The sequence below is a fragment of the Medicago truncatula genome, chromosome 8, assembly GCF_003473485.1.
Source record: "Medicago truncatula cultivar Jemalong A17 chromosome 8, MtrunA17r5.0-ANR, whole genome shotgun sequence".
In the NCBI taxonomy this organism is placed as follows: domain Eukaryota; kingdom Viridiplantae; phylum Streptophyta; class Magnoliopsida; order Fabales; family Fabaceae; genus Medicago; species Medicago truncatula.
Window position 1 is genome coordinate 27,034,856 of NC_053049.1, and position 66,915 is coordinate 27,101,770.

Here is a 66,915-nt window from a genome sequence, read left to right on the forward strand (position 1 = left end):
GACCATGATCCTCTCTGTGCTGATCAGAATGTCATGTAACGGAACCACTCCACACGTACCTATAATCACTAAATATAAAACGAACATATAAAGTTTCATAGTTCGGATATTAAAACTTTTCATTAATATTAAAATAGAATAGGGTAAATTTCTTGATGATATACCTCTTTATAAAAATAAAATCATGTTATATCTTTTTAGATCTTCCTCATATTTCTTTCTTAGATTGACAAATAAAATATTGATTTTTTTAAATCCAAATAAACATCATTAAAATGAACAAAAATATGTACCATAATAAAAATATTTCTATTCGGTTTTTATGGTTGTTTAATATTTTAAATGTGTTAGTTGAGTTTTTCGACTCGGTAACCCATATGAAGCTAGGATTGTGGTTAAAGACTCTAACTAGATTCTATTTGTTCTTTGCTTGCTCATGTTGTGTCTACGTTAAGTCGCTAATCCTAATTTATTTATTTCTTCTTTATAGAATTAAATTATGGGTTTATTTATTACGTATTAAAATAAAATTGATTTTGTCATAAAATAATATAGAGATTATATTTTAGAGATTTTATGAAAAATCGAAATCTATTTTATGTTTTTTTACCGTAATAAAAATCATTTTTTTTTATATAAATAATTTAGTTTGTTTGAATACGACTATGTAAAAGGGATTTTTTGTTACAAAATTAATTCAATCTTTAAACCAATTTTTTGTTATATATTTGATACTACAATCTCACTTGTCAATTTATACACCCTTTGGATCTCCTATTATCATTTCATAGAAAATATTATATACTCACTCCATCCCAAATTCTAACACTCTCTTTTAAATATTTGTAGTCTCTTTTTATAAAGACTCTAATTGAACTTCCACATGTCGTTTGACTTCCTTACAAAAATCACAGTATACATACAGTTATAATTAAGAACATAATTTCTCTCTCTATATATATACACATATATAAAAGCTTATTCCTTTTACAAATTTATTGTTATCACTATTCTTAATGATAAAATGTTCAATGGTCTTAAAGTTGACCTTTACCATATTTTGTAAAAACGAGATAAAATAACACAAATACAAGAAAAGATTTTTGAGAGGTAGAGAGAAGGTAAACCTTATCTCTCTAGAAAAATTAGGGTCATAATGCAAGGTATGCTATCATTATTAAAGAAATACAACCCGTTGAATTTATTTTCCAATGGACATTGAAATGTTTCTTTGTTTCATCAATAAAGGGGCACCAAATAGAAAGATAAATTTTAACGAAGTTAATTTGGTTATGGAAATTTCCCTACCATCACCAACTAGAACCTGAAACAACTCACTAGAAAGTTATGGAGCTATGATCAATCCATGTTACATGCAACTAGAATTTTATTCCGACCCTCATATTATCTAGTATTGTTATACATTTGAGACATACTAAGCAGATGAGACCAATATTTACAAGGTCTCACAAACTTACTTCTACATAGAGATTTTGTAGTGTTATTTTGAATTGTAAAAAAAAAAAAATATATTGTATCTAAATTTATCCGTTTTGAAACCAAATCTACCATGATATATACTTTTTATATAAAAAAAAAAACTTACCATAATATATAGAATCTAAATTTCAATCTTAAATGTTAAATATATTTTCTTGGTCAAGTTAAATTTTAAACATGCATTCACACAAAAAACAAAAATTAAACTTCTGCAAATAGAATTGTTTATATTTTAATTATATCAATAGTATATATATAAAGTAAGATTTTTTATGTCACGTGTCACTTCCACGTATATTCGCAATATTTTTATTATTTTTCTATTTTTTAAAACTAATATTTGATTTGGCATAAATATCTCAACAAACTTTTGATCTTATCTATTAAATATTTTACTTAACTTTTTCATTGAATTCCTAATCAATAGTATATATATATAAAGTAAGATTTTTTATGTCACGTGTCACTTCCACGTTTATTCACAATATTTTTATTATTTTCTATTTTTTAAAACCAATATTTGATTTGACATAAATATCTCAACAAATTTTGATCTTATCTATTAAATATTTTACTTAACTTTTTTATTGAATTCCTAATATTTTATGTAACAGAAATATCTCAACAAATTACATACAATACCTTTCAACTATAAATCATCAATCAATCAATCAATAGTATATATATAAAGTAAGGTTTTTTATGTCACGTGTCACTTCCACGTATATTCGCAATATTTTTATTATTTTTCTATTTTTTAAAACCAACATTTGATTTGGCATAAATATCTCAACAAACTTTTGATTTTATCTATTAAATATTTTAACTTTTTCATTGAATTCCTGATATTTTATGTAACAGAAATATCTCAACAGAAAGAACACAAATTCTTTAAAGTTAATTTTATTATATATGTGTTAATATTTTTACTAAATTCAATTAATTTTATCTGTATTTGCATCTATAAATTTACGAGTATTTATAATATGATGTATTTTATTATATTTGTGTGTATTTATTAAGATATTCATCCTATTCCAATCCATTATAAATTTTATTTATGGATATCATACATATAATTTTTTTTTATCTTCTTAAATATGTCTAACCCGGACAACGCCGGATAAATACACTAGTTTTTATATATTATCTGCTTAATTATAAGTCTAGACTTTAACATTAAACTCCTTCATTCTAAGCATGTGGGAAGGCCTTTTAACATAAGCCAAAAGCTTGTACGAAAAGCTTCAAACATAAGCCAAAATTAGGTCATTGGCCATTAAAGGTTTGACATTGCTACTATTTAAGGGATGTTTAGATCAATGAAAGTAGTGGCCATTAAAGGTTTGGCATTGCTACTATTTGATAACATGCAAATAATTTGAAAATATTTACAATTATTTTATTTTGTCGTATCTGAAATTTGAATTATGCTATTGAAATTAGGGATTTAAATGGGTATTCATGGGTACGGGTAGTATGATATCCGTCCCCATCCTAAATTGGACAAATATGGTACTCGTGCCATCCCCGTATCCACTCGGGTATCTCTATACGGTTAATCCATGGATATTTGCGGGTACCCATGAATTTTTGAATTAATTAGAAATTCCTAAAATCTAAAATCATAAACAAGTAATCATGCTGAGGAGGAGGAGGGGGAGGAGGAGGAGAAAACCTGGCTGCACAAGAAGAGGAGAGGAAGAGAAAATTTTGAAAGAATCTTTGAGACAAAGAACATAGAAGAGCACAAGAAGTAGAAGCAGGAGAAGGAGAAGGAGGAGGAGGAGAAAACCTGGCTACATAAAAAGAGGAGAGGAAGAGAAAATTTTGAGAGAAAGAACAGAGAAGAGCACGGTACACATGAGTAAACTAAGGTTTTTTTGAGACACCATATATATATATATGTGTGTGTGGATAATTTAGTCATTTTTTTAATTTATTAACGGGTATGGATACCCACGGGCACAAGTATCATCAAATTCATGTCCGGATCCATAAAATAACGGGTAGTTAAATACCCGCTTATTATACTTGTGGGTACCCATTTAGCTACCCGCCCCGTGCCTATGACGGATTATATCCACGGACATGGATTTTTTTGCCACCCCTAGTTGAGATATTGATACGATTTTGTTGATGTTATTTATTCCGTTGCGTAACTTTGATGAAATATTTTTGATGAAATATTTTATATGCATGTTTTGGAGTTTAATGACTAACACAGAAGACTTAGCTGGCTTCTCTAACCTTAAACAACCAAAAAAGGTTTACCTCTAAAAAATCATGAGTCGGCTTGTTAGGGATATTGCGCAGTATATGTAGGTGCTGGAGTTCAAATCTTAGACACCAAATTTCTCGACATTTTAAACGTGTGAGCTGTAGGTGGCAGACTACTTTACAAACAAAAAAATAAAAAAGCAAATACAACCTCCTTAAAAAAAATAGAAACATACAACCTAAAACGTCACCTAAAAATAAAAACCTAAACGTCAATTCCTCCCATACAAGCCAAAAGCAATCGTATTTCGTTTTCCAGAAAGCATAAACCTAAACGTCAAATACATACGAGATATAGTCATCCATTTTGGTGCTGTTTCTCCTTTTCTCGGCTGAAATTTGTCATCAGGCATGTCTATTTTCCTGAGATTTATTTCTTTTGTTTTTAATATAAGTTTTTTTATTTGGTGGCTAATTGTTGCTTCATTTCGTAAAATTTGTTATCTTTTTTGATGTTGTTACATCTTGATTCATTTGCTATGATTGTATTTAGGTTTAGCAGTAACAACATTTTATTAGATAGACAAGTAGCTAATTTTTCAAGCCATAGCCCACTTTGCATATGTAGGATCTCCCGATCAGGTCTACCAAGATAAAAATAAAATAATGGTTAATACCTCGAATCGTCTCTGGAATTTTGTCAATGTTTGAAGATAGGATGGGTTAGGAAATATCTTATATCTTTATTATTCATTGCATGCTTGATATGTTTTGTTGTTTAATTACGAGAACAATGCAGAATGTATAGTTTCTGTTGTACATGTGGTTTTGGATGATAGATGGGTTGGATAAACCATATCTGCAAAACTTGCGGTTGGCGCCCCTGTGTGCTCCCATGAGTGCTGTATTTGTCATTAAAGTGTTTGGGTTTAGTAAGCACTGATTTTAAGAAGTATTTGTGTAACATTGTTAGGTCAGTCAAGTTCAACTGAAGATAAAGAAAACAAAGGTGTATCGAAGATGGAGAGACAAAAGAAAAGTGAAATGCATATAAACGACGATGACACAAATGACACAAACAAACTCAGTGACCTGCCTGACCATCTGCTTTTGCATATAATTGAATTTATGAACACTAAACAATCTGTTCAGACATGCGTCTTGTCTAAACGATGGAAGGACCTTTGGAAAAATCGCACTAATCTCAAGTTTCTTCACTCCTACCCAGACAAAAGTCCTACCTTCTGCAAATTTGTGTCCCAGATTCTGTCTTGTCGTGACACCTCTATTCCACTTCATAGCGTACATTTTGAGCATGTAGGTCACGTTAATCCCCCTAAAACTACTCTCCTGGAGGTCATGAAATATGCGGTGTCTCATAATGTGCAGCAACTCACGGTCAATGCTGAAGTAAAGTACCTAAGGGATCTTGAGTTATCCCCCTACATTTTTTCTTGTCAATCTTTGACATTTCTTAAGCTCGGCTTTTGGCAACGATATGACTCTAATGGAACAATGTTTCCAAAATCTTTGAATTTGCCGTCATTGAAAATCTTGCATCTTCTGGATTTCACTTTCACTACGAGTGACAATGGCTGTGCTGAGCCCTTTTCAAAATGTAAAATGTTGAATACTTTGGTCATTATAAGTTGTCATTTACAAGATGATGCACAAGCCCTCTGCATATCCAATTCTGAAGTTTCTAGTTTGACTATTGGTAGTAACAACCTGTATGTTAAAGAAGACCGCAATTACAAAGTTGTGTTTTCTACTCCAAAACTTACTTCTCTCACTATCAATGGTCCTCCTAGTTTCGAAGCACCCTCTGCAAGCAATCTACCTTTTCTAGAAGAAGTATATATTGATTACATCACTTATTATTATAAACCGTATGAAGGCCGTGTCATGATTAGTTGGTTACAATTGCTTGCTAATGTTAAGATAATGAAACTCTCTTCCGATGCCCTTGATCTGATACTATTGGTAAGTTATTTTTCATGTTGCTTATGAGAAGAATCCATCCTTATGCCAAAACTTTCCCAGTAAACAATCTTTGGTTTCAGAATATTCATTAGAATGTATCCTATTCACTCTGTTCACTCTTATTATGCAGGCTCTCAAAATGACTGGTTCAGTTGCAATTCAACCTCCAAGCTTTGTTAAATTGAAGTCATTGAAAGTGCAATTCAGTTCAGGTACAATGGTATGCTATGAGAGAGTAACAAGAATGGTAAAGTTCCTGCTTCAAAATTCTCCACGTGCCAGAGTTGATATCATTAAGCGGACGACAAAACTCTTTAGTTACAGAGTTTCAACTTAAATGATGATCTCTTCCAAGTACACTGAAATGTTTAATGGAGCCTGAAGGATTGTCATGAAGTTATTTGTCAATATCTATTTTCTTTATTGTTGTTAGTGAAATTGAAAATTTAGCATGATAGTTAATTGCTTGTTTACCATTTTACCTGAGTTGATATCATAAAATGTCAAAAGTTATACGCAGATTTTATATGAATGATTCAGTTTTTTGCTTCATTTTATGTTTCATCTATTCTTGTCCCTCTTTTTTTTTCTTTTAGAATCAGCAAAAATTATTCTCGTCGAGTATATGCAAGGTGCACAAAAACTCGCGGTTGCAACTGAAAATAAATACAAAAGGCACCGGTAAACCGTAAACCTGAAATCCCAACACACACCCAGAGCCTCTCGGCCAACCCAAGAACAGTCACCACAACAAAAACAAAACAACCCTGTGACTTAAAACAAATAATGAAGCTACTATATACTAGGCTGCCAAACTCTCACTGTCATAACTACCAGCCGAACCGCATTAACAGCATAACCCAGCCTCACCATCCGCGCCACAAAAAACAGAACTTTTACGGCAAAAGGACATCAAGAACAAAGAAAACAACAGATAATTATTCTTTCTTCCAATGAAATTCAAAGGACTTTCCAACGGAATTATCCATATCAGGCAAAGGGCCAACGTTCTTGACCAAAGCTTCTCAACGACTCTATTAGCGTTGACACTCTTCTCCAACGTCTTTCAAATCACTGCCTATAAAAGGGGCTGAAGACCTGAAGAAGAAGCAACAAGACTCTGCTATTTTACCGTGTCATTACTCTGTCAAATCTAATAGCGCAAAACACTTGGCGGTTCAAGAGGAAAGCAAACTCTAGGAGTATCAAAGGAGGATTTTGTCCTCAACATTTGTTGTTAGAGTATGTTTCATTTATTTTTTTAATTTGGTTTTAGTTAGCATGAGTAACTAAACCCTAATCGGTCAGAGTTCTAAGATGAACCTCTATTTGTTTATTGGATCAAATAAATTCAAGTTTTTATTTAATTATGTTTTGAGATCTATTTAATTTTTATATGCAAAGGCCTTAATGTTTTTACGAATTCTAGTGAATGTAACATATGTAGAGTCTCTGACTAATTATAGAAATAGGCAACTGCAGCAGATATTTTTGGTCGACTTTTCCAAACGTGGTATATAAATTTGATTCTTTCCCCATAGTAAGATAGGGTTAAGCCTATCCATTTAATCTACTAAGGACAAGTAAGTACAAGTAAGGGTAGGTGGTGAACATAAGTTTCATAGGCTTAGGTGACTCTTTTATATGACAATTTAGGAATACTATCTGTGTTACTAACAGGGAAATAGAGGGGATTTGAAAGTATTAGAAACTACAATATCATACCAAACAAGGTGGATTTCACTTCCAATGATTATTTATCACGTTTCCACTTACTTAGAATCATTGAAATTCTAACTGGTTACATGAATAATAATTTGCTATAATCTTTCCCCATGGAACTATTAATTCAGAGTTTATTTTATTTTATCTTTTTTATGACACAAGATTTTACCATTTTCTAATACCAATATTAGATATAGTTAACAAAAGAGTACGCACCACTAGGTTCTAGGTTTGAATCCAGCCTTGGGCATGCAGCAGTGCTAAAACTCTTGGGGAGGGGATAGCTTGCCGCTCATTTGAGTCCCACAATACTCGAGGGATTAGTCTCCGCAATTGCGCATTGAGGATACCCAGTTTAAATAAAAAAAATTACGCACTACTATGTTGTACATGCAGTAATATTAAAGACTATATACAGAAAATTTGCATACGTGGAATTTTTTTTCTTATTTATGAGCAGAGAAGGTCACAGTGCAAGGAAGGATGCACATCACACTTATTTGAATGTAGCGATTTTCTATCAAAGTTCTCAACTATGTTTTTCAACAGAAAAAAAAAGGTAACAAAAGTAATCAGTTAGAAATGTTGGAAGGGCCATTCCATAGGGATTGCATAGTTCCATGATACATAGGCAACGGCCTCTCTTCCGATGATACCAAGTTAGGTAATCTGCTTATATTAGAAGAGCACAAGTAAGTGTTACTGTTGTTGTCAATGTCAAAAACCCCTGCAATCCCTTCTTGAGGGTATTTCAATTCAATTTCTTCGTCTTCATTAGATGAATTTAGATTTCTCTGCATTAGTTCTCTAAACATCGAGGATTTTAGTAGAAGTCCTAATGCTGTTGGTGAATCTGGTTTGCTGCAAGGACTTAAAGGGGTCATCAAAGAGTTGAAAGACTCTTTCTGCTTTGTATTTTCAACTTGCAAGAGCTTTTTTGGATTGATTGTGGAGTTTGATGCATCCATGTTTCCTCTTGTTTGAATAAAATTAGTGGCGGCGAAGGGTTGAGGTTCGGTGTTTGATTTTTGTTCTTGAGAAGTTGTAGGATTAGGTCCTGGCCTTAACCATCTTATGTAGGTGCTCAAGTCAAAGTTTGTAACTGCGTTTATGCCTCGGTATTCAATTGCTGCGATATCGTATGCACGAGCCGCCTCTTCTTGTGTACCTTTATAGATATAGTCATTGATCACATCAGTTATCTGAGAACCTTAATTTACTGCAGTGAAAAAAATAAATCACATTTCAAGTGTTGGATTAAGATCAAACAACTCATTTTCCGATTTTACCAAATGTGGTTTAAAATACAAACTTAGAATAGAAATTATCTGATCTTCATCAACGGTCGATATATGTTGACTATAGTGACTTCATGGTGTTTTGAGCGCATCAAATCAAAATCCTATGTCTAGATATACTTCAAAAGAGACCATGAGATTAAGTTAACGGCGCGGAAAACTCACCATAAGTCCCGAGGTAGAGGTACTTGTTGCCGAACACTCTTCCAATCCTTGCTTCCCATCTTCCATTGTGATGGTGCCTGCAGTAAGTTATCATATTTACAATCTTAGCATCGTACAATTTTTTTTGTTAGGACAACAGGCAGAGTTCGATTGCATGAGATAGAAAATATTTTACCTTGCTACTCCTCTATATTTTGATACACCTCTAGAAAATCCACTACTCCTCCTATAATAAAAAAAGGAAAAGAATATATAACCTGAAAAATATTAAAAAATTTATTGACTTTTTTCTTGAAGAAAATTGATTTACCTTCTCAATGAAGCAAGATACTCTTCTTTAGTCATATTTATCATAATCTCAATTTCTTTCTCGTAGTCAGGTACCTGCAAAAACATGACAGTTTGAGGTATGGACAACAATTTCAAAATAAAAACACCAGTGAAAGAAAATACTAACAAAACAACTAATATATTAACATACAGGGAAATTTGTAAACGTCGATGTTCCCCAGTATTTGAGTGCAGCCAAATCATAAGCTCTAGCGGCAGCTTCTTCATCGTTATAAGCACCTGATAAAAACCAATAGTGAAACAAAAGGTCAATTTCTTCTGCTCAGTTAAATTAAGAGAAACTATTGTTGGAATCAAATAGTCGAAGTACTTACCCAAATATACTGCTCCATATCAGCAAAGCAGCAAATCCACATTCATAAACAGAACCGCAATGGAATGAACAAGGTATTAGAAAATAAATACAACTCAAAATAAATGGAAAATATTAATAAACTAGTAGAAAAGATCACATGCAAGAGCATTAAATGACAGGAAATGTTAAGAGTCTCACGTTCGATGACAATTTTACGATAATTAAAATCTTTTTAAAAATCATTTCTAGCCGATGAACGTGAAGTAAACAATGCATTAAAAATCTACCTTGCTTTCCCTTTTTCTTTTGAGTAGGATTCCATGTCCCTTTATCCCATAAATGAGCTTCATACCTTCCAGTCCACCTATGCCTGCATCACATGAATATCCATAATAACCTTCAAATCAGAAAACAATCACTAACAACTTATGAAGCACAAACACAGACACAGACACTACCGGATATGGCATTGATACTAACATTGGTATGTCGGCATTGATAATGATTTGAAAAATATAATTAATTGTAATCATAATAAGTGTCGGTGTCAGACAACGAACAACAAACCTTCTATCACAAGTGTCGGTGTTACAGAGCTAACAATAAAAGAAAAGAAAAAAAACAAAACAAAATGTTTATGAACATCATCAGTATCACATACCTGCTAACACCCCTAAACCTTGAACTTCTCTTCACAGTGGTTGCAGTGGATTGACCACTCACTGGCTGCTGTATTTCTGATACATCGCCTTGTTGTTCATTGCCACCTAATACCGATGATTCTCTTCGCCGCCTTTTAACAGATTTAGTAGTTACAACAGAATCAGTATCCAGCATGAGCAATCTATGACTTCTTGGACTTAGTTCAGATTTCACATTGGAAACCTCCTCCATTGATCAATACTCTTCACTTTCTTCGCAGTCAAGTTAATAGACAAATACTTCAACTTACTGAAAACAATATATGTAAATGGTTCAAGCTGTGACTTCACTTTTATAAGCTACAAGAAGTTTGTTACATGCTTATGTTGTCTTTTTGCTGTTTTAACTTGTTTTGGGAAAAAAGACAGAATTGTCGATAATAACTATACCTTAAAACAAATGTAATTTTGCCAACATCACAAAAACCCAAGAATCTGCAGCAAAGAGCTTATTATTATTTGAGCTATAAAACATAATTAACTTATCCATTTTAATGTAAGACAATGTTTGCTTCAGAACTATCCAGAACTTTGCTTTGGTATAATCAAAGTCTACAAAAGTTTACTGAATTTGGTCACTTCCATATGCGTTATATAGAATTATTAAAGTTAAGGAAATGTTAATTTGTGCCTTTATGGCACATATTAAAAGATTCTACTAATAGAAATTATGTCTCGGAAACTGCGTTAATTTATTGTTCAAAAAATTTAATATTAATTTTTTTCAATTAATACTTACTATTAATGGCAAGAATTTAATGTTTAACATGTGCCCTAAGGGCATAATTTAACACTACCCTTGAAGTTAAACCATGACTATGAGTATTTTGCCATGTAACCCCTAAATGGTTAAAAAAAAAAAAAAAAATTTTAAGAAACCCCTAAATGGTTAATGAGAAATATTCGGCATAAAAAATTAAATACTATTAATTCTCTTTACCAATTTTAGCTTAATGACGGAAACATGACGGACACTTACATGTTTCTCTATCAATGCTAAAGTGGAAATATAAACTATTTCTTCATCTTTTTTTTGACTCAACTATTTCTTCATCTTAAAATGTAAACTTGTGAAATAATATCAATTATTAATAAATTTAAAATGGAAATATTCTTTTGAGAAATTTCAACATACATCGGACACATATAAACATATGGGTCGGGCACTTTTCGTGAATTTAACTTAGTTGAGAGAGACAATATACAGTATATACAGGGGTTGAGGTTCGAACTCAGACACTTCACTTATTCAACTTAAGATGAATTTCTAGCCACTAGATTATTTGATAAAAAAAAAAAAACATATAGGTCGGGTTTTCTTAGCATTATTTTTTCATATCTTGGATGAAAAACATACTTGGTCAATGCATTTTATACAGTGTGTCAAAATAACACCTCTCATTTATTACTACCTCGTCCCAATTATAAGACCCTTTTGAGAATTTTTTTTGTCCGTTTTTATAAGACCCCTTTTCTATTTCCAACTACATTAATTATTTTTTTACATTCATGCTCCTATTTATTATACATTTTTTTCTTCAATCAGCAATAAATAGAATATTGAAAACATAAGCCAACCCTCTTTCTTAAAGGATAAAATTGTAAAAACAATAGTAATTACAAACATATTTAATACAAATATCCACTATCTTAATTCCCGTTATTTTTTCAAAATAACCTTATAATTAGGGACGGAGGTAATATCAATTTTCTTAATTATGATTTAAGTAAATAGACGATTTATAATTTGTTTACCATTTGCCCTTAATAAGGAATCAACAAAATGGGAAGTGATTCGGCTTCTCTATCAATGAAGTTGGCAATATTGAAAACTCATTTGGAAGTAATAGAAGGATGGATTTAACATTAAGAAAATGAGACAAAAGAGGTTGTCAAGTTATGAAGAATGAATCCAAAATAATCATTTATAATTCTTTGTCTTTGAGGATACCACATACAAGCTATTCTGGCGTCTGCGATATAAGTGTAAAACATAATGTGTCAATAACGAATTTTGTTAAAGTAAATGCCTTGTATATATCGTCCATAAAGAGATGTTGCAAAATATCCAATTTGTGCCAACCAACTTGTATATGCCAGAAAACAGAGTTTAATCACTATGCTGAGCTTTATATAATTCCTATGGAATGGAATATGGAATAAAGTACATGGTCTAAAAAAGTATAATCAATAAGGTGAATTTGGGTATAGAAAATATTTACTCTCTCATATTTTAATTGAGTTTGAACATTGCACATGTTAAAACAACGAATAATAATAATTTTTTTTGAGAAACTATAATTATTTATTCAAAAAATTTATATTTAATATTCAATGTACAAATTCTAATACAAAATTTTTATTTTAAATTTCTTAACATGTGCAAATTTGCGTTTGTTCAACAAAAAAAAACATGTGTAAATTTGCACATGATAGAAAAACTCTTTCTAATTATATTGACAAGTATAAAATATTACATCTCGACATTACTAAAGTTAATGAGTCAAATGTAGAAACTTTTTATTGGAATTTGTGCATTAAATTTAATTTTTTTAACTTTTAATTAATTGAAAGCATAAATTTTAAGGAAATAATTCTATTTTTGAGTTGTTTAACATGTGCCCTTAGGTACGAGTTAGCATGATTCATATCTATATATATGAAATGAAAAAAAATAATTATATGAATTAAATCTTTACAAAAGAAAAATGTTATTTGAACAATAATATTTTTAAGGAAATAGTTCTATTTTTGAGTTGTTTAACATGTGCCCTTAGGTGCAAGTTAACATGATTCATATATATATGAAATGAAAAAAAATAATTATATGAATCAAATCTTTACAAAAGAAAAATGTTATTTGAACAATAATATTTTTGAACAAAATGTAGGACAACGAAAATATACAAAGAAATATAAGTATTGATATAAAATAGTTGTCAAGGTTCCGAATAATTTGGGCCCATGGAAAAATTGGTCCAACATTGACCAATTTTTTCCGAATTCTCCTCTTTACTCAACATAAAACACTCGCGTCCAATTGAAATGACCATTTTACTTCGACATGACTTAACTCACGCTAGTTCAATTCTTGACAGCAGCTAGCCGTGAGAGGTAAGGGTCGAAGCCAAAAAGAACAAAAAATTACCTCCAGCACCCAGCGTTGGAGATTAAAATCACCCTTTTTATTGCAATTTAACAAAGTTAATTAACTAATTGAATTAAATGAAAGGGGTGTAGAAAGAAGAGAAAAATGAAAGGGGTGAATTGAATTAAATTTTTGGAGGTTGAATTGATCGACGAAGAAATCAAGAATTGAACTAGCTGAGGAATGGTAGCTGCTGATAGCATGCATGATAGCTGCTCTCAAGAATTGAACTAGTGTGAGTTAACTCACGCAGGTTTTAAAACCAACGTGAGTTAACTCATGCAACAATTGACACTTGCGTGACTTAAGTCACGTTGCGTTAGTTAAGTAATGCAGAAATTAACACTTGCGTTACTTAACGAGGTATTTTTGATATTTCAGCTGGGCGCGAGCAACATCTGGGTAAAGAGCAGAGTTCATTTTTTCCACCCTCAAATTAGAAGATTGCACCAAATCTTATCATAGTCCATCAACACCAAATCAAACCCATTAACACTTTTTCTTATTCCTCTCGCTCACCTAGTGTGATATCTTCGGCCACCACAACTGTCTTGCTCCTCGCAATTACTACATGACTCTAAATGGTTCAAACATTTTGTTTTAGCTTGCTCACAATATTTTCTGATTTGGATCTTAATTGAACTAAAAAACGCTTGATGATATTCAATGTGAGGCATTGAGGAGTATCTCACTACCAAACAATTGGTAACATGGCAACGATTTATTTTTTCCATCTATTCTTTGAAATGTAGGTATAATTGTTTACTACGTTGCACTTTTTTTTTAATCAGCAAATATTATTGAACGCCATCCCCGTAAGACGCAAGGTATGGACGAAACAAGATACAAATGGTGCCGCTTATAGACAGTACACCATAACCACCTAAAAACACCCCTGAAGATAAACCCACCAAAACATGTCACCACCTAAAACAATCTCCAAAAAAACAAGCATTGTAAACACGGTATCCACCACCGCCCATCGTCACTACTCACGCACAAAGAACACCCTCAAAATAAAACTCCTAGACCCCCAACACCCAAGCTGAGCCATATTTCGAAGAGCACCTAACCGAAGGATCATGCAGCTATCACAAACCTCGCGACCTCTGACCCACTGAAAGAGCACAACACAAAGCCCAAAAACCAACTTGAGTCAAAGAACTGACTCCCGATCTCGAATCAAAAGTGATCGGCCCACCAGACTATAGTACCAAATTAGCAAGACACCCCTCGCCCCCAGTACACCAGAGAAAAACCAAATCAAGTCAAACAAAGATTGCAGCTAGACCCCGACTCCCGATCTCGAAGCCAAATGAACCGGCCCACCGAAAACCAGCACACAATATGTAAGACGAAAAACATAGCATACGAAGTTTAAACAACAAATAAATCAAAAGGAAAATGCTCAACACAATGTGACAACCACCGTCCAAACTCCGTAAACACCTAAACCACCCAAAAAGCACTAACAAGAGCTAGTGACGACCATGGACCCGTGTAACAGAGGTTGCTTCTAAAGAAAATCACCCCAACAAGCACCCACCTCCTCACTTAAAACACCAACCACATACCCACAAACCAGCGATAGGGACAGAAACTACACCGCCAACCCACCTCACCATGAAAACAACAACAACACAAACACAAATCCAGAGAAAGACGAAACCCAATTGAAAGTGTGTTCCGATGTTCGACATGTGTCTTGTTCAACATAGACACGACACCGATACTTGCGATTACAATGAATTATGTTATTTTCTAAACAAACAAAAAAAAATCGGTGTTGACATGTTCGTGTCAATGTCGTGTCCTGTATGCATGATTCGTAGATTGTTTGGTGATTTTAATACACTAACAATGATTAACGAGATCTATTATGATTTTGCATTTTAAGAAGAAAGGAGTTTCCAATTAGATGCATTGTGTAGAGGACACATATATTCTCAACAAAAAAGAGTGAATATTTATAATTTTCTGAAAATCAAAATTCAATTATGAATGCAGGCCACTTGTATTAATTAACGGAAAAAAAACAAGATGGAAGAGCAATTAAAAATCATGGTGTTTGTACTACTCTAGGTGTAGTTTATTTGCACTTATTGTAAGACATTTTGAGAGCATCACTCTTCTTGAGTACACAGAGACGGGAAAGAAGAATAAGAGAGAGAAAGCAAAAATTGGGCTACAAAGATGAGAAGAGGAGGAAGGGAGAAATAATTTAGTGTTAACAATCTATCTTAAGTAAGATCCAATAGAATTTTTAATCTAGCCAATGGAAATTGTGGTCCGGTCTGAACCAATACTTTTATTGGTACATGTTAAACGATATTGTTGTTTAAATATCATTTCCCTTTACAAGATATATAAAATGACGATCATTTTTTTTAATAACAACCAGTCATGATAACAGAGAAGAGAAATTTATATTTTAACATAAGAGACGATGAATGTTTATAGATATGATTTTTACATATCTATTTAATATGTAAAAATACATTATCTTTTATATTTTTATTCATCAATAAAATTATTTTATCCATGTTTCCTATCTCAGAAAGACAAATACGTGTCTTATATTTTTATGTTTATCAGTGATAAATATACGTATCCTATTTTTATGAATTTGTGAAAAATATAGTTCTTTCATTTTTTTTTATATTTATCAATGAAAAATATTTGCCTATTTTTTATGTATCAACGACAAATATGTGTCCGGTATTTTTTATATACAAGTGATAATTATGTTTTTCGTGATTTTTTTAAAATATTTTTTTTAAGAAATCAAAATGATATATTAACACGAAACAACGGGCTATCTAGACGGCACAAGATGTACCATCGAAGACAACCGAAAAGTACAACAAGTGTTTAGCTAAAAGAAAAATAACTAGCCAATACCCGCACATAAGAATGGGTTTTGGCACCAATCATGAAAACTATAATAAAAGTTTACAGATTTAGCTTTAAACCACCAGAAGGAGAGAAGTTTAACATTCTCCAGTATCTGAGTCAGAAAATTAACTTTATTATGAAAAAATGTGTCATTTCTTTCCTTCCATAACACCCACGAACAAGCAAACCAAATCAGATGCATAAGCGAACATCGAGATTTGCCATAACCAGCGGCAAATGTTTGTCTAATTTATTTGTGATATTCATTGTTTATAATTGATTATTATGGAGAGTAACATATCTTAGAGTTATTTGTTGATTTAAGGTATCCTAACTTATTTCTATTTTGATTAAGTGGTGTAAGAAATTGATATTCAACATTTTCTATAATTTACTTTTGGATGATTTTTATTATTTTTTTGTCAAGGGAAGTTGAAGTAAATGGAAATTAAAATATTGTAATTCAACATTTATTTATTTGTTAATTTGAATTTATGAAATGCAATTAATGTTATATTATTTTTTTCTTTCTCACTCAACTCTTTTTAATAACACGTGCTTTTCGTTTTTGTAAGACCATTTCATTGTTTATACTTTTTTAATGTTTTGTATGTAAGAACATTTCAAATTTAGTTTTAAATTTTCACAAAAAATATTTTTTATATGTAAGAAGCAATGTCATCAATTGAGATTATGATTATTCAATCAATGCAAAATATATCTTTATAAATAAATAGATATTATATAATTAAAAAAAAACATCTATTTTTGCATATTTACTAATTTAATATTCTAACTTTGTCTTTTGAAAATATTTTATTTTATATAATTCTTTATTTAGATTATTCTTCAAAATTTTGTTGTTAAATATAATGATAAAATTTAAAGAATTAAGATTTTATTTGATTGGGTTCGACCTAGTTCAGTAAAAAGCTCAACTCCCATTTATTTCCCCTTTAAAAAGCTCAACTCCCATTTTTATTTTATTTATTTCTTGTCCTATGATTAATTAATAAAAGATGCATGCATGCTAATTGAGCACCATTAAAGATAGCCAATTGATTTTTTCACCCTTTAATTGCATTAATAATTAAAAATTAAAAATCAAACGATGTGATTTTTACATGTATCAGTATTGAATTATTCATCATTTTCACCATATATGGTGACCCTACTCATTTCATTGTATCATCCATGGATATATCTTAATCACACACACATACTACCATATCTATTTCATTTCATAATGATAATTGCGTGCACACAATAATAAGACGTCATTATGCATAAAAAATCCCAAAATTATAAAATAAAGAACAACACTCATGTATAGATGATGAATCGATAATCACTTTGAATAATAAAAATACAAAAGAGATAAATGAATTATGATACTATAACATGTAAATCTAATTAAAACAGGTAAGTGTCTGTGTGTTCAGTAAAAACGGGTGTAACCGCGAAGAGTTTCTTCCTAGCAAGGCAGCGAGGGCGGTTAAAGGTGGGATCGAAGCAAGGTACGACATTATCCAAATTCTGTGGTGATGGAGAAAAGGAAGGAGGTGAAATTGGTGTTGTTGTTGAGAGTTCTAATAAGTTGATTTGATTTTGCAGCTTCCTGTTGGCTTTGATTTTCTTGGAGTCCCTCAATTTTTTTGCAAGGGCTCCTGGCTTTAGATAACGACGTGGGGATGGAGAGGATGATTTTGGTAATTTGGGGCTCCTTCTCATTGTCATGGCTGAAAGAGATGATGGTGGAGAGAGAGAGAGAGAGAGAGAGAGAGAGAGATGAATGAATAGGTGTGTTTGTGTGAGTATGAGTGAAGGGTTTTTAAAAGAGATAGTTTGTGTAGGATGGTCGGTAGCGGGAGACAACGGTTCGTTTTGGCGGGAGGTAGGATATAATTTTCACGTGCATGTCCCAGATTTTCCATTTTTGGCTAAATAAATCATAACAACCGTAAAAAAAAACCTAAGGAAACAAGAATACTAGGAGTAACAAGCACGGTAATAGGCATTTTAGTGTCCGAACATATGATATAACAAAACGAGTAAATATAATAGTCCTTCAATCTATTAAAATATTAACCCATTTGGGGGGTCTAGTGGTTGACTTGGGATCATGGAGTTTGCTAAGGTCTTAGGTTCGATTCCCTCTGATGCCAATTTTGATGGGCTAAGTTCATATAGAGCTTGCTCTGGCTTTAAACGGGGCCCCCGCAAGTGGGCGGTGGGATTGGTTAACTCTACATATGTGGCGCATATAAAAGTAACAACTTTTGCGGTTATGACTTTAACAAGTGTTTGACTTGTATTTTCAAGACATAATTTCTTTTTGTGGGTTCCTTTAACAATGCCCTTAGGGCACTTGTTAACAAGACCCAAAAAATATTATTGTATGTAAATTTTATTTTTTGAGCTTTTTGACATGCAAAATTGTTTAATAAACTATCAAAATTTAGACTTTTGAGATTTTTCCAAATTCACTAGTCAAACAAGACCGTGGTTAGCGAGTTGGACCAAACATAAACCTTTTTCTATAAAATGCTTGATTCTTGTATTCACTCCAATTTTCAAGAAAGATTAATGACCTGTACTGTATTATAAAGTTAACCAAAAAAAAAAACTAAAAAAATGCATAATTTAAAAGTCTAAGTGATAATAAAATTGGGTTGTCTTCTAATAAGCGTTTGTTTTACGTCATTTAGCTCGATGCCTTTTGAATTGTGCAGACATTGTGGTCCTTCAAGTTGAAACAAATCTCTAGGTTTTGATTAGATAGTGAGGGTGTTGTCGTCCACGTCCATTTTCATCCAAGCTTTGTGGATGAAGGATCTATCTAAGATAAACGGTACATTGTCACCATCCATCTTTTCCATTACAAGTAAGTAATGTTTGGACTTGAATCCACCTACAATTATGTTTCATGTTCAAGTCGTCTGCATAACTTTTGACAGGTTCCATCAGCAAATTCTAGTACCTTGTTGGTCGGATTAATTGCATCATCATTTTTTGACATGCTCCAAGGCTATGAAGTTATTACCCGATCCAAGACACCAGCTACGTCTACTGGTAAGGTTACATGTCCTGGAATTATGGTGTACAATGTTTCCATAGTTTCTTTGACATGTCCTTTGATAGCTTCCTTCGATGAGCTTGTTGTTTGTACTTCTTCTACATTTTTTGACACAGTGTTGGTTTAAGGTGGAACTTGTGGATATGGTAATACCTTATGTACCTGATATTCGACATTGTCATCTTGTGGCGGATCGTTCTCCACTACTAGAAAAAGTAAAATTAGTGAGGGAAATTAGTGACGGAAAAAATGAAATTCCTCACAAATTCCTTAGTCGCAGAATTTTGTGACGGAATTAGAGAGGGATGTTACGTTTTCCCTCACTAAATTTAGTTTTTTTAGTAGTGCTCCGACACACATGAAATTTCATTTCTTCGTTTGCGAAAGAAATATTCAACTAGCAGGTATAGGTCACTCATTTCTTCCTCAACTTCAGTATCATCATATGCTACATCTTGATCTACAACTAGTGTGTTACAATGCTCCTTAGGATTATTAGTGTTGTTCGCACTAAATGTAGTCATTTCGCTATCCGTGAGTTTGCTCTACAACTAGTGTGTTGCAATGTGTTTTGTTAGTTCTGCAATAGTGTTGATTAGAGGCTTGTTTTATGCCAGTAAAACATCATTGGTTTCGTTCTCTAGAATTCCGACCTTCTTTGTATGACCAACTCAGTTATATTCTGAATTTTGATTGTTAAAGACCATAGAATAATGATCTTGATGTCATCAGTAGAACTTTTCAACATCAGTGCTCCTCTTACTGTTGCACTGAGAAGAAGTTTATGTTGTTGCTAAATACCATTTCTAAAGATATGGATTTGCGTAATATCATAAAATTTATGGCAAGGCATTTTTGGAGATTGATTTGTCGATGATTCGCATAGTTTTTCATTGGAACCTTATGTAATGACGTGAATTGCTAGCTTAGCATCATGAATACGACTATGCGGGAATAATCTTTTGATTAATTTATATTTCAGAGTGTTCCATTTTGTCAGAGTTGTTGTTGGTTGATCTAGCTAAGTAACAATCTTTGGCTCGTCCGATGAATTTTAAGTAGAACACTCCTGAACTAACCTCTAGCTAGTTGTTGTTGTTGGGAAATAACCTCATATACATGTTTTCTTATTTATTGTCGAACACTCCTGAACTTTAAGCATTTTCATAGAATTTGATCATATGACTCATGCGATCTTTATGATCCAATCCGGTGAATGGATTCGAGTGCAGAAGTTGGATAACTCCTATCTTGATCTTCATTTGACTTTTGATTGTTTCTAGTTTAGCTGATCGAGTGAACTTCCTTGGACTATTGTTGTTTATTTATGGTGTTGGTGTTGCTTCGTTTCTGTTTGCCATTTTAGTTGTTCATTGTTGGAGAGCTTGTTTTCTCCTCTTATTTATGTTGCGTGTGATTCTTCTTACGGTCCTTTCCATCTCGAGATCAAAAATTAGATGACCTACAGGTTTTTTGCCTCTCGGTTTTGGCACGCTCTCACGTCACTCATCTCGCCTACCGAATTGGGATTGTCCCAAATGTCTTTCAGATGTTATGGCTTGGCTTCCGACACGTGTACTTGCATCACTTTGTTCTTCTTCCACATTGATGTAGTAGTATCCAAAATCTACAAAAAAAAAAAGTGTCAGATACATAACTAACAACTTCCCGGCAAAGTTGCGATCTAAACGTTATTTATATATAGTTGGGAGCTTTTATATTAGATTACTTGCAAAACAAGTTGATAAGTAATATAAAAAAATAACTGTAATTTGACACATATCACCATGACAGTTCATTATCGATCAATCATATTGATGGGGATCGATTCGTAAGAATGATATGTGCATCGATAGTGACCTATTGTACTAAGTGTTTTTTAGAATGATATACTTTATCAAAGCAAAACTCTTTCTTTTATGAGTCCAAGAAAAAGAGGAACATTCTTAACTAAACACATCAAAATCTTCCTATTCTTTACGTGGCCCCTTTGCTATGATCAAACTAGTTGCTTGCTTCTTATTGCAAATAGTGTTGGTAAAGAGCTTGGAGCATGGCGGCGAGTCTTTCATAATGGAATGTTCATGCAATGAATTCTCGTTAAAATTATTTTCAATTATTCTTATCATTAAGAAAGTGGGTTAAAATACTTCATGTCTTTGAAAATAATTTTTTTTCAAAAAGTAAATCTTTGTCATTTTGTTGAATGATGAGAACAAAGATTATTTTATGCATTTAGGCAAGAATGGTAAGTCCGTGATATGCACGTGGAATGAAAAACACAAAATGAATTAACCCTAGATTTGCTCCATACGTATCCAATAATCTGCCTCCGCCGAAACCAACCGTTGCTTCCCTCTACCGACCATCTCTTATAAATACTTTTCTACCCTTTCACTCACACTCACACACCTCTTCATACAATCTCTCTCTCTCTCTCAGCCATGACAATGAAAGGAAGCCCTAAACCTAATTCATCTTCTCCATCACCACGTCGTTATCTCAAGCCAGGAGCTCTTGCAAAACTGAGGGACTCCAAGAAAATCAAAGCCAGCAGGAAACTGCAAAATCAAATCAACTTATTAGATCTCTCTCAACTCTCACCAACTTCTTCTCCCTCTTCTCCACCACAACAGAATTTGGATAACGTTGTTCCATGCTTCAACCCAACCATTAACCGCCCTCGATGCCTCGCTAGAAAGAAACTTTTCGCTGTTACACCTGTTTTTACTGAACACACAGACACATATATGGTTTAGATCTGAGTGTTATGATATAATAATTCACTTATCTTTGATGTATTTTTGTCCTCGAACGCTATTATTATCAATTAATCATACATGAGTAGTTTTTTTATTTTTTAGTTTGAATATCTAATGCATGGCTTTTTATATTTTTATTATAAGAAATGGAATAGATCTTGTAGTGTGCGATGAAGATCCATTGATGACAGTTAATTGAATAATATCGATCCACAAATATTCACATCTTTTGATTTTAGCGATTTAATTAATTAATTCAATTAAAGGGTGAAATAAATCTTGACAAAGAAAAATGTGAAATAAATTGGCTATCTTTAATGGTTCTTAACAAGCATGCATGCATCTATTATTCCCTTTGGATGGATCTGCTTCAATTGATTGGCTATCTTTAATCCTATTATTCGTTCATATATTTAAAATTATATTTATTCATTTCGTTATTTATAGTTTTAAAGATCGAATATATAAATATCTATAACCATAACATTTCTAATTTATTTAAAATCATTTTCCTCGTCGTTTTAGTTTACGACGTTTGTACGAAAATGTTTACAATTTATTTTTGTGCTAGACATTATTTAAACATATTAAAAATATTATTTGTAAAAAAATTATAGTAGTGTTTTATAGTACTTTTTTAAAATAAAAAAATAAAAAATAAATAAATACGGGCCGGCCCGTTTAACCCGCGGACCGTGTAGGGCCGGACTCGGGTAGTATATTTCAAGCCCATTTTGTCAACCGAGCTTTTTGGCCCGGCCCGCTAAAGCCCGAAGCCCGCTAGGGCCGGCCCGTTTTGACAGCTCTAGTTCCATGCTAACATAATAAATTACGTATATAAAAATATGATATATATATATATATATATATATATATATATATATATTATGACAAGATTTATGATAGTATACTGTCAGCGATCCTAGTATTCCCCATATCGCTACGATAAGCATGTCAAAATAGTAAACCCTAGATTATGTTTATATACAAACGAATGACGATCATAGGTTTCCCTGAGATTGCCTACAGCCTAGGATAGGTGGAACTCACTGAGACATTCTGTCTCACCCCAATCCCTTTATTTTTATTTCAGATATATAGGTTGCTCGTAAGCAGGATGGTCTGCGTTGAAGGAAAGCATAAGAGGCTGACTGATTACGCGCATAGTTTTATATTAGCATATTGCTATATGTTTTGTATTATGTATTCAAATATTTTTTTATCAAATGTACTCGTTAGTAATGTATGTGTTGTTACAAACAATAATAGGTACCTTATACGAATCAGCTAATGCTTTATCGGATGTATGAAACTGTTGAGCCTATGTATTTTGTTCAAGCAAGAAATTCTATTGTAATTTTAATGTATCTAGTACTTTATGTTCATCACCCGTCTAAATGTTCTAGAAAGTTTAGTATGGGTGTTACAATTACCTTGTCAACAACTTGTTTATCATATAAATTATAACCACAAGCTTTCATCTGATTCACCACTGCAAACAACTTTGAGAGGTAATCATTGACTCTTTGATCTTCTTCTATCAACATTAGCTCAAACTTTCTTGTCAGAGATTGAAGCTTCACTTGTTTCACTTTCTCACTGCCATCATGATAATCCTCCAAGATATCACACCTTTGATCGTGTTACCTTTGAAACCATTTAAAATTGATTTGTATCCACATTATGTTGAATATAGAAGATAGCCTTGCAATCTTTCTTCTTTGCATCTTTGAACGGTACTCTTTGCACCTCTGTAGGATTTGTAGTCAAATCTTCATAGCTATTTTGGACAATCTCGATCACTTCTTGAGCTCAAACAAGGACTTCATCAATGTGCTCCGTCGTTCCCAATTACTCCCATCAAGAATCAACTGATTTGATGGAAATCATCATTTGTATTCATGATTACTTTGCAAGAAATTCTTAAATCACACACACTTTCACTCGTGTTTCTCAGAGATAGTTCCCCTCATTATTCTCGTGTTTCCTTGAATTAGAACTTAGAGCTCTTGATGTTAATTGTTAGCGCAACATGCATAACTTGCATTACAAGCAATCAAATATAATGAATAAAACTAGGGTGAAAATGGTGAAATTAAGCAATCAAATAGAATAAATAAAACTATGGTGAAAATGGTGAAATTAGTGAATGAGGATGAAAATAGAGAGTGAGAGAAGAAAGTTTGTTGTAACTGCATTTCATTAAAATCTCTTTATGCGGAAAGTATGGAAAAATTTAAACTTAAACACGCGGCTAATAGAAATACATCAAACCATGTATTATATATATCAAAATATAAAATAAAACTACAAAAGACACCATAGACCATAGCTATCCGAAACTAGGTAATGATCCTCGTCATGTGATACTAGTGTCTCCTTCGTAAGCTGCATTAAGATAGAGACTGGAAAATCAAGCTTCTTCTGCGAACCTTGATGGTGAGATTGTTGTGCAAAAAGACGAGCAAGTATACTCAGTCAATTAATCAAGCTTCATTGGAGTATTTAAATGCATGAATTGATCGGAGCAAATGACATTGTAAAATTAAAGCCCTAATTTTTCAAAACTTTGATCTATGTTTAAAATGATCTCTGGTTAAATCAAGTTAATGTGCATATCCTGACATTTTAGATACATGTTCCTGTATTTCTTGGATGCCATAGTAGCATCTAGTTCATTTCATTTGAGAACAGGATCATTATTTTTTTTGTTCATAATAATGTCTTTAAAATTACAATACTATGCTGATTTATATTGTATTTTTTTATTTCTATAATGCTATTTTTTCTTTAGATAAGCTAGGAGTTTATAAGCATCAAATTTGAATAAAAAATAAGAATCACTTGTAAATACTCCGCAATGTATTGAATAAAAAATATAAAAATAAAAATAAAAAACCATTGGGGGGACTATACCAAAACCCAATGAATGTTAAATATAAATCTCTCGAAAACTCAAACCTAATGACATGCTACACAATTAGAAAAGAAAAGGAAAGAACATTGGAGAAAAATAAGGCAATATGCCTAAAACAAATGAAAAAAATTCATGTTGAATACTCCTGTTTTTTGTACATGTATGTGGCATTGAAAACAAAGATTTCTTGAGTAAGCTCTCTACCAAAACGAAAATTGAAGTGAAATGAAATATTCTTTTAAGGAAACTATGTTAGGACACTCCATATTGCTCTTCATTCTTCTTTTTCTCTTTTACCAAGTCTTCGTTGTATAGCAATGACCAAAACTAACAAGGTTCACCAACACGGCATCGTAGGTTTCCAGAATACCGTGTAAGTCTTCCAACGAAACTTCCTGGTTTAGCTTTAATCATGTCTTTCTGTGAAAATGGTCTGTCCTTTAGCTCTGGTCCAGATTGTACGAAGAATGCTCCGTTAATATATTCGTCGTTGATTGATCTCCATTGCCAGGTTTTCCATTCGCTCTCCTCTGTGTATTCCCTCTTTGTTATTTCTTTTGAATTGATTAGGTCGTTGCCGAGCATTTTGTTATAAGGGCCAATAAATCTGTTACCCTCACTAATAATGGTAGGGTTCTGGCTACCACCAATGGCATACATTTCCCAATGAGTGTAGTCATTGTTAACACAATGAACAAAACCAAATCTTGCTCTTGGCATTCTTTGGACTAATCTCTTTCCAAAGTGGTTGAATGCCAATGTGATTTGCATGATTTTATCTTCGCTATAGTCGTTACTAGCACCAAAAAGCATCACCTGTATTGCATCACAAATACTCAAAAGTTAGGAAAATTAACCCTGCCGCAGATTTCCGTTTGATCTCAAACAAAAAATCTCCAAACTTAGATCCAACGATTAAATATTATCGACCGAGATTGAATTGGACTAAATAAAGAAACACACTAAAATTTGTGTTATTTTAATATTTTTTGAGATTTTAAATTTGTGTTAGTGAAAAAAAAAAAATGGGAACTTGAAATCTCCCTGTCCAATTTAATTTTGGCTGATAAAAACTATCACTCGGCCAAAATTGAATTGGACCGAGCTTGAAATGGCGAAAAATGAAGGAATAATGCACTCACCTCATTGTGGTCAGTGAAGTGACTGTTAGAGATGGTAATAGCAGTGGAACCCATTATAGCATCAATCAAACCATCAGTACAATTTCTCATGGAAACATGATCAATCCAAACATTACTAGCACCAAAGATGGAAATACCATCACCATCACTCTTTGTTCTAAAACCATAATGGGCCTCAGAATCTCTAATCATACCACCATCTCGGACTTGAATGTCGTAAATTTTAATTCCATGGATGATAACGTTCTTAACAAATTGAATGGTGATACCGGCACCATTGGAAATGTAAACATCAACGCCTCTGCCGTCGATGGTTTTGTCACCAGACATAATAAGCTCTTGTTGGAGTGTGATGGCCATGCTGCGAGCGAATGTGATCCAAAGGGAACCGTTACGTGTCACCGCGTAACGGAGGGTTCCGGGTTTTGGGTTCATCATATCGTCATCAGAAGGATCGGTGACAACATAGATTGGACCGCCTTGACCTCCGCGGGTGTTTCTTCCGAATCCTTGGACACAATCTGCTAGCTTTTGGCGGTTGTTAGCCCAATTTGGGTCACACCTCCAGCATCTGTCAATAGGATTTGTGGCCAAGCATGTTCCATCATCTTTAAGTCCTCCCAAGTTCCTTCCTTTCTCCTTTACGGCTATGATTCTGTTTGTCGAAAAAATCACATTTTAGTTTATCTTATACTATAGATAGATTTTATACATTTTGTGCAATTCACTCTTAATAAATTGTAAGAGTGAATTGCATTTTTTGTAAAAGAATGATATATGTGCATGGAATTGTTTACTCGATGTCGATCTTATGAAATTGAATATGTTATGAATATGATATGGTGTAAATTGTAATTAGCAAAATGCTCGCTATCTCGCTAATAGAAACACTGAAACATATCCAAATTAATTGAGAGATACATTTATCCCCCCAACAATTTGTAAAAATCTGATTATCCCCGAATGCACCATTTCGGACAGAAAAAAAAAACATATGGTTTTCTTCGGATGCACCGTCTAATCGAAAACGATGCATCTAGACAGAATCTAAAATATGATAGGATAAGATCTTAAAATTGAATGTGTCAAGAATCTATTTTTATCTTATAAAATTGAATGTGTCAAGAATATGATAGGGTAAGATCTTAAATAGCAAAATGCTCACAAGCTTGCTAATAAAACACTGCATCATTTTTATGTCAAACCAAAACATGCACTATTTTTACCTTATGAAAAATTAAATGTGTTATAAATATGATAGGATAAGATGTAAATAGCAAAATGCTTGCTTACTCAGAAATAGAAGCAGTAAAGTTTCCAGAGATAGCATAAGGATCTTTAAAATAAGCAGCTTTATTCTCTTGTTTTGCAACCTTAGCCCTTTCTTGCCAATATGAATCAAACTCAGGTCTTTGTTCTGTCCAATACTCATTATTCTCTAATTTATTGGCATTCAATGTAGGGGTGAGAATTGCCAAACAAAGCACAAAAAGAATAATGTCAAGTGATCTTGCCATTTTTTTTATTGCTTTTTTTTTTTTTTTTATGTTGACCAAAAAAAGGGGTTTGGACTTCAAATCATATGAAGTTATAACCCCAAGGCCAACAAAATGAAAAGAAAGAACACTTGTTGTTAGGGAAACTTTATGATTAATGATATCTGGTCCCTGATTATGTTTTCATTGTTGCATAGGTATTTATATACCAAAATTGAAATCCAATTATGGACTATGATGAAGAAACATTAGGCTAGATAAACGGGTTACTTATCTTTGACCATGAACATTTTTTAGGTCAGAACTTGTGGTGGATTTACTTTGACCTTGTCATAGCCATAAAAAAAATAGGTGTTCATTTTTAGCATCTAAATCTAAAAAAGGAAGTTGTTATTTGCCAAATTTTACATGGAAATAAAATGGTTGCTCCTCCTAGGGACAAGGAACTTTAATTTGTAATGCATAGTCACATGCTAAAATTCAATGGGAGATTTTTTTTTTCTTATCCAAACATGTCTCGAGAAGAGCAATTATTACGTGGGCACAAACCCAAATCAAATTTATTTGGGCACACACACTTAAATGTAAAAAATTACTTCCTCCGTCCCTCAATAAATGATCTGTTTGAAAATGTGCAATTTTGACCTAATTTACTTTGACCATATTTTTCTACTAATATACAAAGATAAATAATATCATATAAGATGTCATTAGATTCGTCTCGATGAGTATTTTCAAAATATCAAATTTTCATAATTTTTTCCAATATATTATTCAAGATATTTAAACTCAAAATTACGACTACATCTAAACATAATCCCTAGGTTACAACTACATCTTCACGTAAAATCTTTAAGACATTAGGTATATAATTTCTAAGTAAAATCCACCAATAACATTCCCTCAAACAGTATATCAATTCTTAGATGTGGACCCATCAATTACTTCAAAAGTTGATGGCTTTATGTAGTATAAGTGCCAATTGTTCAATACACTTTTTGTCACAATAATCTAAATACAATATATGAATTGTAAACATAGTAAATATGATACAATTCAATTTCAAATATTGATTTGAAGGCTTCTAGTTTCAGATGAGCCAGACTTAAGCTGAAATGAACCCTCTGCAACCTTCTCTATAATGATGCTTATGTGCAGCAAACTCACTTGAATTGTAGCTTGCCACAATGAGATATACAAGAAGATTTTCTAAAGGAATAAATACATATTATAAGATATAAAATAAATATATTATGATTCCTCCAGCTCCCAAATATTGTAGTCTCTTCCGTCCCAAGCTGATTTCCATTTTTGGGAATCACTAGGTGGTTCATAATGACCAGGACCGATCTTCATAGCAACTTTTTCGTCGATGATAGCAGCATAAACGTCCCTTTCTGATTTGGTAATTTTAACCTTGAACATGAAAATAGAAAGGTGAGTAAGTGTACCAATGATATCAATGTTTATACATTACACCAGTTGGACAAATAATGGCCATCTAAGGCACATTTTCAGAGTTTGATTATGAGAATCATCAAAACATTAGATGGCCATTATTTGTCCAACTGGTGTAATAAACATTAGGCCCCGTGTTTTAAAAAAATCTTATGTTTTTCAGACTTTTATGTTTTTCGTGTTTTAACTCCCGCATCAAAAACAAAGCTGCGGCCAAACCATTAAATTAAAGAGATATTTCAGTTTTGATTCAGTTTCTATCGCATTAACATGCATAGAAGAAGTTTATAATCATCCACCCAGAAAATATCCACATAAACACTACTAAGTGGTATATAATAGAAAAATCCTGACTCACTGTGCTTCTGCAGTTGATCCCGTTTCGTTTCCGAATAGAGAGAAGTGCCCCTATTTCAGTTTTATAGTGAGAAAAAATGTGGTCAAAGAACACTGATGGAGTTCCTGGGTGTGTAAGAGTATAGGCATATCCTTGCATTTCTTTTTCGTGGGGAAATCTCCAGTGACCCTTCAAAAGAAAATACAAAAGAAATTTTATGATAGTTAGCGCATCAAAACAGTATTTAAATGGTTTTAATTCTAAATTTCGCTTTATCATATTATGCTTATCCAATGAACTCTTATAAGAGTGAATAAAGACATAAGCCCTTTCAACTATATATAAACAAAAAACTATTGAAAATGTTTATAATTACACTATAATGGATTTACATGTACATATTATAAATCTACAAAAATGGTCTAAGAAATTTAGAAGAACCTGCCAAATCAGAATCTCGAGTTTTACTTGTGGCATTGTTCAAAACCAAAGGTGAAGCATGGTCAATCAAAATAAATTATTTCAATCAAAATTACTAATCTATTTTTGAAAGGGGAAGACCAAACCTGTGTAGAACCAGTGTCATGGTTTTCTATAAAAGTAACGGCACGAGACGGCCACCATCCCATAACACCAGGGGGTTTTCCCTGCTGATCCGACAAGCGCCAATACTCACATCTTTCCAACGCCTACAAAGGAGCCAAATTCAAATGAAATGTCATCTAGTCAGTTGCAAAATAAACAGACTTGTCTAGTAAAAAGCAAAAATGGTAACAGCGTAAACTTCTGTCTGCTCATTTTTAAGTATCCTTAGAGAGGTGCGGTGAGTTTCAGTTTAAAAACAAATTTGAAATTATTATTATTAATAAAGGTTAGCACTAATGATCATTTTACAATTGTTCCATATAGGATTTGAACTCATGACAGTCTAATCACGATCCAACCATCACTAATGTGCTGACTGTGTGAATACATGAAATTTGTGACTGCACCAAATCCAATTCTTTCACTAGAAGCATCGTCATTGTAACTTCACTGTTATTGGGGAAAAAACAAAAGCTCAAGAAACATAGTAGATTGTTGTCTTGCTACAAAAAGATTGTAAACAAATTCCACTAAGCTGGTGAAACTAGTATATCTGAAAACACGTTGCTTTGTCAAATTATCGTTTCGAAAAAGTGCTATACACTATTCGAAGAATTCCACAGGATTGAAGAGTAAGTTTGAAGAGAAATTATTGAAACCGTCAAGTTGAGTACTCACAGAGTGAAGAATCCCTTTGGTTGTAACATCAAATGCACCTGCAGTACCACCAGCAGCACTGATCCAGTCAACGATCCTCTGCCTGTGTGCATCTTGATTATGATCCATCTCACCATATGTATAACTGAGAGAATCCCAGTACTCTCCCACGGAAAAATATGGTTTGGTTGCATCCATGTAGTCCTTTACATAACCACCCCAAAATCCTCTTACAAAGTCAAGCCTCCATCCATCATATCCAATTTCTTCCCTGAAAATGACACAGAATTAGAAAAAGATACAACTCTTGTAATTTGTAATACTCTTCTATTACAAAATAATATTCATTGATGTGCATAGGTTGAAACAGAAGACAGTTAAATCTCCAAAGGTATCATCTAAAATATTTTATGATACAATGAAAACACTGTGTAGGCATTCTAACACTTCCTCAACATGAAGCTTATGCATGATTAAGATTGAGAGAGAGAGAGAGGGTTTCCTCTTTCTCTGACTGGAGAGAGAGGGTTTTTCTTTTCTACAGTTTTTCTTTACTTAATTTCAGCTTCTGAATTCAGGGTTCCCATCAGATAGCATCTGGGATTGGAGACACGACCAGACCGTTCCTGAGACAAAGATGGGGCTGGTGAGAGTCCTGGACAATGTATGTTTGATTTGTCTACGTGAAAGGAATATGATCCATATGTTCATAAGAAAGGATGGTTAGACAGATTCTGGGGACTGGTTACACAATCTGGAAATAAGAGGAGACATCCGTAGAAACGGTTGACAAAGCTTAGGAGCTTGAGGCAATGTGTGGAGGCTCTGATGATAGCATTATGTCAAGCGCTAGCCAATCTAGACATAATACAGAGTTAGTGAGGTGTAAAACACAGCGAGGACAGGAAAGGCACCTGAAAAAAAGATAGAGAGAGGGTGCTATAAAGGTGTCCCTACTGCTACCAGATACCATCTCAATTCTCCAACATTTCCATTAAACCATGGCTAAACAAAATATGAATAAAATATACGAACTGATTGATTATAATTTCCATTGACACAACGTTTTGGACTAATGAAAATGAGAAGTTGGAATATAAACCTTAACCAGCATAACCATTCTTTAATATCGTTTCTCACAAAGTCCTGTGAATGATCAATGTTTGGAGCCGCATGGAAACTATCTCCACTACTCTTGTTGCCCCTCCCCTGTATAGAAGAAAGAATATTCAATTACCAATATATATCAGATTTACCTAGAAAGACAGAAGTAGCATATTACATAAGCTACAAACAAAACGAACTTCCATTTGCTTTGATATTTGTCAGATTTTGTTCGTCCTGAAGTAAATGTGGTGTTCATGAAGACTTCAATTTCAATCACAAGTAGTTTAACAACATAGAATGATATGCTAGGCAATAAAGAAGATATAAATAAAAAAATTGTTACAATTCAATTTCAATAAATAGCTTTCAAATGTAATCCACTTTATTTACTAGGGAAACAAAGAATTAAGACACAATATATCTTCTTTCCTTATGTGACGAGTTTTCACATAAAGTATCAAAGGTTCTCAGTCACTGGAGCGGGGGAAAAGTACAAGTGTATAACCAAAATCCATGGATCTTCAACCACAAAAAGGAACTAAACATGTTGCTGACGATATAGAAAAGGCAGAGTAAAGAGCAAAGTACACATCAAAAACTCTCGCAAACAAACCTGAAAATGTGGATCATCAGCTACAACTGCACGATCATCCCAGTTGAGACGACCTCCAAATATGTTCCAAATACCATTCTTATTCTGATGCTCGGCACAACGGTGATTCAAAACAGCATCTCCTAGAACTTTGATTCCAACTTTATGGAATTCTTTCACCACGTCCTTCAGTTCATCAATGGTACCATACCTGGGATATAAAATAACTGTTAATATCAAAATTTCCTATTTGCAAAAATGTATGATTTATCTTACATCCTACTCTCTTATAAATCACCACATGATAGAACATTGCATGCTACTCAAGTGAATCAATGATAATAACATTGGAAAGTTTAGCATATAGCATATACTATCGGGTCTAAGCAATTTGCCTAACACGTGGTCTTGTATCTAAATATTTGAAGAGAAGTGACATATGCAGCACTGACACTTCACATTGAAGCCGTGTCCAGTGTCCAAGACATATCGTTGTCGGACAGGGACACGACATATGTGATTACATTCAATTATTCTACTTTTTTAAAATTATTTCCGGTGTCGACATATCTGTCAGTGTTCGTGTTTGTGTCCGTGCTTCATAGACATAAACAACTATGAAATAATTAGATCTTTAAGGGATTTTAATCAAGTACCTAGAATTTAAATTATATAAATCCCTTGGCATGTATCCTTCGGGTGAAACAGAGTCTGTAGGTGGCGGTAACCAAATCACAGTGAAGCCAAGAGATGCTAGTTCTTTAGCTTTCTCTTTAAGCTCCATGTACCATCTTCCAGATTTATTAGACTCCCAATTAAATCCTTGGCATACAATTTCATACCCTGTGCCTGTTCCGGACATGATTTTCGGAGGCAACTCAGGTGATTCGGAATCCAAAACAACCTCGGATTCCACAATAGCTTCCTCGGAGAAAGTTGGAACAGAGGTTCTGAAGATACTATAGGCTTCAGCGGCCAGTCTTTCAATTTCTTGAAGAATGGTTTCTTGAGCTTCTTTGGATTTCGTTTTTCGTCTCTTCACAGATGAAATGCCAGTAACCAAATGCCTTATTTCATTGATTATTTCATTGGTAAATTCAGAGTTTTCGTTTTCGCCTGCCTCTTCACTCTTTACAACTTTCGATTGATCCTCTCTGTTGCCAATAACTAAGCTACCGGAAGTTGAGAGAGGGACGTAGAAATCAATTCCCTTGTTATTTAACCATGAATTTTCATTTATCTTAAGAAGAAAAAGAAATCCTGAAAATTCTTCTCCCAAAGAGATTTGTGCTGAACTTCCCTCTCCACTTCCTTTTGGCTACATAACAGAATGAACAAGCAAATATGTCAAAGAACACGAAGCAATACAGGAACCAATCTTAATATATAATTTAAAATATTCTAAATTACTAAAAATACAATCAAATTTATCTTTATTTTTTTGGGGGGAATAAATACAATTAAATGTTAAGAGAGATTTTGCATATATTATAATTTATAACACATAATAGCTTATATTACATCAGTATTTAAAGAACAAGTGCATTAATATAAAAGAGAAAGATAGAAGGTAAAATACCATATTATACGATTTAAATAAGTACGGAAGAATCAGGTCTAGAATCTTATGGAAGTATAGTAACATCACCGATGAAACAATAGAGTTGAAAAGTGCTAAAATATAGAAAACGAAAAAACGGACCACTACCTTTAATTGAGTTCGCAAAACTGTGTCTTTATATGCTACAGTTTGTGGTGGATGAGGAGCAGGTGGAGCTTCCCAACTTCTTAAATCATCTCTACAAACTCCCCAATGAAGGAAAATATTACCTGGTATATCCGTTTCTAAATCCAAAATATTTTTAGCTGTTTCGGAGCATTTCCTAACGGAGACACTGATAGAGTTATTGACAGTAACTTCCTTGGTTAAAGGCAGTTCTACATTGAAACCTTCTACTTGACTATTTTCCTTTTTTGGACTTTCCGATTCACTGCTGCTATCTTGAACTTTGTCATTGGTTGCTTCCGAATCCAGGATAACGTTAGACATCTGTCCTATGTCTCCTATGAGTGAGGAAAAACCGTGAAATGTAAGTCAGTTCTAGCTCATTAAGAAAATGTTGTGAGGACAAAGCTGAAAGGATTAAATAAATTGATTAAAAGGAAAAAAGAGTGTTACTGACTTATAAGCTTGATTAATGATCTTTTGAAAATTGAGAAGACAAATGGTTCACTATTCCAAGCTTTTATCAACACAAAGATTAAAATTCGAATTAATGTCAGGATCCTAGCAAATTTCTTTCTTCTGACAAATAGAGATCAACCATATTGTTATTTTTCAAATCGAAATATTGCAATATCAAATGTTTTCACTACATTTTCTTCTTTCTCCCCTTTTCTTTCCTGCACTAGTTTTTAATGGCAGTTCACTCTTTTGTTTGTTACTTGTAAATATCTTATGTAAACGTTACTCTTCTACAGAACTTGAAATCGAAACAATTGGAACTATGAGATAGAATGTATCATAGGACTACGATTGATTTCATACCATAAAAGAAAATAAAACTGTGATATAGGGCAAATTTAAGCGTTCGACACAGAATAGAGTTTACTGCAGAAGCAAAAATAATGCAGTGATTTCAAAATCACCTTGGGATAAACTAAAGCCTGTTTTAGGTCCAATTAAATTAGCATCCTCCTTAAGATAGTTTACCAGAGGAACTTTGAAGTTTCTTCCTTTGTGTTGATACGAAGCACCAGTCTCCTCGTCCTGCGTCGACAAAAGCACCCAAATTTGAATGGAGGGAAAAAAAATGAATTTTTTTTGTTAAAACTAAAGATTCTTAGATCAACCATATCCAATTGCTAACTGTATAGACATAAACCTTGAGAACAAAATTAATCGCTGAAATCTCATCGCTAGGCTTAAAACTGATCCTGACTTCATAAAAAGTATCTCCTTCCGGTGATGTTGATGATTTCTTCAAAGGTGTCTCTATTGCATGGTCCTGAAATTTTCACTTCATACTCAAACATTCTACATGAAAAAAATCAACATGTATCAAATTTGAGATCATGATAAGTCATGAAACTATTGTCTACCTTTACAGGAATAGATCCTGGAGGTATCATATCACGGGGTGGTTGATTCCATTCACTGCACAATCAAGATTTACACTGTAAGCATCTTCATTGGATCATTCTGATTTAGATCTTTGTATCTCGATTCTCAATTCGATACAAATCCCTAGTGTTGATGCTATTACAAATTAATATCGATCATCTTGAATCCCATTCATTATGATGAATCTCGATTCACTTTAATGAATCTCAATTCATTCTAATGAATCATTACCTAAACTTAGTGACCCAGCAATTTTTTTTGTCAACTTTGTGAAGTCAACCGTTTTTCTTCTGTCATTTGACTTATGACTTGAATGTTTAATTATTGTGAGGTTTACATATGATATATCAGCTTATAATCCAGCAATGTCACATGTTTTTACTAAAAAAAATGACATTTTTATTAGGAATGTATCTTAGGATTCATAATAAGATTCGATTCACGATTTAAAAAATAGTTCTTCCGATTCAATGAATCTCGATTTGATAACTATTGAATTCAAACACCTTATTTAACATGTTGTACCTTTTAATATCATCCACACCAGAAACTCCCCAATGAAGAATCCATTTTCCTGGTAGATTGCATCCAACTATAAGCTCCGAATTCTTCAAATCATTCCCTTGATCTAATCTTATAAACACCTTTCCCTCCACCTGCAGATTACATTTCAAGTAAGACACGAAATTCCATCAATGCCAAACACCAAAGTTTCTATCTACTTGTAAAGGGAAAACAAGTAATGAACAAAATCCTGTTTAAAAAAAGCTCTTTGCATTTAATGTTTCTTTTATGGAGATTTGAAGTACAAGCATGAAATTATTTGAAACATTAAAAGTCTCAGAAAAAGTAAAGAAAAACGTGATAACCCAAAAAGTAAATAAATAATATAAAAACAACAACAACAATCAAGCTGATCCAAACTTTTATACCACATTTATACAAAATAAAAATTCCAAAACCCATTTTTGTCAAAAAAAAAAAAAAATCCAACATTTTTATTATTTCCACTATAAAAATCATAATTTTTTTCATATGGGTATTTCCAAAACTTTCTCTACAAACCAAAAACAATGTTCCAATCCAAAAAGGTGATATATACATATATATACCAGTTGAATTCTGTTGATGGGATGAGTCTGACTGAAAATGACATCATCAGAAGATTGAATCTGTTGAAGGGTATCAGTATTTGTAGCAAAAGTTACAAATTTTGGAGAGAGAAACTTATGCGGTGGCTTCAATGTCCAAGAACAAGAAGAACCATAGTTAATAATATTGGAAGTGGAAGAGAGAGAGTGTGAAGAATTTGGCTTGAAACGGTTAATGGTAGCTAATCTGTGGTAGTGAGAGAGTTTGAAATTGAAGAGTGGTTCAGAGAAAACAGTGGTGGAGATGCTCATGATATGGTGGTCGTGGTGATGGTTCCTTTTGCAAGGAAGATGTTACAAAAACAACATAAAAAGACACCTTTTGCTTCTTAGTATTAGCTTCTAAGAAGTACCAACTTGTGTTGTGTTGTGTTGTGTGTGAATAGTTGTGGACAAGAAAAATAATTGAAAATGTTTGATTATTATTTTGTTATTTTAATGATTTTTCTTTTGTTCTTGGGATTTATGAGATGGGATATCTTTACTTCTTTTTAAAGTAAAGTTACTGTTGAATTTGTTGGAAAAAAAAAAAAATGATGTTTTCATTGAATAAAAAATGGATGGATGGTTTTTTTTGTTGGAAAGAAATGGATATTTATAGGGGTTGTCCTTGTCAATGTGAATGTACATGTGCCGACATGGGAACAATCAATAATTAATATCATGGGAGATTTTTGAAAGAAAATATAAACGATTATCATGGGACAAAATAAATATAGGAAGAAAATATGATATTTGCACAATAATTTTATCACAATTTTTGTGATAATTTTTCACTCTCATACTTATTTATGCTTGTATTATATCACTATTGTTATAATTTTTTTGTGTCAATACATTTGTTTTTCTTTGTAAATTTATCAGGATCGTTTTATATTTTTATTATCTCTTTATTGTTTTGGTTTTTGTGTTAATATCTTTAATTTTTTTGTAAATTTATGATTGTCATATAAATTGTCTTACAAATAATTGTTCAAATAACACACATCTTAATTAGAGCTGTCAAAAATGGGTCGGGCTAATGAGTCAGCCCATTAGCCCATATATTTGGGTCGGGTCTAAAAAACTGGCCCAAAATGCACTCAGGCTTTTTTTGCCCATATAAAGATTGGGATGGGCCGGACTGACCCATTGGATTTTGGGTCGGCCCATTATTAATATTTTCATTTGTTTTTTTGTTAAAAACACTATACTTTTTAAAAAAATAATCAACTAATTTAAAATTTATTAATAAAAATTATTTAAATAAGTAAACTTAATAAAAATGAATGAATTTACCACAAAGTTTTAAAATTTTAAAGTTTATAGATTATGAATTTGATTCAGTCGAAGGAATAATCTAGACTTTAATTAATATTCAATGTTAATGTACACTTCTATGTATATCCAATCATATTTAGAAAAAAGATAGTTGTGAGTAACTAATATATAAAAAATCCCCTAAAAAAAACTAATATATAAAAAATACATATAAATAGTGAATTATTTTAAAAAAGAAAACTAAAATGGGCCTGACCGGGCTGGCCCATGCCCCACACAGGCCAGGTTGGGCTCAAGAATATGTGGCCCAATTATAAATGGGTCGGGCCAGGCTGGCCCATTTATGTAGTTGGCCCACTCGAGCCGAGTTAGATCGGGCCAGCCCATTTGACACCTCTACTTTGAGTCTGAAAGAGATATTTATATTTGAGTGAGGATATTTGATCAATTGGTTTTAGGATAACTATTTATTTTTTTCTTCTTTTGAGACAAAAGGAATAAAGAGAAAAGAGGGGGAAAGAAAGTAAAAATACAATAAGATTATCAGAAAGTTGTTATAAAATACTTATATAAATATCATATATTTTTTACATTTAAGCTTTGTTTGATAAACTAGCATATAGAGGATGAGTTTGAGTGGAGGACTTGTAAGCTAAATGATAATAGATAAACTAGTTTGTTGAATTCGTAGTGTTTGGTAAAATTAGCGGTTAAAGTCACTTGTAATTATGAAATGACATAAAAAAAAGGTCAGTTAATTAATATTTTTTTCAAATACGATTGCAAGGGTAAAATCAAGATAAAAAGTTACAAGCTATAAGCTACTTGAATTAGATTATCATAAGCTCATATAAGCTCATAAAAAGAAGTTATAATCTCGTTTAAAAATAACAGTTACCAAACAAATATTTTTTAATCATACAATCTTACAATCTATGAGTTATAAGCTTAAATTTATGTCTTACCGATCAGGACCTTAACATCTGATACACTTTGAATAAGAATACTCTCATGAGTTCGTTTGAATCGCAAAAGGTAAATACATGCCAAACTTTTAAAGTATGGACAACTTTTTATCATGCAAGATGTTTGTTGAACAATGGACACCTAAATAAGGTGAAATTTACTACATTATTCCTTAATGAGAGTAAATATAATTGATGAGAAAGGGAGTGGAAGAGGCTTGAGGGTGAGTGAGAAAGAGACGAGACTAGGAGATAGATAGAGAGAATATGAAGAGAAGGGAGATAAAGGAGGTTGGGGGGAAGAGAACGGAGGGAGGGGAGTGAAAATGTTGTTATGGTTTTTATTAAAGTGGTGATGCACTAACAACCATATGTGGCATACCACTATTATACACACTTCCACGCTCCCACATGTGACACATAAACATAAAATATTCCAAAAGCACTAGCTCGTTTTTTTTTAAAAAAAACACTGCCTTTTTTTTGTTTTTTTACTTATCAATGTCTCTCTTTCTTCTCTGTTGCGTCCCCATCTACCTTAGATCTCTCTCTTATTTATGACATCTTACCTACGACCACCAAGATCTGATATCGGTGTCGTCTTCGTTGTCTCTCCGGTGTCTATCTTTATTCTCTGCAACTTCTTGTTCACTCCCCTCACTCAACTTTGACTCATCACCTTGGATATTCCAGCGACATTGGTGACAACAACATGCTCAAATTTGAAGGGATTGAAGGTCAAAGACGATGGTTGTGAGAAAGCTTCTATCTCTCCTCTCTAAATTCTCTCTATCATCTTTGTGTCAGCGGTTTTCATATTTGTTTGGCTTGTGACGATGGTGATGGACGGAGGGGCGTTTCGTGGTTTTGATGTGAGGACAATGTGCAACAATTTCTGTAACGAGATGTGAGGGCAATGACAATGGTGGTGGCGACGGAGGGTCGTGGAGAGAGGTGAGAACTGAGATCTAAGAAAGGAATAAAGAAAATGACAGAGGTTAGAGACAGACCGAGAGGGGGAGGAAGATGACGGATGGTGGGGTAGAGGGCGAGGATAGATATCGTCAAACTTTTCTTTTGTCTAAGGATGTGCCAACATATTCACACGGAGGAGGCGACTATGTTGTTTGATAAAGAGCTACGTGGAGCAGTTGAGAACATTGTGGTTGGTGGAGGTCCTTTCTTTGTGGAGCTTCAATGGAGAATGGCTTATTTACCTATTAGGTTTGGGGCGTTGGGTTTGTACTCAACAATAGTTGCTTCGTCATACACTGTTGTGGCTTCCAGAACATAGTTTTGGGTGCTACAATATCACATTTTGAGAGACAGTGGGATACGTGTGGTATGGAGTCGAATTTTGATAATGCTTTGGATGATCTTCGTGGTACGATTCTAGATTTTGACGTTAGCAGCTTTACTGGCGAGGACATTGTCCTTCCTAAAGCACAACATGTTTTGGCGAGTGCCCTTTTTATTAAAGGTGTTCAAGATATGGAAGTTAAGTTTGATATGACCACTAGACATAAGGCGGATTTAGGGTGTTTGCAAGCAGCACATGCTCAAGATTTTCTTCTAGTTATCCATATTGATGGGTTAAGTCAGCACATGTCACCAGTGAAGTATAGTACTATATCCTTAGATATCGCCTCATGATTCCACTATTTCATATTGATGAGGTGTGCCATATTTATCGTAAGGCGTGCCTTGATACTTTTGGGAAGCATGTAGTTCATTGTAAGGAGCTTCTTGGATTTAAGTATAGACATGACTTTCTTTCCAAAAAAAAAAGTACAAACATGACTTTGTTATAGATGACTTCTTGGATCAGTGAAGAAGGAAGCGCATGTGAACTTCTTGTCTGACCCACTAGATAGAAGATCGTCACTTAGGCCTGCAGATGTTATGGTGTACGGATGGGTAGGAGGAAAACATGCATGTGTGGACTTGACCGGAGTTTCACCACTTGTGGGATTAGGGGTCGATGTTTTTACAGTATGACATACAGCCCTAAAAGTTGTGTCAAGCAAAGTGGTGAAATATGAGAAAGTGTGTTCTCACAATCAACATGTTTTTATACCATTTTCTTTTGACATTTTTGGCTTCCTAGCACCAGAGGTTGTTGACCATCCACACAAAGTTCAAAGGGTCATGCACAACAATGTCATATCTCCTAGGTCCAGGAATGTTGTGTTTACAATGATTGATTTTATCATCCAAAAAATTCTAGCGACGTAGCTTGTTGTTTGTTTGCCTTCTATTCATGTGAAATTCCTTAATATATAAAAAGTAAAGTAAATTCTCTTTATGTGAACCAGATATGGAATGGGTGAAAACTTGTGAAGCCCCAATACTTCAAAATGGATGACATACCGTATCTCCTGCGTATCCTGCACCGATACCTGCCCGATACTTCCTGATACGTATCGGGAGAGTATCCAAATATTAAATTTTATTTTTTAAGAAAATAATTTTCCGATACGCACGGATACTTGTGTTTTTTTATATTATTTTGATTTCTGTACTATTTTTTTTGTAAAAAATAAGAAAAAAAACATAAGAATAAAAATATTATATTACTATAATATATATATATATATATATATATATATATATTTCCTTTTTTTTTTTTTGGTGCCAGTACGACCCACACCATACCACATAAACAATTTCATCTTCCCCTTTTTAAAAAATTAGGGTTTCAACTTTTTTTTCTTTCCAAAATGGTCGCCTTCCACTTTGGATATAGTGTTTCTTTTTTGGATCAATATAGTATAGCATTATCAATGTTCTTTTTGGATATAGTGTAGCATTGATATAACACTGATGGTGCTCTTTTTGGTATATTTTGCATATGTAATTGACTAATCACCACTCTCTTAATCGTCAATATTATTTATATTTATGTTAATGTGCTACGAGTCTAGTTTCTTGTGTTTGTTAATATATTTGCATATTAAAAAAAGGTTATAATTATATTATACATTTAATTATATAATTTTTTTATTAACGTATCACAGCCGTATCGTATCTTGATTTTTGAAATTTTCCCGTATCAACGTATCGGTGCAGTATCGTATCTAGTATCCAGGCTTCACCGGTAAAAACTAATCCAATTCAAGTTTCAACTAAAGAATCAATGTCATATAAGGAAAGCTATTACAAACAGTCTCGCCAAGAAATAAATCAATCTGTTTGATTTTTACCCTAAAACTTATGAACAATTATGCAAAAACCAATACTTTGTTAAAATTCATATTTAACACAAAAGCAGAATTTTTCGATACACCAAAGAGAAAAAATTTAATATTTTAATATTTTGCACATATAAAAAGAAGAAAAATTTACAAAATTTTAATTCTTATATATGTGAAGTAATTTTTTAGGAACAGAAAATTTGCTTTGGCGAGAAATAAACAATTGCATTAAGGAAGATTGGAAATTGGCGTTTATACAGGTTCAACTATTTTCTTCCTCACTTCTTAGGGTCTGTTTGGGAAACTAAAAAAAAGAGCTTTTAGCTTTTAGCTTATAGCTTATAAGCTCGTTTGACAAAAAAAGCTCTGTTTGGTAACACTTTTTCACCATGAGCTTATAGCTTATTTCACGAGCTTATAAGCTATTTTTTAGAAGCTATTCCAAGTAGCGTTTGAGCTTATAGCTTATAGCTTCTCACTTTTTCTTCCAATTTTACCCTTATTATTTCATTTAAATTGTATTTTTATCCATTATAATTTTTATAATAAGCTACGTAATAAAGACTACTATCCCTTTATTTCAATTTTTGTATATATATATATCAGCTGGGCTTTATTTATTTATTTTTTTTAAATATATACCTTCGTTTTTTTTTTACGAAACAAAATACTATTATTCTATTAGTTTTACTTTTTATTTTTATTTTTTTGAGGTAAGTGTTATTTTCTTTATTCTCTATTATTAGTATTACTCTATTAGTGCTACCTTTTTTTTTGTTTTTGAAGTAAATGTTATTTTCTTTATAAAGTAGAAACACTTAAATGATAATAAATATAAGATAAAATTTTAGTGAATAAAATTTAATTTAATTTATAATACATAGGATATATTAAATTAATAAATTTAAAGTATTTTTTTAAAGAAAAATTAATTTACAAAATTACAAATACTTAAATTAATGATATAATTTTTATTATGAATTAAGAATACCCTTTATGTCATTTTACATTTATCAGCTAGTTGAACCGCTATTTTTACCAAACACTTCAGTTAGCTTATCAGCTAAAAGCTACCAGCTAGCTTATAAGCTAAAAGCTATCAGCTAGCTTATCAGCTAAAAGCTATCAGCTAGCTTATCAGCTATCCGCTATTTTTACCAAACAGAGCCTTAGCCTACACAATGAATATTTGCATATTACAATCAGAACTTCATGAGCTCTCATGATTCTGACAGTTCTAAACCAATAATAGACTTCAAACTATGATTGAACCCAAGAGAAATGTCAAATTAACATCTTCAAAATTTGGTCTTTGATTTTCAACATGACTCAGCTTCATACCAATTATTGAAATCAAACTCAACCTTGATATAAATGAACAATCCTATCATGAACACTCCTAAAGAAAGAAAGAAAAAAACTCACCATTGTTTCTCTCAATTACACTATGAAAACACTTAACGTTGTTTAATCTAAAGCACTCTGGAATGGAAAGGATTAAACCTATGTTTGTTTTCAAGTTGTGTTGAAAATCCATGTCTGACGTCTGCCTTGTAGCTTCTCTGTTTTCACGGCCGAATAGTCATAAAACACGAGAAAAGGAGAATTTGAAGTCAAATATTAAATGAACTTTCTACCTAAAGACCAAAATCAGTTCCAAGACTAGATCCAGAATCACTAAGTCAAGGATGGAAATGTAAGAATTAGACTTAGAAGTAAATCAATTAGAAATAAATCAATCACCACAGGTTTGTTTATTCAATTTGAAATGAAGTATATTAAGGAAATTCTGTACAATTTCTAAGGTTTGATTTTTACCCTAAAACTTATGAACAAATTAGGCAAAATTCAATACTTTGTTAAAATTCATAATGAATAAAACAAGTAGAATTTCTTGATACACGCCCAAAATTTCATAAGCTCGTGATTCTGAAAATTCTGAACCAATAATGGACTGTTATACTTAAATCTCAGTCAAATTTCTTTTAAAATAATCTCAGTCCCACAGGAAAATAAAGAAAAAACATAAATTATTTTGACAGAAGAACAAAATTTCATTAAACTTTGAAACAAAATTTATACATGAAACATTAAGAAGATAAAACTAAGAGACAGAACAACTTAACCATTTAAATTATGACAGAAACACATAAACATAACCCTAAAGAATTAATTAAACAAGTTTAGTAGATAGATACACCCTAATTTCTTCTTAATCTAAAAATCCTCATCCAAAGTAAAGCAATAATCAGCACCACCATTCATAACAGAAGCTTTCTGATACTCCCCAACGCGCTTCTCAAAGAAATTGGTTTTCCCCTGAAGCGAAATCAAATCCATCCAATCAAATGGATTCTGAACATTATAAACTTTCTCACAACCAAGCTCACCCAATAACCTATCAGCAACAAACTCAATATACTGACTCATCAATTCACCGTTCATCCCAACCAACGCGCAAGGAAGCGCGTCGCATACAAACTCCCTTTCAATCTCAACCGCATCACGAACAATCTTCACCACGCGCTCTGTACTCAGTTTCTGACGCAATAGCGAGTATAACAAACAAGCAAAATCACAGTGTAAGCCTTCGTCGCGTGAAATAAGCTCGTTTGAGAAAGTTAATCCCGGCATTAAACCGCGTTTTTTCAACCAGAAAATCGCACAGAAGCTTCCGGAGAAGAAAATTCCTTCAACACAAGCGAAAGCAACGATTCTTTCTGCAAAAGAATCGCTTGAATCGATCCATTTCAAAGCCCAATCAGCTTTCTTAGCAATACACGGAATTGTGTCAATTGCGTGAAATAATCGATTCTTTTCAGCAGAATCGCTTATATACGTTTCGAGGAGAAGAGAATACATCTCTGAGTGGATGTTTTCAATAGCGATTTGAAACCCGTAGAAAGCACGCGCTTCAGAGATTTGAACTTCTTTCATGAATCTTCCGGCGAGATTTTCGAGGACGATACCGTCGGAGGCGGCGAAGAAGGCGAGGATGTGAGAGATGAAGTGGCGTTCGCCGTCGGTGAGGTTGTTCCAGTGTTGAAGATCGGAGGAAAGATCGACTTCTTCGGCGGTCCAGAAAGAGGCTTCGGCTTTTTTGTACATTTCCCAGATTTTTGGGTATTGGATTGGGAACATACAGAATCGGTCTGGGTTTGGAGCGAGAAGAGGTTCTTCTGGGAAAGAAGGCATTGTTTGGTTTTGGGAATTGAAAAAAGTGATTAATTGTAAAGAGAGAAGAAAGTGTTTTCGTTTTGTTTTGTTTTGTTGATAGAGAATGAAGAAGAGATAAGGGGTTTAAATAAGCGATTTTGAGTGAAAATAGAAGCGGGTGATTTGAAAATTTGGGGGGTTTGGATTTGGAAAAAACGTGCGGGAGAATCTTTGAAAGGACGCGGGTGATTTTGAAATTTTTTGGTGAAAACTTTCTTGAGAAGATTTTGGTAGGGGTAGTTTGGGGAGAAAAATATCTGAAGGTGGTTGACGTTGACAATATTTGTTTTTTGAGGTTAGTGTTGTTCAAATCCCATCAAAATAATATGGCAAATATTTTAAAATAAAAAATAAATAAATAATGGCACAAAATGGAAAATTATTGAATTAGTTTTTTAATGTTCTTTTTTAAAATGGTTTGGATTGAATTTTCAAAATCGAATTAGATTGTAACATATATTTTAATATTTTATTTATTTTTAATAACATGATATATTTTATTAATCTAATATTTATCGGTTTTAAAAAAATATGCTATTATGCTACTATACTATGTTAAATCAATATATTTTAAATATAATCGATCATTCTTTCAAAAAAAAATATATACAATTGATCATTGTTGCTTCACAATTAATTTTGTAGGGACTAACATATTTAATCCTAATACTCATACAAAAACCGCACTCCACTTGAGATGATGATATTCACTTGAGAATATGGAGTGTGCTTTTCACAAGATCCATACTGAGTTTTCCATTTTAAATAGAGTTGTCGCAAACGGATTTGATCTCTCAAATTGGTCGATTGTTGAGTCGGATACCATGGTTTAAGGAAAAAAATTACAAATTAGAATTTGGATATTTGAAAAATCGATTCAAGTTAAACTGCATTAAATTATAACAGATCCAATTTTTTCATTAATCGTTCAAAACCGAATCAAACGAGGTGTTATTTTTATCTTTGAATCGGATGGATTTTTGTCTCAAACCCATACCACAAACATCGCCAGTATCATTGGGTAATGGATGGACATCCAATAATAGATATATTCATTATGAAAATTCATTATCTAGGAAGACCCAATATAACCTAAGTTACTTATTATTATAGAACGGCATTATGAAAAATAACTACTGCAACCACCAATTGATTCTGGACTCTGAATCTTTTGGGAGATGGTGGACGTATTTCTGTGTATAAAGAATTTTTCCTGATGGGAGAGAGATAACAGTGAAGTAGGTCAAAATTGGTACTATCATCAGTGGCATACATCATGGGCATTCGGTTTCTTTAGTTGGATAATGCATTCAAGAAAACAGAAAAATACTTGTACATGACCATGTCCTTAACAATACCCTTTATTTTCATTTACACTGTAAATAAAACACTACTTCTCAGTTGGTACATTAAAAGATTGTTTCATACATGAGATTTTTTTTAGTAGCTTTGATTGTACTGTCTTAAATGAAATATCGGAATTTGCAGCAGGTCAACCTGTGCTGAAATGGGAGAAACATGTTTAAAATAGCAGCTGCTGCAGCTCGAGGAATATGTAGCAGAAGCTATATGCATACATATTTCTCCCCTGAACTATAAATTTATTTTCTTATATTTATTCTAAGAACTTTGCAAATTAACTAGAAAATCAACACTGTGATTTGACTATTACTCGAAGTATTAATGTCTAAAACTGCAATGACTACCGCAAACAAGACTCGGCAAAGAAAATCAAATTCTTGTGATCAAAATATGCAACACGCTTTTACGCCTTAAAATCTTAAGGACTGTTACTCTAGTAGTACCCAGAACTTTTGAAAGATAAAAAGATTCCAACTATATAATAAGTCACAGATACATTTGACAGATTTATATCTATTATCGGAGTTGATGTTGAGTTGTGACATTATTGAGTTGTAGTCATTGATAGCGAACCAGAAAACATACTAACTGAAATGTCAAATACATATTTATATATTTGTTCTCAATGTCATCTTTTGAATGAAGCATATGTTTTCTCTCACTCAATGTCATCTGTGAATGAAGCCCCAAGCATCTGATCAATAAAGATTCGGCCAGCCTCAGACATCGACATTCCAAATGCACACTGCCAAACATTTAGCAGAAAATGTTATTCAATGCCCACAAATTTTACTACTAATAAGATTGTGAAAAAAAAAAAAGAATCTGCAAATGCCTGAACATGCTGCTATAATGCAATGCAAATATTTACCAAGAGTAAGTTGCATCAGTCCGATCCATCGACATAATCAGGTTTTACAACTCATAACATATAGAATCATATAATAATAATTTGAATTTTTCAAGTTATCTAACAACCAAGAAAAGGCAAGTCGAGAATGGCAGCATCAAATAACAGAGATTTTATGCTTGCCTTTGCCAAAAAAAACTTCTAGACATCAAGCAAACTATGGCTTATCACAAAAATTGAGTTTTGGCTTGCATGGTAGGCCAACTTAAAGGTTACACAAGCATGATTTTAGTCAGAAAATAAAATAGATAACAATTGCCCAATTAACGAACAAAAAGCAGGCTCTTCCGCAGCCAATTTTTTTTTTTTTTTTTTCTTGTTTCCATAAACTTTGAAAGTTAAATTATATTGTTCAGTATACTTGTGTAAAGTTTGTACACAAAATTTGCAAGAATTGGTAAACATCGGAATTAATTGATTATTATTGACAAGAAATTCTCAGCAATTAAAAACATTATCGGAGTAGTATATACATTGAAGAAGTCCAACATTCTATCAACTTGCTTAACCAATAAGTTTCAACAAGAGCTCATGTACATTCTAAGCATTGTGTAGTATTTCAAGAGCAAAAATATTCTCTAAAAATGCTAACAAATGCAATCACATAAATTTTTTTTTTTTTTTTGGTCAATGCAATCGCATAAATTTATACTTCTCTTTTTAAGCAAAAATAGACTATGCTTATATAGAGTCTATGCTACAGAGTCAAAATATCTCTAAAGTAAGACTTGGTTGTGATAAAAACATCATAATATAAGTTCATTTCTGAAATTTCGTTTGTAGGATAAAACATAGTAATTAATAGCGGCCGAAAGCGGCGCTATAGCGGGTGCGCGTAGCGAGGAATCAAATAGCGGCCGCTTCAGCCGCTATTTGATTTCAGAAGGAATTTCCAAATTGACCCTATTTTTAAAACCTTTTTAGGGCATTTTGAGGATTTTGTAAACCCTAACATTTTTCAACTTTTTCTCTCTTCTCACCTGAGCCGCGAAACACACTCTTCTATCTTCTATCTTATGGTTTCTCCTATTTTATGATTTTTTTTATCTGTTCCTCTGTCTTTTGTTTTTTGTTGTTTTGATTTATGAATGTCTCATGAGATTTGAGTGTTATATTCAATTTTATATTGAATATAAGTTTTTTTTTTTGAGAAATATATAAGTTTGTTTATACTTTATAGTAATATTCATGTAATTTGTCCAAAAATTAATCAAATATCCGTGACCGCTATTTGTCATACTGCTATACACTATCCCATTTTTGGGGTTAGCCGCTAGGCACCGCTATCCGGGATTGACTACTATGGGATAAAATATGGTTGAAAACCTACTAAAATTGCTCAACAATTACAACTACTTTATAAAAATGTAAAAAGAAAAACTGAGATGGAAATTTTTAATTGATGCATGAGCATTAAAAGTTTAAACATATCCACCAGACAGGTGGCTTGTTTTCTTCAATCTCTGTAATTGTAAAACCTGAAAGCATTTGCTCTTATTTTAGGCTTTCTAGAAGATCAATCAAGTTCATGAATATAAAGATCAAAACTAGACTACAACAAAAAGACAGTGCTCCATTGACAAAGGTTATGTGGATTCATAGAAGTGCAGACCTCTGCCCCAAATAAACAAAGATTTAGCAATTGATAGCAATAACAAGACTACATGGCAAACTATCACTAAGTTACAATAAGTGGCATAAAATGCATTAGTTTTTCCTAGAATATTAGTAGCAAGTTGAAGTCATCTTAAACATAATAGATCTTGCAAATCTCTACTCTTACAAAACTTGAAATCCTTAAAAAAGAATAGTAGTAGGTGAAAGACTATAATAATTTAGTTTAGTACAGAGGGTCAATCCCAAATAGGTGTTATAATGAAAAACTAACTAGATCAAATACAAATAGGTATTCCATAGTTCAGCAACAAAATAGTTGAAAATATGATGACAATGACATGCATGTAAAACCACAAGGTACATTTAATTTTGGTGGAAATCAAAGGATGAGGAGAGGAAGGGAAAAAGGAAGCTTGTGAGCTTGGGGTTTGAGAAAAATTCTCAAAAGGAACCACATTGAAAAGGTATTGAAATTAGTACAAGATTCTATAACTTAGTGAGCTTATTAGACACTAACTATCTAACTAACAGAAAAGCTAACAAACTTATATCATGAAACACGTCTAACCGTGCAAATGAAACCCCGTCTTAATCATCATTAGTTTAACACACCTTATGGAGACACAGCTGAATCAAATTTAAGTTGGCATGTGACAGAGCCCCTTGGTATATCAGTTAATCTTCTGATAGAACAGTTCTTGTTAGTTAGGTCCATTGATGTATCGAAAAAAACGAGCATTGTGTGTAAAACAAGTCCGTTCTGCAAAACATATTCAGCAAATGCCAGCTCATCTTCAAATCCTTGATATCCTTCTATGTGAATAAAGGTCAGGTGGGATTTGAAACATTTAGGAACTGTTGTTGACTTTGGCTCCCATGTTCTTAAAAGTGATGGTTCCTCCTAACAGCAACAAGGGACACAATGACTCAATTATATTTCTGTGTATATAGAGAGATATATACATACATAGGTAGATAGACCAAAAATTAATTTAAATAAAGCAAACCTTGCTACTCTGAATTAAGAGAACTTGAAGCATATGGCATTTCTCAAGCACGTTGAGCAGAAGACTCATGTTGAAGCAGGGAAGAATGAACTTTAGATGATGTAAATTGCAAAATTCTGGATAATTTAGAACGGGGGTGCGAAGTGGCCACTGCTTGTGCGCATAATCACAAGTGATGGTACAACATTAGTACAAAAGTACATATATAAAAAATACATATAAACCATAATAATAAAACTTCACCTTTGATGTGAAATGACGCATAAGTAGATGTATATCACCATTATCTCGGAGGTGTCTGAGCACAGGGTCCATAAATTCTCTTCCACGGAGGGAAAAGACATCAAAATATGCTTCCTCCACACTCTGCAAGTTTCCAATGATGCCCAATGTGGTTTTGCCCGTGGTACGACTGTCGTCTACACAGAGCCAGTCAGAATCTATTTGAACACAAGTCCAAGAGAAATTTACGCCGGTTAATTTCAACCTCTTGAAGAAAGGTGACATAGGAACATTGGCCAAGAAACTAGCACAAAAGACACGATCTAGAGTTTCGAGTACGGGGCAGCCAGAGAGAAAGACAAGTAATGAATCCACAGTGTCTATGTTGTTGAATTCCACAGTGTTGCCTATGTCGAATTCCACAACGCCTGCGCCGAGTTTCAACATCTTCAATGATGGAAGATGAATTGAAGAAGGTTGAAACATTATATGAATTGCACCAACAAGACTGCAGTTTTTTCAAAACACATGTTACATAACATTCCATATATATATATATATATATATATATATATACGTGTTAAAAACAGAGAGAGAACAAGAGATGAAATCATGAAAGCAACCATACAACAACTTACCTGAGGGAAACGAGATTGGTGCAATTCAGGAGAGAAGAAGGAACCAGTACTTGCCGGTCTTCATCGCAGTATTCAAGGGAAACAAACAGTTCTTCAAGTTGAGGCCCAATGGCAGCACGAACCCATACGTCGAAGCAGTCGCTACGAAACCAGTCATCATCCACCATGCCGCTGGTGAGACGAAACCTTTTAATATCACGGGACCGACGGAGGGAGAGCACGGCGTTGACGAAGAATGCAAACCTTCTGAACATTATTGGCCAGTTGCCGTCTTCGTATGAGTCGTCGGAGAATTCGAAGGCTTGTAGATTCTGCCAGAGATTTCGCCACCTGCGAGAGATGAGACTCGTTGTTGCCACGGAGGTTCTGGTTGGGAGGAATGAGAGTATATGGAAGAGGAGTGGGTCCGGTAGAGGGCTTAATCTGTCGGTGGTCGGCGGTGCCATGGCGAGTTTGGGTGGTTCCGATGACAATTGCTAAACCTTCATTTCAGATTTCAACTTTTTCATTTTTCTAACAAAAAATGACGATTATTGCTTTTTTGACAATACACTTAAATGACGTTTTTACCTCAGCGATAATTAACTACCGTTCCGAGAATCGCCAGCAGTTAACTAAAATTACTTTTCCGTTCTCTCTATTGTGTTATCTTCTCTTCCATCTCTGGTCTTCATTTATCCACCAAGGATTTAGTTTTTGTTTTTTCTTTTCTTGTTTTTTTAGCTTAATTTTCATACTGTTGAATTGAATTGGTTTGATCTCTAAGCTGAATTTCTCACTCTTGTTTTTTATAAAATGGGTTTATGAAAAGTATTTTTTTTGCCACCCTTTTGATGGATCTTTCATAAATTCAATAACTTTATTATTTTATTTTTTTGCAATATGAAAAAATGGTGATTCATTAGTAGTAGATTAGATCTTTTGGGTATGATGGTTCTCCATAATTGATATGTGAGATCTGATCACAATATGCAAATAATCATGTTACGATTTTTGTATTATTAGTTGATAGAATTTTAAAATGAAAAACAAAAAAGCAAGTATATCCAAATACATTGAATATAAAAGCTGGAAAATGAAGAACAGAGATGGGAGGGAAGATAACATAATATAACATAATAGAGAGAACAGAAAAGTAATTTTACCGTTGAGGGCATTGAGTGCGACTCAAATTACAAACTAGTCCCCTTACTTCCTTTCTTTTATGTAAATTAAATCAAGACTAAATTGATCATTTGCCTAAGTAATTTCTTAAATTCATTTTGGTCACTCCTAAGGCTTTTTTTGGAAGTTTGGAATGGAGGGGAGGGGAGGATTTTAGAAAAAAGGAAGGAGTAAGTGGAAGAAATAGAAGACATCGGGAGGAGAGAGCTTTGGAGGTTAATTTTTTACTCATAATAAAAAATCATCCTCATTTGGGGGAACTCAAAAATTGTATTGGGGGAGGGTTTTGGGGGGTTATGAGGGGTTTATATGAATTTTTCAAATTCGATCTATGTTGTTATAATATTCTTAAAATTAAAAGTATATTAATCATAAGTATTAGTTTATCATTATCTAAAAAACTGTTCTTTGAAAAAATGTGAATTTTTTGTCCATTTTTCTATATATTTCTAATCCCACAATGCCCTCCCCTCCCTTCCCCTCCAAACTCCCAAACAAAACCTAAAACATCTACTCTTGTCTCTTATGTTCACCTTACTCTGTTTGTTCCATGTCTATTTTGGAAGGGGATTATTTTGTAATTTGGGTCAACTCTAACATACACTTATTAAAGAGTTTAGATGAAAATTTTATATTTAAAATTATGTATTCAACACATTAAAACATTAAAAATATTTTTTTTTTGTAAAATCTTTCATAAAAAAATGCACATAAAATGCGTCAATTGTTTTGTTTTTTGAATCATTAAATTTTGGAACATATAGTATGTGAATTGAAAATAAAAATTCTAAAGTCCCATTTCAGATAGTTGAGTGTTTTAGTGAATGTAATTAGAAAAACACTTACCTCTCACGTCGCCTAGTTTGCAAACCTTGGCTTGCAAACCTTATCCTGACAGTCGTACTTATTGGTATGGACGTGAGTAAACCTCAACCTTGGGGAGCTACCTTCGGCCTGCGTAGGCGTGGTCAACCCTCGGAGATCGTGTGTGACCTTTCGGCCCGCACTGCAATATGATGGATTTTATGGCGTGTCCATCGTATGGTATCGTCTGCTTAGTGAACTTAGGTCAACCCCGAGCGGAGCTGGATTGGGCTTTAGCCTAATCCGGAGTAGTTTCCAACACTACATAAGGATTTCCTTAAAAAAAAAACACTACATAAGAATTGTTCACTCTCTCTTTTCCTTACAACACGAATTGTTCACTCTCTCGGTTCCCATATACTCATTCCTTCTTCCGGTTAATCCATCATATAACACAATTAACATTAGAAAATGGCAAGAAATAAGGAACCCCGTGATATTTTTTGTTAAGTTTGGAGGAGATCAATGTACAATTGCATTTCTCGAACAACATCGGTTGAGCCAGATCGAAAGAAGTGTCTAATGAACGAGTAGAGTAGAAACACATTGTCTTTAGCTTAAGTAACATCACAAGAAATGTGAACATTGTTTGAGAAAAATTGCTCGTAATTTGAAGTAGACTTCGGTGTTGAGACAAAATTCCTAATTAATTTTAAAGATAATAAACCAATATGATTAAAGAATTAATGGACTTTGATTAATTCCTTGGTATTTAACTTGTGCTCTTGAGTGTTTTAGTAAGACAGGAACAAGTTTTAAATCATACCAAGAATCAAGAAATCAAAGGACATTTGAATTCATGATCTAACACTGAGGTCAGAAAGTTAGATCAGAATGTTGCTCGAAGATCAGAATGTTCAGAAGCAACCAAGTTCAGAAGCAACCTAGTTCAGAAGGTTGTTCAGAAGCAACCTAGTTCAGAAGCAACCTAGTTCAAAAAGTTGTTCAGAAGCAACCTAGTTCAGAAGGTTGTTCAGAAGCAACCCAGTTCAGAAGGTTGTTCTTATACAAGCCAAGAATCTCAAGAACTGTGATCAAGGTCATGCAAGGCACATGTGACATAAATATATGTCCAGGAAAGTACACTTGCATGGATCAATCAAGCAATAAAGGCATATACAAGGATTATGTCAAAAAGGATATCCAATGTTCATTTAAGACTATGAACATTGATGTACTAGGAATATTTCACAAGGAAATATCATCCTAGATGTTAATATCACTGCTCTTCATCATTGTTTCACTATTAGGATTTGATTACATCAAATGATAGTCTTACAAATCATTCTAAGTGAAACAGATGGAACATTCTGATGATCAGAATGTTCAAGCTCAGCTCATGCTTACTTTATGAACAGTATAGTAGGTGAAAAGAAAAAAGCAAAAGCAAAGCAAATCTGTCATCTTCAACAAGAGATAGACACGTCTGAGAGTTGGTACTGAACAAGGACAACACAATCTCTCAAAGCATGGGCATGAAGATGCAGAATCCCACTAAATCCTCCTGCACCGGTTCCAAGACAAAATCTGGGAAAGGAACATTCTGATGTATGAAGAAAAGTCCATACATTGCCTAAAGACTCTATAAATAAAGGGCTTGGCCTTAGCAAAACTTGCACCATTGCAAAGCATACAAGAAAACAACTCTGATTTTGTTTGAAGCTCTTGCAAACTGAAATTGATCAATCTCTAAGTCTTTCATCAACTTAGTGCAAATCAATACTCTTGTTATCTATAGGATAACCTCTTCTTCTTCCACTGTTTGTTTTACAAACATCCAACTTCCATACAAATTGTAACAAAGTCTCATCTAGCTTTTAGAGGTCCTAAAGTGTTAGGTTGAGCAAAGGTTGTAAAAGTCTAAGTGGTTAACTTAGCAAGAAGGTGCAAGCCTGCTGAGGCTTAGAGAATACAGGATTGTAATTGTTCAGGTGAACAAGATTGTAAGGTGCAGGACTTGAGAGGTTATCTCAAGCATCTTAGTGGAAACTCTCACAGGATTGTGGGGAGTGGACTAGCCCACATTGGGTGAACCACTATAACTCTTTGTGTGTTCTTTCTTTCTTCTCTATACTCTTTTATTTACAGTATACACAACACACACTTACACTTATACTTTATTAAACAATTTTGTTTATGAACTTCAGAACATTCTGAAGTCAGAAAGTTAACATAATTCCAAGTAAACAACTTGAGAATCATTTTTAAGTTTCAGGATAATTTTTAAAGGGTCACAATTCAAACCCCCCCTTCCTTGTGACTATTTTATCTACTTCAATTGGCATCAGAGCTAGGCTCTAAGGGTTTGAACACTTAAACAAGTGTTAGAGAAAAGATTCAGGAAAGGTAAGATGGAACTCTTTCTCAGATCTCAAGACAATGATATGTGGGCAGTCATCACAGATGGAGACTTTGTTCCAACAACCAAAGAAGGAGCTGTAAAGGAAAAGAGTGCATGGTCAACAGATGAAAAGGCTCAGGTATTACTAAACTCTAAAGCTAGACTCTTTCTATCATGTGCATTAACCATCGAAGAAAGTGAAAGAGTTGGCACGTGTTAAGTGCTTTTGCTTCTTTAGAGACCGAGCTCTGATACCAATTGAAGTAGCAATAATCGTCGCAAGAAAAGGGGGGGGGGGGGGGGGGGGGGGGTTTAATTGTGACCCTTTTTAAAATTATTCCTGAAACTTTAAATCAAGTTTATATACTCAAGAATGTTCTTGGTTATAATATTAGTTTAAACAATTAATATGTAATATAATCTAAAGAATGATTATATAAGCAGAATGAGAAAAATTAAGTTTCAATCTTATTTTAACTTTAGTTAAATAATTAGGCACTTGTTTAATCTTGGACCAGAATAATCTGGAAGCAGTTTTACACAATAAATAAAATGACAATTTAATGAGGACCAGAGAACTCTGGATTACTGTGATTAATTTGGACCAGATTATTCTGGAAGGCATTAGCAAGATAATATTAAAGGTTAGTTATTAGGACCAGAGCACTCTGGATAATAAAAATAAATGACAAGAGTAAAGAAGAGAAAATAACACAAGAGAGTTATCCTGGTTCACCCAATCTGGCTACTTCCAGTCCCCACACTTCGTGTGAGATTATCCACTATAGTATTCAGTTGGTAGAAACTTCTAACCAACACTATAAAGTCTTGATCACACCAGATCAGTCTGTAACCTCTGTATTATCAACCTCAGCAGGCTTCTTACAATTCTTTGCACTAGCAAAAGAAAGGTTGGAATTTTCTATCTCAAACTATTAAGCCCAATAGACTTGAGAACTAAGATCACTCTTTGTATGGTGATTTGTGTTGTGTTGATGTTTATATCTCAACACATCAAACTTTTACAAACACAATCTCAAAAGGATAGAGAGACAATAAATATAGTGAGAGCTTATGGAGTTGTGTTTGTTGAAGAGCTTTGATTGAGAGAATGATTGCTTTAGAGAGATAAGTGCTTGTTTTCTTTCAAAACTCTTGCTTTCAACCTTCTATGACTCCTTCTATTTATAGAGCACGAATAGCCTTGAGGAGAGGTTACAAAAGAGCCGTTTGAGTCCATTTCAAACTGAAAAATGCACTCCAATGTTGCTTGGGGAACAAGTGTTCAAGCTGTCTTCAGAGAACGTTCTCAAGAACGTTTTTCAGTGATCAACCAAGACTTGGGCATGAAGCAACACGTTTTTGCAAGATGCTAATGAGATGTACGCCTATCTTTAGAAACTTGGAGGCCACTCAAGATGATGTAGCCTTGATGTCATTGTGTGATGTCATAGGATGATCTCTTTGATGATGTCATGTAGAAATACTATTTGAAGAAACTTTCTCAAACGAGCCTTTTTCCATTTATACCTTAATGGGTCTAAAATCTTATGGGGCCTAATCAGATTTTATTCCTTTGTAGTTTTGTGGCCCATGTGCACATATTTGCCTATGATTGCATTAAGTTATTTTTTCCCTTTTAAGAACTTTTAAAAGAGTCTTTTTCCTTAAGATCTTTTATTCCCATCTTTAGTGAGACAAAGAGAATCAATTTCCATTGATACAGACATTGGATGTGTATAAAAACTTCCATTTGTCCATTTCTTGCTTTTGGCATTTTGATGGAAACATTTCGTGATAATTTTGTGAGGCAAGAACGTTCTCAGGATCATTCTCATGGAACATGCTCACAAAATTCATTAGTAGATAACAAGATAAAATTTGTTTGTTATCTTTAAAACTTCGAAAGAGGATTTTTCTTTCAACAATGTCCCCCTTTTTGATGATAACAAACATTTAAAAATTTGATCTTGAAAGAAATTAAAACTAGTAGTTTTGATAAAAAAAAATGTTTTTAATAATTTTATCAATTTTCTCCCCCTCAATTTCAGCATTCAATAATCATATAAAAGAAATTGAGAATGCATATATATGTCATTGGCAAAAGTTCATATGTGGTACTGATTCATTAAAACAGACATAATATACATATTGCAAAAAATATAAAAGCATAGTACTAAATAATATTTGCATCATGCAATAGATAAGAACCTAATAGTTTTGCAGCACTATAGGCATGCATATACCAAAAGATAGATAAGCAGCATCTATAAAGCAGCATCAACAAAATATAAAGAACCTAATGATTTTTCAGCACCATAGGCATGCATATGGCAGCAAAATATAACCAGCAGAGACAACAAAATAAGATAGCAGATTTTTCAAAAGGGCAGATTTTTCAAAAACATTCCTTTTCCCCCTTAACTATATCTCCCCCTTTGTTTCATCAAAAAGCAGCAGGTGCTAGCCATCACTTAGGAGTATGAGATGAGTCATCAGATGAGGAGTCCTCAGGTGGAGGAGGAATGAAGTATTGTGGTGGAGTAAAAGGTGGTTCCATAGGTGGAAGAACATTGTAACGAGTGCTCAAAGTGGCTGTGATCCAATTTCTGAAGGTTTGATTCTCCATCTTGTTATACACATGATGACTTAGACAAGCTTGCTGTCCTTCAAGAACCCTACGCAAATACTTCTTAATCTTGCTCAAATCTTTTTCAATTTTAGACCGTTCACTACTACAAAATGCCCCCTTTAATAGCACTCAATTTGGTTGTTAATAGCGCTTCCCAAGCGCTAAGAAAGACCCCGCTATAATAGGTCAGGATCCTATAATAGCGCTTTTCAAACGCTATTAAAGAGAAATACGTCAATAGCGCTTTCAGAAAAGCGCTAATATAGCCTTATTCTAATGCTATTAAAATAGCTTTTCTAACAGCTTTTTCTTAGCACTTTCTGAGAAGCGCTATGTTACTCATACAGGGGAATCATAGCGTTTTATTAAAAGCGCTAATAAAACTAGCGTTTTTTTTTTTTTTTTTGGAAATCTGTAACCAAAACTGCTGCAATAAGATCCTGAAATATGAATATAGCAAATTACATTCATGATAATCTCAATACAAATTGATCATAAACTTAATCCTGGGATTATACTTGACTTTGATTTTAACCATTGATTACATTGTCAAAAAAATACCATTGATTACATTGTCAAAAAAATACCATTGATTAGAAAATATACCTTTATTTCTTTCCATGGGATTATACTTGACTTTGATTTTAACTTGGGATTAAGGGAACGGCAAATACACATGGCACTATCAAAATTAAATGAACTTCAAATGAGTATAGCACTCAATAATCAAACTTATTTCAATTATAAACCAAAAGAATCAATACTCACTTCATGAACTTTTTTCTTACAACGTCAATGTTAGGATGTCCCCCCGGCAATGAATCCATATAATATATCATCTCAGCTCCGGGATTGATGACAAGCAACACCCAATGATTTAGCCTGCATCCATCATAATTTACATATATTTCAATTATAATTAAAAAACCACATTTTTAAATTTAGTCATCTTGAATAATGTTTTGTAAAGAAAACTCACCCTAGATTGACCGGTGCAAAAATCAGCTTATTCTTAAACTTGTGTGTCAATAGGATGTCTGCTATTTGTTGCCCTTGTTTATCCTCTTGAGATATATGTGGGGATAAAAATGAGAACTTATTTTCCAACCCACGAGGCTTGATCAAATTTTCGTACAAAAACCTTGAAACAGAACAAACAACATAAAACAGAAACATAAAAAACCAAACAAAATTCTCCCAAAAATAGGAATAACAGAACAGCAGAGTTTGTGACAACTATTTAACAGAGGTACCTGGCATATACAGCTACAACAGTGGCACTTAACCAATTATGTTGCACAAGCTCTTCTATATTCTCTATTTCTACCTCGTCTGTATAAGCTTTGCCATATATAACATTGTCCATGTAAATTGGGACTGATTGTCCTTTGATCATTATTGCCTTCACATAAGTATCAAGGAATGGTACCATAACTCATGCCAATAGAACGTAACATTTGTTTAGCCTCATAGGTTCGACTAGGGAGCACGTTATTCTCAGGCAACATATCTTTTAATAGAGTTAGCAAGTCTGTAAAGCTCTTATCAGACCATCCATTGCGTGCTTTTAAATTATACAATTTTAAGACCGTAGACAACCTTGTGAATTTAGCACATCCATCATACAATGGTATCTTTGAATCACTTACTAGCCTCTCAAACATTTCGGGACAATCACGAAGATCTTCTTCAATTTCATTCATAAACTCTTCGACTCGATCAAACTCATAATCATTTGACGTATCTCTCACATTACTCCTCAAACCAGCAGACTCAGTTTCTTCTTCCCCGTGCATTGTCCAACATGTATAGCTTTCATCGATTCCATTACATATTAAGTGATCTTGCAAATGCTCCGCACTAACTGTTCTGTAACAACATTTTAAGCATGAGCATATGATGTTACTTTTGTCGTTTGCATGAGCAACAGCAAACTCAACAAACTCTTTAACTCCTTCTATGTACTCCTTTGACGCTCGATTCGCAGACACCCATTTCCGATCCATAGTTCCTAGATCTTGATAGTTAGATGTCGGGAATAGTTAGTTTGAGTTTATTGGTAACAAATATTACTAGTTAAAATTTGGTTCTAACAACCGAGTTATGAATCATATGCTTAAGGATTCACTGCCCAACAACTAAGGATTCCAACAGACAACTACTCCAAATTGTTAAATTAGAGAACTACCAATAATCCCATAGACTTTGGGTCCCATAGTTTATTCTTAGTTTGTACCAACATTTAAATAGTTGCTTTTAATCATCAAGAATTCCTACCACTATTATCCACCTCATCATATTAATTTTCATTATCTTTTGCAATAACTAACTTTTGATCATGACTTTAAGTACAGAAAAAGAAGTCAATACCTTGATCTGTCTGTTTGATTCTTCTAACACTAGTAGCAGTTGGCACCACGCTGATCATATAAGTGAAAAAAAGTTAGTCCTATCATTAACTAGTAACGACTTTGAAACTACTCTAAAATCCAGTCATAACAACGCTATTTATCTATGCATACAATCCTTATTGTTTAACCTTAAAACACTCTCAAATCCAGTCATAACAACTTTGAAACTACAACTTTTTTCCAAGTCCAAGTTTGGTAAATTGAAAAGACACTCCAATTATAAATCATCAAACTAATTTCTGAAATACTAAATAGTGTTCTTAGGCTCAATAAAAAAATCTAAAGCCTCAATACTAAATATTGTTCTCTTGAATATTGTTCTTAATTAGGACACAAACTACTTACTCTATCTCATAATAACAACTCATATTATTTGTAAAAAAGTCTTAGTGTTCGTAAAAAAAGGAATATTGTCTTAGAAAGACTATCATTTTTAAGGTGCGTTTGATACGTTAAAAAGTAGATACTAAACATAATAGCATAAAATGAGAATATCACAATATAAGACAAAACAACACATGACAAACTTTTATAGTATATAGAAAACATCACAACAAAAAAGTTATCGTCATTCCAGTATAAACTATATATACTATACTAATACAATATAATAATGTAAATTATATATATCGTAATATAATGATTGTTGACCATTTCCTTGAAATACTTGCATATAATAGTCTATATAAGCACACCAGGCACGAGCAAAGCAAGAAAAGGAAATCATAAACCTCATCACCAAGTCCTTACAATTTGCAACTAGTCTTATCAAAAAAAAACCTAGACACAGAATAGATTCAGATATTAAAAGAATCAAATCCTTAGAACAATTGTAGGATGTACACCATGTTGGTTTATCAAAGATATTAAAAAGGTATTGTTTCATTGATTATAGTCTGTCTGCTGTAATCCTTAGAACTGTGCCTAATTAAAGAAAAATGTTGTCCTTCATTCCTAGAACAAAACATTAACAAACACAGTTAGCTAAATAAATTATCATCAATTCTGGAATCTGAGTAGTAATTAAAGAGTGAATTCTGGAATCAAAAATAAACTCACAATTCTAGAATAAAAAATAAACCCCAACATCCCAAACAAAACCCATAAAACACACAATTCCAGAAACAATATTAAACTCACAACAAAACCCATCATTCTGGAATCAGAAACAAACTCAAATCAGAAGAAAGTACTGATCTTTGTGATTTGAGAACGAGGAACCAGTACAACGATTCTCTGAAATTAATGATAACCGTTTTCAATTGATTATATACAAAACAAATTTTTGTTTCATTCAACATAATAGCTTTATCGGTTCAATTTTAGGAATTAGCTGGAATGAACTCAAAACCCTAAGTTATGTAATTCATGCATAATAAAGAGAGAGAAGATCAAGAGGATGAAGATCTAACCTTTTATAGATAGCGTTTTTGATTCAAACTTCGATTCCGAGTGAGTGAGGGATTTCCGACCTCCTGAGAGTGAGTGAGTGACCGAGTGAGTGAGAGGGATTCCGAGGGAAGTGGTTTTTAGTTTTGGGAGAATGAGTGAGGACGGTGGAATTTTCGATAAGGAATGAGGAGACTGAGTTTTGGATGGTGGAGAAAGAGTGGGTGTTGGACGGTGAAGGAGAGCACAGGTTTTGGACGGTGAAGGAGAGTATAGGTTTTGGACGGTGAAAGTGTGTTTTGTTATGTGCGCGAAAATGAAATCAGTATCCGCCTTTTTTTAATTTTCATTAAGCCCAAACATAGCGTTTGAGGAAAACGCTATCTATACCCCCCTAAACAATAGCGTTTCCCTAAAAGCGCTATTAGTGTGAACAAGAATAATAGCGCTTAAAGAAAAGCGCTATCTAACCCAGGGTTTTACAAGTTTTTTTTAGCGCTTTCTGCGGAGTGCTATAATAGATCTATAATTTGCATTTGTAATAGCGTTTATGTAGAAACGCTATTAAATTTGTGCTATTAAAGACCAAAATTGTGGTAGTGGTTTAGGAGATCTTTCATCAGTAGCAGCAGGATGAGTGGATGGAGCAGCCTTTGATGGATTAGAGGGCAAAGTAGGACAGTTGGATTGCAGAGTAGTGAAAGACTCTAGTGGATTTGATCCATCAAACTGAGGCAAGGAATTAAAAAACTTGCTGATTGAGCTAGAATTGAACAAAGGAGAGAATTCAGTGTGAGGTTGAGAGGTAAAAAGTTGATTTGTGTTGGATACTTTTGTGGGTGGAGTAGGTTTTGATTTAAAACTTTGAAGAATTTGAGTGTGGCTTGGATGTCATTAAAAATGGCAGTTTGGTTTCCAAAGTCTTCTAAGAGGTCTTGGTGTTCCTCTAAAACAGGATATTGATGCTGAGAATGATCTGGAAAACATTCTGCAGATCGTTCTGGTGAAGGATTTGGTTGAGGATTTTGTGGAGGGTTTTGTGGAGGATTTTGAGGTGGATCTTGAGGAGGATCATGAGGAGGATCTTGAGGGGAATCAGTTTCAGAATCAGAGATCCCATCCTTATCTTGATCTCTTTTCCTTTTAGAGGGAGTCAGAGGGTGTTCAGTCTCAAACTTCATATGACTGACATTTTTTGGACAAAACTTGGAGATAATCCATTCAGATTCTTCACCATCTAAATCAATATCAAGTCCTCTAAAGAGCCTAGTGAGAATCATGCCATAGGGAAGGCCATGTCGTGTGTTTTTGTTTTTTATAGTAGCAATCATGTGATGAAGAATTACATGAGGTAGGTTTAATCTAATCTCATAAAACATACAGTAAATTAGCAGAAGATCGTTTTTGGCTATTTTCCCATGATTACCCTTTCTAGGAATAAGACTGTGCTGACTTAAAAGATTTAACATTTTGGGAATATAGTGTAGGTTTGCAGAGGTAAAATCAGTGGTATTGGCTTTGAAGATGTATTGAAATACTCTAGTTAGGTTAACATTCATCTCTAAATCCCAATTTTCTCCATAAACGCATAATCCATCAGAGGGCAGGTTTAGGTATTGAGCAATGATTTTAGGAATGAGAGAGATTTGTTTACCTTTAATATTTGAAATGATGAGACTTTTCTCAGAGTAAGCTTTGGCTTGGGAATAGAAAGCTTGAACCACCTTCTTGTATGTTTTCTCCCGAATTTGAAGGAATGTTGTCCATCCCATTTTGTCAGTGAAAGCTTTGAGGAGAATTTCTTCCTTGGCCATATCTTCAAAGTCCACATAGCGCCCTATTGCTATGGGTCGAGGTGCCCATTTCTCATAAAAATCCTTTTCTTGTTCAGGATCAATGAGTGGAATGTTTTGTGGAGAAGGGTTCTGTTCTTCAGATGTGAGATGTGCCTTTCCTTTTTCCTTTCGAGTAAGAGGTGGTTTTGGTGTGGATTTTTTAGGAAAAGAGGGTTTTGGTGGAGATTTTTTGGAAAGAGGAGGTTCTTTTGAATTTGATTTTGAAATTTTTGTTTTAGAGGGTGGTTTCTTTGGTGAATCAGAAGTGGGTTTAGGTTTTGCTATCTTTGAATCAGAAGAGGGTTTAGGTTTTGCTACCTTTGGATCAGAAGAGGGTTTTGATTTTGATGCTTTTGGATCGGCGACTGGTTTGGTTTGAACAGCAGGAACAACTTCTTCTTCTTCATCTGAGTCAGGAATCTCATGAAGCGTTTTTTCTTCATTGCTTTGAGTCCTTCTCAAACCGATCCCAGCAATCAACCTTTGTGACCTTCTTCTTTTCATGGATTGAGATGACATGGATTTCTTAGGTTTAGATTTCGGTTTGGTTTTGTAACGAGTGACTTCTTCTTCTCCTTGAACCGGATTTACGATCATGTTTAGAGGAGGGATATTCAGAAATTCCTCACATGACATTTGAGAGAGTGGGTGAGAGAGTGAGTTCAGGTGAATGGTCAGAGAGGGGAGGCGAGGATGGCGGTGTACGATTAAGGTCTGGTGGCGTTTTGGAGGAGGAAGATGAATGGGAAGTTCCCTTTTTTGCTAAGCCTTTGGTTCTAGCCATTTTGATATGGTTGTTTAGAAAATGGAAGATGGAAGGGTGGTTTTATAAAGAAACGTGAAAAAGAAAAGAAAGTGGAGTCTGAGGAAAAGAGAGAAGATAAACGAGAGAGAGAAGGAAATAACTAGAGGGAAAAGTTTGTGATTTGACTAAAGGTGGTTTTAGAGACAAGATGGTGGTTTCCATAAAAATATGATTGTATTTCATTAAATGTGATAGAAGTGGCATCTTAATGGGCCGTATTACATTAACATATAAGTAGAGACAATTTTGAATTTCAAAAAAATAAAAAGAGATCCTTATGAATAACACACGTGAGAACCATTTTTAGAGATAAAGAGGAGAATGTTCTTGAGAACGTATTTTATCTCAAATTTTTGGATTTGGAACAATATGTAATTTTTCTTTGATGAAGTTAAACCTATCTTCCACTAATGGTTTTGTAAAAATATCAGCAAGTTGATTTTCTGTATTAACAAAGATTAATTTAACATCCTTTTTATTGACATGATCCCTAATAAAATGATGCTTTATTTCAATGTGTTTTGATCTTGAATGCTGAATGAGATTTTTTGATAAATTTATTGCACTTGTATTGTCACAGAATATGGGAATATTTGTGTACCTTATTGAAAAATCTTCTAGTTGATTTTTAATCCATAATACCTGGGAGCAACAATTTGCTGCTGACACGTATTCTGCTTCAGTGGTTGATAGTGCAATAGTATTTTGCTTTCTACATGCCCAACTGATTAATGCATTTCCAAGAAACTGACAGGTTCCACTTGTGCTTTTTCTTTCTAGTTTATCTCCAGCATAGTCAGCATCACAGTAAGCTGTCAAATCAAAACACGGTCCTTTGCTATACCAAAGGCCAAGATCAGTAGTACCGACTAAATATCTGGAAAAAAATTTACTGCAATTAAATGAGATTCCTTTGGAGCAGTTTGAAAACGTGCACATAAACCTACTGCAAATACGATATCTGGTCTACTTGCAGTTAAGTACAGCAGAGATCCAATCATACCTCTGTATTCTTTTTCAAAGACGTTTTTACCTTCTTCGTCTTTATCAAGACTAGAAGATGGATGCATAGGAGTTACCATAATTTTTGCTTCATTCATTTTATATTTTTTGAGAAGATTTTTAATATATTTTTCTTGACAAATAAAAATCCCTTTAGTTTCTTGTTTAATTTGTAGACCAAGAAAAAATCTTAATTCTCCCATCATACTCATTTCAAATTCATTTTGCATGAGTCCAGAGAATTCTTCACACATTTTTTCATTTGTGGATCCAAAAATAATGTCATCTACATAAATTTGGACAATGAGAAAATCTGATTTTTCATCTTTTCTAAAGAGTGTTGTATCAATTTTTCCTCTGGAGAAATTATTTTTGATAAGAAATGTACTCAACCTTTCATACCAAGCACGTGGAGCTTGCTTTAAACCATATAATGCTTTTGTAAGTTTGAAAACATGGTTAGGTTTGTTAGTGTTTTCAAAACCAGGTGGTTGATGCACATAGACTTCTTCATTTAAAAATCCATTTAAAAATGCACTTTTAACGTCCATTTGAAAAAGTTTAATGTTTTTATGAGATGCATATGCAAGAAGAATACGTATTGCTTCTAACCTGGCTACCGGAGCAAATGTTTCATCATAGTCAATACCTTCTTGTTGATTGTAGCCTTGTGCGACTAATCTGGCTTTATTTCTGATAACTTTTCCTTCTTCATCTAATTTATTTTTAAAGACCCATCTTGTTCCGATTATAGAATCTCCTTGTGGTTTAGAAACAAGATTCCATACCTCGTTTTTCTCAAATTGGGAGAGTTCTTCTTCCATGGCTTTTACCCATGATTACATATAGCCTCTTGTATATTTTTTGGTTCAATATGTGAGATCATTGCCATATTGTTGTCATTTCCTCTGAAGGATAGTCTTGTCCTGATTCCATCAAATGTATTTCCAATAATTTGTTCGGGAGGATGATTACCAACAATTCTTCAACTTGTTGGAGGAGTTTGAGAGGAGGAAGCTTGATCTGTATTACTTACAATTTCTTGATTTTTTGGAATTTCCTCATCATCTTCTTTGTTAGTAACTAGGTCATCAAACTCATCAAATATAACATGCATGCTTATTTCCATGGTTTGATTTCTTAGATTATAGATTCTATATCCTTTAGAATTTGTTGCATATCCTAAGAAAATCCCTTTGTCTGATTTAGAATCAAACTTTCCTAAGTTTTCTTTATCATTTAAAATGTAGCAAAAACAGCCAAAAATGTGAAAATAAGAAATGTTTGGTTTTCTGTTTTTCCAGAGTTCATATGGGGTTTTGTTAAGAATTTTTCTAATTGAGACTCTATTTATGATATAGCAAGATGTGTTGATGGCTTCAGCCCAAAAATATTT

General features: G+C 33.4%; 7 protein-coding genes across 7 annotated transcripts; 1 reads left to right on the forward strand and 6 right to left on the reverse strand.

Moving 5' to 3' along the window:
• Positions 1 to 4,740: 4,740 nt before the first annotated feature.
• On the forward strand, positions 4,741 to 6,388 carry LOC25502780 (F-box/FBD/LRR-repeat protein At1g16930). Its single transcript, XM_024773000.1, has 3 exons — positions 4,741 to 5,703; positions 5,834 to 5,915; positions 6,300 to 6,388. Exons 1-3 carry the CDS (start codon positions 4,741 to 4,743, stop codon positions 6,386 to 6,388), a joined length of 1,134 nt encoding a protein of 377 aa, XP_024628768.1.
• A 1,612-nt stretch (positions 6,389 to 8,000) lies between these two features.
• LOC25502781 (AP2-like ethylene-responsive transcription factor At1g16060) lies at positions 8,001 to 10,431 on the reverse strand. The gene is made up of 8 exons (XM_024772577.2): positions 10,199 to 10,431; positions 9,825 to 9,907; positions 9,557 to 9,565; positions 9,373 to 9,461; positions 9,202 to 9,275; positions 9,067 to 9,117; positions 8,892 to 8,968; positions 8,001 to 8,596 (listed from the first exon to the last, which is right to left on the reverse strand). Exons 1-8 carry the CDS (start codon positions 10,429 to 10,431, stop codon positions 8,001 to 8,003), a joined length of 1,212 nt encoding a protein of 403 aa, XP_024628345.1.
• Positions 10,432 to 25,189: 14,758 nt separating this feature from the next.
• Positions 25,190 to 27,695, reverse strand: LOC25502784 (pectate lyase). The gene is made up of 3 exons (XM_013590342.3): positions 27,472 to 27,695; positions 26,179 to 26,833; positions 25,190 to 25,852 (listed from the first exon to the last, which is right to left on the reverse strand). The coding sequence occupies exons 1-3, from the start codon at positions 27,693 to 27,695 to the stop codon at positions 25,364 to 25,366; spliced, it is 1,368 nt and encodes a 455-aa protein (XP_013445796.1). The 3' UTR covers positions 25,190 to 25,363.
• Positions 27,696 to 28,587: 892 nt separating this feature from the next.
• Positions 28,588 to 37,080, reverse strand: LOC25502785 (alpha-amylase 3, chloroplastic). Its single transcript, XM_013590343.3, has 13 exons — positions 36,647 to 37,080; positions 36,060 to 36,190; positions 35,513 to 35,567; positions 35,296 to 35,418; positions 35,060 to 35,180; positions 34,119 to 34,474; positions 33,067 to 33,728; positions 32,432 to 32,621; positions 31,814 to 31,920; positions 30,733 to 30,982; positions 30,036 to 30,158; positions 29,491 to 29,658; positions 28,588 to 29,090 (listed from the first exon to the last, which is right to left on the reverse strand). The coding sequence occupies exons 1-13, from the start codon at positions 36,935 to 36,937 to the stop codon at positions 28,926 to 28,928; spliced, it is 2,742 nt and encodes a 913-aa protein (XP_013445797.1). The 5' UTR covers positions 36,938 to 37,080; the 3' UTR covers positions 28,588 to 28,925.
• A 7,057-nt stretch (positions 37,081 to 44,137) lies between these two features.
• On the reverse strand, positions 44,138 to 45,388 carry LOC25502786 (ribonucleoside-diphosphate reductase small chain). Its single transcript, XM_013590346.3, has one exon. The coding sequence runs from the start codon at positions 45,297 to 45,299 to the stop codon at positions 44,322 to 44,324; it is 978 nt and encodes a 325-aa protein (XP_013445800.1). The 5' UTR covers positions 45,300 to 45,388; the 3' UTR covers positions 44,138 to 44,321.
• Positions 45,389 to 47,132: 1,744 nt separating this feature from the next.
• Positions 47,133 to 51,584, reverse strand: LOC25502787 (FBD-associated F-box protein At4g10400). Its single transcript, XM_024773001.2, has 5 exons — positions 51,077 to 51,584; positions 50,460 to 50,946; positions 50,217 to 50,366; positions 49,822 to 50,110; positions 47,133 to 47,427 (listed from the first exon to the last, which is right to left on the reverse strand). The coding sequence occupies exons 1-4, from the start codon at positions 51,520 to 51,522 to the stop codon at positions 49,823 to 49,825; spliced, it is 1,371 nt and encodes a 456-aa protein (XP_024628769.2). The 5' UTR covers positions 51,523 to 51,584; the 3' UTR covers positions 47,133 to 47,427; position 49,822.
• Positions 51,585 to 59,492: 7,908 nt separating this feature from the next.
• LOC112417388 (uncharacterized) lies at positions 59,493 to 60,584 on the reverse strand. The gene is made up of 2 exons (XM_024773002.2): positions 60,448 to 60,584; positions 59,493 to 60,094 (listed from the first exon to the last, which is right to left on the reverse strand). The coding sequence occupies exons 1-2, from the start codon at positions 60,503 to 60,505 to the stop codon at positions 59,493 to 59,495; spliced, it is 660 nt and encodes a 219-aa protein (XP_024628770.2). The 5' UTR covers positions 60,506 to 60,584.
• Positions 60,585 to 66,915: the final 6,331 nt, after the last annotated feature.

Excerpts from the sequence above, each read along its gene's own strand:
- LOC25502784 (XM_013590342.3), bottom strand. The coding sequence starts at position 27,695 with ATGGCAAGATCACTTGACATTATTCTTTTTGTGCTTTGTTTGGCAATT. Across the intron at positions 26,834-27,471 it reads TTTACTGCTTCTATTTCTGA|AATCATAGCCGTAAAGGAGA; the intron begins GTAAGCAAGCAT and ends TTCGACAAACAG. Across the intron at positions 25,853-26,178 it reads ACTTCACTGACCACAATGAG|GTGATGCTTTTTGGTGCTAG; the intron begins GTGAGTGCATTA and ends GATGCAATACAG.
- LOC25502787 (XM_024773001.2), bottom strand. The coding sequence starts at position 51,522 with ATGGCACCGCCGACCACCGACAGATTAAGCCCTCTACCGGACCCACTC. Across the intron at positions 50,367-50,459 it reads TGCGTCATTTCACATCAAAG|TGGCCACTTCGCACCCCCGT; the intron begins GTGAAGTTTTAT and ends GCGCACAAGCAG. Across the intron at positions 50,111-50,216 it reads TCTTAATTCAGAGTAGCAAG|GAGGAACCATCACTTTTAAG; the intron begins GTTTGCTTTATT and ends TGTTGCTGTTAG.
- LOC112417388 (XM_024773002.2), bottom strand. The coding sequence starts at position 60,505 with ATGATCAGCGTGGTGCCAACTGCTACTAGTGTTAGAAGAATCAAACAG. Across the intron at positions 60,095-60,447 it reads AATCAAACAGACAGATCAAG|ATCTAGGAACTATGGATCGG; the intron begins GTATTGACTTCT and ends CTAACTATCAAG.
- LOC25502780 (XM_024773000.1), top strand. The coding sequence starts at position 4,741 with ATGGAGAGACAAAAGAAAAGTGAAATGCATATAAACGACGATGACACA. Across the intron at positions 5,704-5,833 it reads CCCTTGATCTGATACTATTG|GCTCTCAAAATGACTGGTTC; the intron begins GTAAGTTATTTT and ends CTTATTATGCAG. Across the intron at positions 5,916-6,299 it reads GAAAGTGCAATTCAGTTCAG|AATCAGCAAAAATTATTCTC; the intron begins GTACAATGGTAT and ends TTTTTCTTTTAG.
- LOC25502781 (XM_024772577.2), bottom strand. The coding sequence starts at position 10,431 with ATGGAGGAGGTTTCCAATGTGAAATCTGAACTAAGTCCAAGAAGTCAT. Across the intron at positions 9,118-9,201 it reads TATCTTGCTTCATTGAGAAG|GAGGAGTAGTGGATTTTCTA; the intron begins GTAAATCAATTT and ends TTTTTATTATAG. Across the intron at positions 8,969-9,066 it reads AAATATAGAGGAGTAGCAAG|GCACCATCACAATGGAAGAT; the intron begins GTAAAATATTTT and ends AACTTACTGCAG.
- LOC25502786 (XM_013590346.3), bottom strand. The coding sequence starts at position 45,299 with ATGCCTTCTTTCCCAGAAGAACCTCTTCTCGCTCCAAACCCAGACCGA.
- LOC25502785 (XM_013590343.3), bottom strand. The coding sequence starts at position 36,937 with ATGAGCATCTCCACCACTGTTTTCTCTGAACCACTCTTCAATTTCAAA. Across the intron at positions 32,622-33,066 it reads TTATATAATTTAAATTCTAG|GTATGGTACCATTGATGAAC; the intron begins GTACTTGATTAA and ends TTTATATCCCAG. Across the intron at positions 29,659-30,035 it reads ATGACACTGGTTCTACACAG|GGTCACTGGAGATTTCCCCA; the intron begins GTTTGGTCTTCC and ends TTTCTTTTGAAG.